Genomic DNA, 72,089 nt, shown 5'->3' with positions numbered 1-72,089 from the left:
TCATCTACTGCTTAATATTATTCTTGCCAAATTGCGTGGAACCTAATTGCTGTAACAGTAGGTAATCTGTGTACTTCTTTTCATTCTCACTAATGAACAATATTTAAATTGCTGAAATACTTCCCTTAATTTTCTTATTTCTTTCTAACCTACTTTCCTCTATTCCATTCAGAACAGGTTTTATTTAATTGTCTTTATTTCACTACTTGGCTCACCTCTGTCTTGTGAGTTCCTCAGAAGGAGAGATCACTCTATATTTTTTGAACAGGTGCTTCATTATGGGAGGGGAGTAGCTCAGTTACATAGCCATTTCACCTTTTTCCCCTTGTCTGGCAGTCGCTGTGGGCTGTTAAACAGACTTAATAGAAGATGAGACCAGTCTCTAGCTCTAAGGGCATGAAAATTTTTTTTTTAATTGGTCTCAGTATCTTCATGGTTCGTTAAATACAATGTAGAGTCATTTCATTGCAGCTAGTGGACCCCAGAAGGACCTGACAGTTAAATGAAAGTTGTCAGTCTTCTTTCTGCTCTAGCTAAATTGGGTATTAAAAGGCCAGAACCTGGAAGTGAGGACCAGAGCTGAGATCAATGTGTCAAACAAATAAAAGAAATGTAATGAGTTCTTGAGAAATGCAGCATAAGAAGGCATAGGTATTTAAGTGTCTAGACAAATAGAGGCCAGTGGTTATAAATCTATAATGAATGGCTCTAAGAATTACAACTGTGCTTTGCATAATAGATAAGTGGAAAGCTTGTGGTCTAAAATTTACAAAGAGGATTCTGATAAACTACAATGGAAAAAGAGCATTTGAGTATAGAATCTACTAAGAAATTATTAACAATTATAGTTCATTCTTCATTGGAAATATAAGGAATTTGAGATTGTTGATATCTGTTCTTACTCAAAGCAACAGAAGAAATAATGTTCCATTGAATTGACTTGCATTTTAAAAAATAAAGTTCCAATGACTGATCATCATTGTATACATAAATAAAGAAATGATTCTTCAGTTAGAAAACATTTCCCTGCTTAGCATCATGCAGTATTTCTAAATAAAACATCAAAATTTGTTGAAAATATCACTGCAGAAAAAAATTATAAAGAGTTTAAAGAGTCCACATAGGATTTTCTTTCATGTCTTCCAAAATTTAGGGCAGAATATATGCTATAGTTAAGAAAGAACTCTTAAACTTCCCTCCCCAAATTATAATTAATTAACACAACTTGACCTTTATATTTCCTGTGTCCAAATTCTATAATTTATAAGCCTTGAAGCTCAAAGGTGATACTTTCTAATATTTGCATTAGTGGAGCAAGAAAAGAGGTGAGACAGAACTGGCATTAAGTTTTTATTCATTAAAATACAAGAACTATCATTATTAAAAAATGATTCATCCTATTTAAAGAATTCTAGAAAAACTATCAAGAATTATTGATAAACTTATGGCACTTACATAAGTTTAAGTAATGTAAGTGAATATTATATTTATAATTCTAATTTACTCCTCCCAGCACCTTCGATAAAATTGTGAAAAAAATGATGTCAATATGTGGGCGATTGGTAAGGAAAAACTGAGACACCAAAAAGCAGTTTAATTTAAATTACATGATTTGCTTTTATTTTTTTACATTTGAAGCCAAAACCATTTGAAGATACTTTACTTTCTCTATATAGACATACCAAGATAAATTTGGGAGGACTTATTTTTATCCTTAAGATTTGAAGCCAAACCATATTTTCAAAGAAAGCTGTTGGTACTCATGGTCCCCTTGATGTTTTAGATCAATACTGTCAAACAGATTTTACCACAATGATGGAAATGTTCTATATCACTACTGCTCAGTATGATAGCTACTTGTCATATATGGCTATAGATAATTTGAAATGTGGTTAGTGTGACTGAGAAATTTAATTTTTTATTTAGTAATTTTTATTAATTTAAATATTAATCTAAAATTAGTGGCTACAATATTAGTGCAGATTTGAACTGTCTGTACAAATGTCATCAACATTGTTGGTTGATTCTAAAGTCTTCTTTGTCCAGCTCATCATGAATTTCTCTGTTATGGTGATGCATGACAAGTGAAAGAACTCAAAAGAAGTGGTCCTCATAATTTAATTTCATTCAGTTGGTTGTCAAATGAGTTAACTGACCAATTTTAATTCTCCTACATCCAATATTCTCTGTGAAAACAACCCAACCATACTTACGTGGTATATTATCTGGGTTCCCCAAAAAACCAGAATCCATATTTCATATATGTAACCATATATTACATATATATATATAATTGGCTTATGCAGTTCTTATTGAGGCTGAGAAGTTCTACTATCTGCAGTTGGCAAGCTGGAGACCCAGGGGAGCACATCATAAAATTACAGTGAGTCTTAATCTGAAGGTAGAAGATCAATGTCCTGGCTCAAGCACACTTGGGCAGAGAATAAATTATCCCTTACCCATCCTCTTTTGTTCTATTCAGGCCACCAGTGGATTAGATACGACCCATCCACATAGGGAAGGGCAACCTGCTTTACTCAGTTTACTGACAAAAATGTTAATCTTATCCAGAAACACCCTCACAGACATACTCAGAGTAATGTTTAACTGAATATTAAGGCATCCTGTGGCCCAGTCAAGTTGATACATAAAATTAGCTATCACAACTGGTATTATGAAGAAATATCTTTTCTCTTCCTTCACCCCCCACCACCTTCAATAATTAATATTGAAATTAAAAGGACCTCTTTATCCAGTTAATTTAACTATGACTTCTCTACAACAGTCCTAAACAGTTGAAGTTCTACAGTTTTCCTTCTCATGTCTACTATCTTTATTTGTTAAGTGAAAGATTTGATCAACTGTTACATGTAAGGCTGGTAGTGAAATGATGGCATAGGGATTTGAGAAGATATAGAAAGTATGAAATGTGAGGATTAATAAAGGAGACAGTTTACATCAAAGACCCAGTTGAAGTTTAAGCATAAAGCATAAAGTGTATTGACACTAACATGTATTGTTGTGTGGTTTTTCCCTGAAGCCTGAGTTTTGGAGAAAAAAACATGGTCAGTAAGGTTGATCTTAGCCTAAGATTTGACCAGAAGTATGTAATGGAAGAATAAAAAATCAAAAAGTATATGAAGTTTCCTCTGTAATGGGAAAAAGATGGAAGAAGGCTAGTAAGTTGGGTAACAATAAAGGAATCAATGAAGAGTAGGGTAGAAGAAGGCAGAAAAGTATGTATCGAATGACTGAATGAGATATCTTAATGATAGGAGATTATGGTGATAGAAAGAGAAGTTTGAAATTGAGATTTGAGAAGTTGGGTAACTTAATGCTGCTGAAAAGGATAATTCAACTGGGATTGGCTCCCACTATGTATTTGTGTCTAGTACCTGGACAGTGAACTAACACATTTTACTTTCTTGCAAATAAAGGTCTAATTGGTAGATATAGTGCAACAAAGGGGATTTCCTTTTGAACATGAACATTTTTTATTAAATTTTTTCAGTGCTATTAATTATCCTCCCTTCATGCTTTTTTTGGCTGAAATAAATTATATCTACAAGTGAAAAAATGTTTAGTGATCTGCAAACTCACCATTATAAGAATCATTATAAGATGCAGAGATTTTGTAGTAAAGCTATTAATATCCACTGTTCAAGAATACAGAATGTGATGAACACAAAAAAACTGGGATAAAATATCATTATTTAGCTAGATTTTAAAAATACTCCATTATATATTCACCTTGTACTGATTTTCTACAGAAAACAACATTAATCAAGTGGTTATCTCATTTAATCCTCTTCTCTTATTTAATCCATTTATTCTAGGATAAGTACTACTATTTTCTTATTTTTTCTTGATGAGTAAACTGAGGCATAGACAAATTCAAGGCCACAGGACTAGTAGAAATAGTATTTGAATGTAGGCAGAGGTTCTCCAGAACCTTAAAACTTAAATACTATCTACAATGAACTTTGAATGTAAATGTTCATTCAGCACTTCTTAAGCTTTCTTGTGACTACTGTAGCACTAACAGCAACATGGAATGTTATTCTTTTTTTTTTTTTTTAACATCTTTATTGGAGTATAATTGCTTTACAATGGTGTGTTAGTTTCTGCTTTATAACAAAGTGAATCAGTTATACACATACATATGTCCCCATATCTCTTCCCTCTTGCATCTCCCTCCCTCCCACCCTCCCTATCCCACCCCTCTAGGTGGTCACAAAGCACTGAGCTGATCTCCCTGTGCTATGCGGCTACCTCCCACTAGCTATCTCTTTTACGTTTCGTAGTGTGTATATGTCCATGCCACTCTCTCACTTTCTCCCAGCTTACCCTTCACCCACCCCGTATCCTCAAGTCCATTCTCTAGTAGGTCTGTATCTTTATTCCTGTCTTGCCCCTAGGTTCTTCATAACCAATTTTTTTCTTTTTTTAGATTCCATATATATGTGTTAGCATATGGTATTTGTTTTTCTCTTTCTGACTTACTTCACTCTGTATACAGACACTAGGTCCATCCACCTCACTAAAAATAACTCAATTTCGTTTCTTTTTATGTCTGAGTAATATTCCATTGTATATATGTGGCACATCTTCTTTATCCATTCATCTATTGATGGACACTTAAGTTGCTTCCATGTCCTGGCTATTGTAAATAGAGCTGCAATGAACATTTTGATACGTGACTCTGTTTGAATTATGGTTTTCTCAGGGTATATGCCCAGTAGTGGGATTGCTGGGTCATATGGTAGTTCCATTTTTAGTTTTTTAAGGAACGTCCATACTGTTCTCCATAGTGGCTGTATCAATTTACATTCCCGCCAAGAGTGCAAGAGGGTTCCCTTTTCTCCACACCATCTCCAGCAGTTATTGTTTGTAGATTTTTTGATGATGGCCATTCTGACCAGTGTGAGATGATATCTCATTGTAGTTTTGATTTTCATTTCTCTAATGATTAATGATGTTGAGCATTCTTTCATGTGTTTGTTGGCAATCTGTATATCTTCTTTGGAGAAGTGTCTATTTAGGTCTTCTGCCCATTTTTGGATTAGGTTGTTTGTTTTTTTGATATTGAGCTGCATGAGCTGCTTGGAAATTTTGGAGATTAATCCTTTATCAGTTGCTTCATTTGCAAATATTTTCTCCCATTCTGAGGGTTGTCTTTTCGTCTTATTTATGGTTTCCTTTGCTGTGCAAAAGCTTTTAAGTTTCATTAGGTCCATTTGTTTATTTTTGTTTTTATTTCCATTTCTCTAGGAGGTGGGTCAAAAAGGATCTTGCTGTGATTTATGTCATAGAGTGTTCTGCCTATGTTTTCCTCTAAGAGTTTGACAGTGTCTGACCTTACATTTAGGTCTTTAATCCATTTTGAGTTTATTTTTGTGTATGGTGTTAGGGAATGTTCTAATTTCATTCTTTTACATGTAGCTGTCCAGTTTTCCCAGCACCACTTATTGAAGAGGCTGTCTTTTCTCCATTGTATACTCTTGCCTCCTTTATCAAAGATAGGTGACCATATGTGTGTGGTCACCTTATCTTTGATAAAGGAGGCAAGAGTATACAATCACCTCCAACTCCGTTTTTCTTTCTCAAGATTTCTTTGGGTAGGACAGCTTTACTTCTTCTTTAATGATTTGGATTCCTTTTATTTCTTTTACTTCTCTAATTGCTGTGGCTAAAACTTCCAAAACTATGTTGAATAATAGTGGTGAGAGTCGGCAACCTTGTCTTTTTCCTGATCTCAGTGGAAATGGTTTCAGTTTTTCACCATTGAGGACGTGGTTAGCTATGGGTTTGTCATATATGGCTTTTATTATGTTGGGGTAAGTTCCCTCTATGCCTACTTTCTGGAGGGTTTTTATCATGAATGGGTGTTGAATTTTGTTGAAAGCTTTCTCTGCATCTATTGAGATGATCATATGGTTTTTCTCCTTCAATTTGTTAGTATGGTTTATCACATTGATTGATTTGCGTTTATTGAAGAATCCTTGCATTCCTGGGATAAACCCCACTTGATCATGGTGTATGATCCTTTTAATGTGTTGTTAGATTCTGTTTGCTAGTGTTTTGTTGAGGATTTTTGCATCTATGTTCATCAGTGATATTGGCCTGTAGTTTCTTTCTTTGTGACATCTTTGTCTTGTTTTGGTATCAGGGTGATGGTGGCCTTGTAGAATGAGTTTGGGAGTGTTCCTCCCTCTGCTCTATTTTGGAAGAGTTTAAGAAGGATAGGTGTTAGCTCTTCTCTAAATGTTTGATAGAATTTGCCTGTGAAGCCATCTGGTCCTGGGCTTTTGTTTGTTGGAAGATTTTAAATCACAGTTTCAATTTCAGTGCTTGTGATTGGTCTGTTCATATTTTCCATTTCTTCCTGGTTCAGTCTCGGAAGGTTGTGCTTTTCTAAGAATTTGTCCATTTCTTCCAGGTTGTCCATTTTATTGGCATACAGTTGCTTGTAGTTATCTCTCATGATCCTTTGTATTTCTGCAGTGTCAGTTGTTACTTCTCCTTTTCCATTTCTAATTCTATTGATTTGAGTCTTCTCCCTTTTTTTTCTTGATGAGTCTGGCTAATGGTTTACCAATTTTGTTTATCTTCTCAAAAAACCAGCTTTTAGTTTTATTGATCTTTGCTGTCATTTCCTTCATTTCTTTTTCATTTATTTCTGATCTGATCTTTATGATTTCTTTCCTTCTGCTAACTTTGGGTTTTTTTTGTTCTTCTTTCTCTAATTGCTTTAGGTGTAAGATTAGGTTGTTTATTTGAGATGTTTCTTGTTTCTTAAGGTAGGATTGTATTGCTGTAAACCTCCCTCTTAGAACTGCTTTTGCTGCATCCCATAGTTTTTGGGTCGTCGTGTTTTCGTTGTCACGTTTCTAGGTATTTTTTGATTTCCTCTTTGATTTCTTCAGTGATCTCTTGGTTATTAAGTAGTGTATTGTTTAGCCTCCATATGTTTGTATTTTTTACAGATTTTTTCCTGTAATTGATACCTAGTCTCATAGTTTTGTGGTGAGAAAAGATACTTGATACTATTTCAATTTTCTTAAATTTACCAAGGCTTGATTTGTGACCCAAGATATGATCTATCCTGGAGAATGCTCCATGAGCACTTGAGAAGAATGTGTATTCTGTTGTTTTTGGATGGAAGGTCCTATAAATGTCAATGTCAAGTCCATCTTGTTTAATGTATCATTTAAGCTTGTGTTTCCTTATTTATTTTCATTTTGGATGATCTGTCCATTGGCGAAAGTGGGGTGTTAAAGTCCCCTGCTATGATTGTGTTACTGTCGATTTCCCCCCTGCTATGATTGTGTTACTGTCGATTTCCCCTTTTATGGCTGTTAGTGTTTGCCTATGTATTGAGGTGCTTCTATGTTGAGTGCATAAATATTTACAATTGTTATATCTTCCTCTTGGATTGATCCCTTGATGATTATGTAGTGTCCTTCTTTGTCTCTTGTAATAGTCTTTGTTTTAAGGTCTATTTTGTCTTACATGAGAATTGCTACTCCAGCTTTTTTTGGTTTCCATTTGCATGGAATATCTTTTTCCATCCCCTCACTTTCAGTCTTTATGTGTCCCTAGGTCTGAGGTGAGTCTCTTGTAGACAGCATATATATGGGTCTTGTTTTTGTATCCATTCAGCCAGTCTATGTCTTTTGGTTGGAGCATTTAATCCATTTACATTTAAGGTAATTATCGATATGTATGTTCCTATTACCATTTTCTTAATTGTTTTGGGTTTGTTATTTTAGGTCTTTTCCTTCTCTTGTGTTTCCTGCCTAGAGAAGTTCCTTTAGCATTTGTTGTAAAGCTGGTCTGGTGGTGCTGAATTCTCTTAGCTTTTGCTTATCTGTAAAGGTTTTAATTTCTCCATCAAATCTGAATGAGATCCTTGCTGGGTAGAGTAATCTTGGTTGTAGGTTTTTCTCCTTCATCACTTTAAATATGCCCTGCCACTCCCTTCTGGCTTGCAGAGTTTCTGCTGAAAGATCAGCTGTTAACCTTATGGGGATTCCCTTGTGTGTTATTTGTTGTTTTTCCCTTGCTGCTTTTAATATTTTTTCTTTGTATTGAATTTTTGATAGTTTGATTAATATGTGTCTTGGCGTGTTTCTCCTTGGATTTATCCGGTATGGGACTCTCTATGCTTCCTGGACTTGATTAACTATTTCCTTTCCCATATTAGGGAAGTTTTCCACTATAATCTCTTCAAATATTTTCTCAGTCCCTTTCTTTTCCGTTTCTTCTTCTGGGACGCCTATAATTCGAATGTTCGTGCGTTTAGTGTTGTCCCAGAGGTCTCTGAGACTGTCCTCAATTCTTTTCATTCTTTTTTCTTTATTCTGCTCTGCAGTAGTTATTTCCACTATTTTATCTTCCAGGTCACTTATCCATTCTTGTGCCTCAGTTATTCTGCTATTGATCCCTTCTAGAGAATTTTTAATTTCATTTATTTTGCTGTTCATCACTGTTTGTTTGCTCTTTAGTTCTTCTAGGTCCTGGTTTAAAGTCTCTTGTATTTTCTCCATTCTATTTCCAAGATTTTGGATCATCTTTACTATCAGTATTCTGAATTCTTTTTCAGGTAGACTGCCTATTTTCTCTTCATTTGTTAGGTCTGGTGGATATTTGCCTTGCTCCTTTATCTGCTGTGTTTTTCTCTGTCTTCTAATTTTGCTTAACTTACTGTGTTTGGGGTCTCCTTTTCACAGGCTGCAGGTTCGTAGTTCCCGTTATTTTTGGTGTGTGTCCCCAGTGGCTAAGGTTGGTTCAATGGGTTGTGTTGGCTTCCTGTCGGAGGGGAGTAGTGCCTGCATTGTGGTGGATGATGCTTGATCTTGTCTTTCTGGTGGGCAGGTCCAAGTCTGGTGGTGTGTTTTGGGGTGTCTGTGGCCTTATTATAATTTTAGGCAGCCTCTCTGCTAATGGATGGGGTTGTTTTCCTGTCTTGCTAGTTGTTTGGCTTAGGGTGTCCAGCACTGCAGCTTGCTGGTCGTTGAGTGGAGCTGGGTCTTGGTGTTGAGACTGAGATCTCTGGGAGATTTTCGCCATTTGATATTACTTGGAGCTGGTAGGGCTCTTGTGGACCAGTGTCCTGAACTTGGCTGTCCCATCTTAGAGGCACAGCCCTGACTCCTGGCTGGACCACCAAGAGCCTGTCATCCACACGGCTCAGAATAAAAGGGAGAAAAAAAAGAAAGAAAGAAAGTAGAAGATAAAATAAAATACATTAAAATAAAGTAAAATAAAATAAAGGTATTAAAATAAAAAATAAACTTTAATTGTTAAAAAAATTGTTTAATTAATAAAAAAAATTTTAAAAAAGAAAGAAAGAAGAGAGCAGCCAAGCCAAAAAACAAATCCACCAATGATAACAAGTGCTAAAAATTATACTAAAAAAAATCAAAAAAAAAAAACAAAAACGGACAGACAGAACCCTAGGACAAATGATAAAAGCAAAGCTATACAGACAAAATCACACACAGAAGCATACACATACACACTCACAAAAGGAGAAAAAGGGAAAAAATATATATCATTGCTCCCAAAGTCCACCTCCTCAATTTGGGATGATTTGTTGTCTATTCAGGTATTCCACAGATGCAGGGTACATCAAGTTGATTGTGGCGCTTTAATCCGCTGCTCCTGAGGCTACTGGGAGAGATTTCCCTTTCTCTTCTTTGTTCACACAGTTTCTGGGGTTCAGCTTTGGATTTGGACCTGCCTCTGCGTGTAGGTCCCCTGAGGGCGTCTTTTCTTTGCTCAGGATGGGGTTAAAGAAACTGCTGATTCGGGGGCTCTGGCTCACTCAGGCGGGGGGGAGGAAGGGGGACGGATGCGGGGCGAGCCTGCGGCGGCAGAGGCTGGCGTGACGTTGCAGCAGCCTGAGGCGCGCCGTGCGTTCTCCCAGGGAAGTTGTCCCTGGATCACGCGACCCTGGCAGTGGCGGGCTGCACAGGCTCCCAGGAGGGGAGGTGTGGAGAGTGACCTGTGCTTGCACACAGGCTTCTTGGTGATGGCAGCAGCAGCCTTAGCGTCTCATGCCCGTCTCTGGAGTCCCTGCTGATAGCCACGGCTCAGGCCCGTCTCTGGAGCTCCTTTAAGTGGCACTCTTAATCCCTTCTCCTCGGGCACCAGGAAACAAAGAGGTAAGAAAAAGTCTCGTCTCTTCGGCAGGTCCAGACTGTTTCCTGGACTCTCTCCCGGCTAGCTGTGGTGCACTAGCCCCCTTCAGGCTGTGTTCACGCAGCCAACCCCAGTCCTCTCCCTGCGATCCGAGGCTCAGCTCCCAGCCCCGCCCGCCCCGGCGGCTGAGCAGACAAGCCTCTCTGGCCGGTGAGTGCTGGTCGGCGCCGAGCCTCTGTGCGGGAATCTCTCCGCTTTGCCCTCCACACCCCTGTGGCTGCGCTCTCCTCCGTGGCTCCGAAGCTTCCCCCCTCTGCCACCCGCAGTCTCCACCCGCGAAGGGGCTTCCTAGTGTGTGGAAACCTTTCCTCCTTCACAGCTCCCTCCCACTGGTGCGGGTCCCGTCCCTATTCTTTTGTTTCTGTTTTTTCTTTTTTCTTTTGCCCTACCTGGTATGTGGGGAGTTTCTTGCCTTTTGGGAAGTCTGAGGCCTTCTGCCAGCGTTCAGTAGGTGTTCTGTAGGAGTTGTTCCACATGTAGATGTATTTCTGATGTATTTGTGGGGAGGAAGGTGATCTCCACGTCTTACTCTTCTGCCATCTTGAATCTCCCCTTGGAATGTTACTCTTATCTCTCTGTTCTCTTCTGAACTTTATTTATTCTCAATTGCAGCTTAATTTCCATTACCTATAAGAAACCTTCCTTGAGCATGTTCGTAATAGTGATTTCTGACTACTTTTGCAGTTCTTTATTATTCATTATGGAACCGTGGAATTTCTAGGCCATATGCAACTTAGACATTTTCTTTGGCAAATATGTATTTTTTTGTACAGCAGCTTTGCTTTCTTCATTTATGGCAGGCACTAATAACAGCAGCATACTTTTGCATTTATCCTAGGGAAGACCTTAGTTTCCTTAAAGTACTGTTTTAGGAACACTCTAATGAAGACATCAGAGCTAGAACCCAAGATGAAACACAATTATTATTTTAAAGATGATGAAATGAAAGTCCAGAGACTTGTGGAAAGTCATACAAGTGAACAGCACAGCTAGGCCCTTTATTTTTTTGCCTTTGGTGAACATTTTTCTGAACCTCATATCTGGTCACTAATGTAATTTTATGAACAGTAAGTAGAATATTTAGGAGTATAAGTGTACTAAAAAAATCTGGGATAGAAGATTGCTATAAATAAAATAAGCTAGAGCTCTATTTTTCTCTTGTACTCTCTCACTCTTAAATATTTTTTAAACTCTGTGCCAGGCAAATTCAATAGATACTTTGCTTTTTGTTGAAACTTCTTTTCACCCGCATCTAGATTATAAGGTCACTGAGAACAAGAAGCAAACCAATATATATTTGTCATATAACAAAGACTCAAAGATGGGTCATAAAATAATTTTACTGGGCTTCGTAAATAGAAAACAAAGAGAAATTAGAATTCTTTAGGAGCACCAAAAATATGCGTTTTTAGCTATGTTTTAATTATATCAAATGTTTTCTCTATTTTCAGTCTTCCTGTGTTTTTAGACTCCCACTTTGCTTTTAGATATAACTTCCTTTCCTGCTAGGAAACCTGTTTTATAGCCTTAATATATTTCCAGCCCAAATATGAGTAATAAACCTCCTGTTGATAGAAAGTAATATTTATGTACTAGGCAATTATTCTCACATCATTTAAAACTTTCTGCAACATTATTTTACCTGTATTCTTCATTTTGATTATTATGCCACCTTTGGGTGTTGGCAGGGTTAGCAGAGATACATACCTTTTATACTTGAATGGTTTTGAATGGTCTCTCTCTCTCTCTCTCTTTGTCTCTAATTTACAAACAGCAGTCATGAACAGCTTTTAAAATGATCATTCATTTGGTAAGAAGCAAAAGATTTCAACACATTTTATTTTTGATTGCGATAATGTGATTTTACCTAAAAGTTTCAAGTCAGTGGTATGGTCAAACATTAAAAATGAGAAGGCATATTTTCCTTTTGTAAAATATGTTAGATTTTATAACTAGCCTTAATATTTTCCACTTAACAAAAGACATGCAAAATAAACAGCTCAACTTGTACAGTGCTTTACAGTTACCAGCTTTTTCTCAAATGCCATCTTAAGTTGATCCTAAACATAATCATGGTCTCACTGTTATTTGTTTGCCAACTCCCTCCTGCTTATTAGAAAATTGAGGCCCTGAGAAGTTAAGTTGTCTGTTTCTTCAGCTAATTTTCGGCAGAGCTAGAATCTGAACCCAGGTTTCCTGACAAAATTCATTGCCGTTGCTACTACATTATATTACCTTCCTGTGTATAAATACAGTTATGCACAGAGGCCCAGGCATTGTTTTCCTTTTGTAGATTCTACACAGCTGTCCACTGTAGCACATTAGCTACATAACATTCTGATTAATTTTGTTTTGGAGAAGAAGTGATTTTTTCAAGATCTTCGTAGTTACTTAAGCAGATGCTCTGATGTCTGAAAATTATTGTACATGTGTGGGAGGTTTTACATGCTCAGGTATTGTCAAACACTCTCCCTATGAATTACATATAAACCCAAGGTAGAGCTAGAATCTGAAAGAATGAATGATGTGTATTTTCATTGATTTTAATGTAAAATAGATTAGCCTGCATTTTAAATTTGGTCAGATTATTTCACATAGACAAACCTGCATTTTCCACAGTGACTTTCTCAGAACACTGTCTCTGGAGGACATGGATAGATTTTCTATGGGAAGAAAAAAGTTTAAGTTTTTAGATCTTGGTTGTTGTTGAGTTACACAATTTTAAACAGATGTACTTATTCCAGGACGTAATAATGCACTGAGGGCCTTCAAGTGGGGAGAGACAGTAGACTTTCCTCAAAGTTATTTAAACATGTAAAATGTTTTCATAGAGCATCTCACAGGTAACTCATCTACCTAAAATATTTACATAAGGGATTGTTTTTCCCCCACCGGAGGCAATTTATATAGTTCAATTTGGCCAAGTTAAATCTAAATTGATGCTTCTTTTGCATTTGATTTTTCCAGAATTCATCCTTTCCTTTTCTTTTATTTTTCCGATTGATGAATCTTAAATGAGTAGTACAAAAATAACCAAAAGACATCGGTTTTGATATTAAATGGTAAGCATAATTCACATTCTATTTCATATTCATAAACAAAATAAATTAGAAAATTTTTAACATTTACATCAATCTACCTGATTCCAATAGTAACATGGCTTTCATCTAGGAAAGGATCTATAGTCTGTAATCCACAAATTCCCCGTCCTGATATAACCTTACTTCATCTGAATATTGTAATTTTTCACTAAAAAAAAAAACTGATCAGGAATAGTCACATATTGTTTTAAATGTACCACAAGGAAAATTTTACTAAATATTTACTTGTAAAAATATTAACTTTGATTTAAAGTAGGCTATTGAATGTTGATTCACATTTTAAGAAGTAACAAAAATAAAACTATGCTCTGTGCCTGTTTCTTCATCTGCAAAATCAGGAAAATATTCACTCACAGATTTTTGCCATCAGTAGTTATAGTCAATGTATGTAAGGAACTTCGTGCAATGCTTGGTACATTATAAGCTTCAATATGTGTTATTTTGTGTATTTACTTATAATAGTGAAACATGAGATATGAGGTGATCTTCCATGCCTCCACATTTTATAGACATTACAGGAATTAATTCATGTAATTATTTATACCATTTAGCCAAATAAATTAAATACTGAACCAAGCAGACAAAAATCCTTATTTTCATGAGAGGATACAATAAAATTGTACGTAAATTATATGGCATGTTTGAAAATAATGGGTCCTGCAGAAAAAGAAAAAGGATGGAAACTATAGGAAAGGTAGTGTGAGGTAGGAATGTTTGATACTTTAGATGAGGTTGTCAGGGTAGGCCGCAGTGAGAAGGTCACCTTTTAGCAGAACCATGAAGGAGGTAATGGAATGATACTGTGGCTGTATGGAAGAGAAATACTCCAGGAATGAGAAGTTTTTGAACAAGGAGTAACATGATTGAGCTCCTGCTTTACCTGTGTCACTATGATGCAAGTTAGAGAATAGGCAGCAAGGGATCCAGGACAAGGTAGAAGCAGGTCTGGAGGCTTCCCTTCCAGTAATCAAACAAATGCATATTGGTATCAGTCTGGAGTGGTTCCTCCAAGCTTTGTGTCCTATGTCTTTCCCATTTGGCACTTTGTAAAAGTCCGGGGTGGAAGCTTTCCTTGTTATGTATTAGGCTTTTAGATGATACAGATCAGAAGGGGATGGCCATTGCATTAGGTGACAGAATTAAATTTCAACGTAATTTTTGTTGCCTAGAATGATGGACCCAAATTAACAGAAGAGAGTATTGAAGTTAGGTTAAAACAAATCAGTTGCATAAGCATAATCTATGAAAATCTGACTAGACTGCAGTTTTTGTTTAAAAGAAAGACACAGATAAAACACAGGGTTTACTGACTTGCACTTTCAGTATGAGCCAATAGTGTGGTACAACTGCCAAAGCGATAATTCATTCCAAGACTGCATTTATGGAATATAAGGAACTTCTTAATGAGATGAAAGATACAGGAGAACCAAAAAAGCCTAAAGGATTTTATTTTTCAGTAGGCAAATAACTTGGGACATTTTACAATTTTTTCCATCCCTCTCCTCAGCAAACCCAACAATGAGAGATATGATCTGAATTATTGGATGAAAAATGTATAATCAATAATTGTGTTATTCTGAATTTGTAGCTGGTTTTTATTATGTTAAACACACAATAGAAACTGTATATGTAGATTAAATAAACTATTACTTTTTTGAGATTTGGAAAAATATAATAAACCTAGAAAGAGAAATTGTTAGTTTCTGTGGGCAAACATCTGACATTTCTGACATATATTTTTGGATTATACACAAATCCTGGATTCCACTAGCTCAACAAATAAAATGAAATTCCCCTCTGATGTTATTTCTATTCCTGCCTCTTAGATAAGACATCAGATAATTTGTCAAAAATTATATCACAAGAGGCTAAATGAGCCATTATTTATGCCAGAGTAATCTGTGAGGCTAGTGTCAGTATAAGTTCAAGTCCAAGGGACATAGGAGGCCTCCCAGTAGCCTGCCTGTCACTGACAAAGGAAGGAAGATTAGGAAAGCAGATGCTAAAGACAGAGGAAAAGCTGCTTCCTGGGCTTCTCTGGGTTTTTAATAGTGATTGTGAATCTGACCTACTCAATGTGGGTCACTTAACAAATATAACCTCAGAGGGGAGTACATATCATCTGGTTTTCAATTTACCATAGGCAATCTACCAGGGAAGGTAGATGATGGAAAGTCAGTGAGAGCTGCAAGCATTTCCTTCTATAAGAAAACCCAATATACAAAACAAAAAAACATGTAAAGTAAATAGAGGAAAGAGCATTATTATTTGCCTTACCATAATATTAATGACAGATTTTTTTCAAAATAATGAAAATTTACAGTACCCTTGTATTTTTCCAGGAACCAGAAGAATCATCAATTTCACAGACATCTATTGAGTGGCTGTTACATGTAAGTTACTATGTCAGACCTTTGGAAGATATATAAATGATGACAACATTGCCACACAAAGGAATTGTGAAGTGTGTCAACAAATGTTTGTTCACTGGAATGGAAACTAAACATAATTTCATGAGGGAGAAAAACAGTGGCACATATATTGTACCACTAGGCAGAACATGATTTTAAAAATCCATGACAAAAGTTCAAAGAGAGGATTTGTATAAAAATACAATGATAAAATTTTAACTGGAGGAATCATCAACAGCTTCATAACAAAAAATATCATTATATCATTTCTATTAGAACTTCCATAGATAAATAGGATATGGAGAGAAAGAAACTGAGAATGCAAGAACAGACCAAAAAGTGTAAAGTGAGTTTAGAAAAAGTCCAGCAATACACTTTAGAGAAGCAGGGGAATAATTTGACTAGGATTTTCCTAATAGAGAAAATTTTAATTTCAATGGAGATAGATGATAAGCAACTAAAAACAAATATTGAATTATAGATGGTGATAAGTATTATGAAGAAAAATAAAAATCAGCCAGACAGAAAAAGACTAAGTGAAAAAGGGCAGTGCATTCACTATTTTACTGCTGGGAGTGTTATTTTGGAGGAGATAGCATTTAAGCACAAGCCTAAATAAATAAAATGAGAGTACAAGTCATATAAAGTCTCGGGGAAGAACATTTCTGGAGGAGGAAGGAGTAAGGGCAAAGAACCTGATTTGGGAATAAGTGAGAATTATAGTCAGAAAGGCCCATTTCCTGGAAACAGAATAGCAGAAGAGTTTAGAAATATAGAGGCTCTATCATGCAGGTGGGGAAGATAAGTAAAATTGGTTTGGGAGGAAAGCAAAAGTCAAGTTTGTATATGCTTAGTTTTTAGATGTGTCTGAGGCCTTCAAATGTAGATGTTTGGTAAGAAGTTGGGAAATAAGATTCTGGAACTCAACAGAGGGGTCAGGACTGTAAATATACGTTCGGTAGAGTGTAATGGCTCTTGTTACCAGCTTGGGAGACAAACTGCCAGAATTTGAAACCCTAAACTACTATGTACTAGCTTTGCAAATTTGGCCAAGATATTATATTTCTTTAGTACTCAGTTTTATTACCTGCAAAATAAAATTAATTTTGCTCTGAGGATTAAATTCATCAATATATTTACATTAATTATAACAGTGCTCATTACATCATCATCATCATCATCATCATTATTATTATTATTGATAAATGGTGATTAAAGCCATGAGATTAGATGAGACCATCTGGGAAGTAAGTATAGAAAGAAAGCGCCCAGGACCCTGGAAGTCTGTCTTATTTAGAGGTCAGGAAAAGATGTCTGAGTCAATAAAGTCAAAAAATAGAGTGCTCAGTGAAATAGGAGGGAAATCAGGAGTGTTGTGTTGTCTTGTCAAAGAGAAAAAAAGTGCTTTGAGAAGAAAAGATTGGTGGTTGAAAATTGCTAAGGGTTTGAGTAAAATGAGGAAAGAGGATTATCTAAAGGCTTGTTTCAACAGGGTAGATTCATTGGCATCTTGGACAAAAGTGATTTCAGTGCAGTATGGGGAAATGAAAGCTGTAATGGAGTGATTTAAAGGTGAACAGGAGGCAAGGCAGTCAGGATGGAGTGTAGACACAACTCTGGAATTCTGTTCCAAAGGGGAGCAGAGGGATTAGAAGGTACCTGTAGAGTTACATGGTATCAAGGGAGTCGCTCTTTTCCTTTAAGACAGGAACATGTCCCTAGGCTGATAGAAGTGATATAATAAATAGCAGAAACAAGCATTCTGAGTTGGTGGTATTAGATGGTATCCAAAGCACAAGTGGAAGAGTTGATCTTAAATAGAAACCTGGATAATTTGTGCACTGAGCATGTAAAAATTGCAGAAGATATGAATATGGGGGGTTTTGGTGAATTTGGTACTAAGAATATGACCATTTTATTTATTTATTTATTTATTATTTTTGGCTGTGTTGGGTCTTCCTTTCTGTGCGAGGGCTTTCTCTAGTTGTGGCAAGCGGGGGCCACTCTTCATCGCTGTGCGTGGGCCTCTCACAATCGCGGCCTCTCTTGTTGCGGAGCACAGGCTCCAGATGCACAGGCTCAGTAGTTGTGGCTCACGGGCCTAGTTGCTCTGCGGCATGTGGGATCTTCCCAGACCAGGGCTCGAACCCGTGTCCCCTGCATTAGCAGGCAGATTGTCAACCACTGTGCCACCAGGGAAGCCCGAATATGACCATTTTAAAAATTCAGTTTGGAAGAGGAAAGACTATGCAAGTTATAGTTTTCAGGTAAAAGCATGTCCCCATGGTTCCTCAATGTATTTCTAATATTTTTTCTACAATTTTATGAAGTTGATATAGACACGGAAAAGAGGATTAGCAGGTGTATACAGGTAGGATATTAAGGCAAATATGCCCAGTAATACGTTAATGAGAGCGTAGAACTAAAAAACATAAGGGGAGGCTAGAGGTATACAGTAATTAAGAAATCATTGCCTATCAAATCACTGTTGTGGATGCAGTTATCTATAGAGAGAACGCAGAGAGAAATGAAGAGAGGACTGGAAAAAAATATTTTGAGCAATTCCTCTATTTAGGAATTTTTGAGAAAACAAAACAGAAGAAGACTGAAACAGTGGTCAGAAGGTTAGAAGACAAAGCAGGACAAGGTAATAAGTGATAAATTAAGACCAAAGTTTCAAATAAAATTTGTCAATATATCTAGTTTTCAAGGTGGTCAAAATGATAAGGAGTATTAAAAGGACATTTGATTATTAATGGCTTAAGGTAAACCCATATCTCATGAGTCATGAAATTAACAAAACAGAACATATAATCTGTATATTTTCTTGGAATTCACAAAACTTTTAGTAAAAATACCGGAAGTTCAGGAGTTCACGTAAAGAATTAATAGGTGCCAAGAAAGAGTAATTATGCAACATGACTCAGGGGTTCTAAAATTTTCAATGAATTGTTATAAAATGGGCATAGTAAAAGAAAAACTAACTGAGTAAATAAAAGCATAATATTTTTTGGGCCACCATGCAAATATCGCTTTCAAATTTGTTTTATAGTCAGATAGCTAGAAAGACAAATTTTACCTTATTGTAAAACAAATTAAAAAGTTCTCCTACAAGGCAAAAATATATTCCATACTCTGAACTCCAGGCTCATTACCCTGGAAGGAATGTATAATATATCTTCACTTTTCTCCTTCTGTAGCTGAAAGTCTCTTGCATCAAAGAAGGCTATAAACTGTCCTGGGTGTTGGTAAGGTTAAAGGATGAAAAAAAAAAAAAAAAGATTATATACCTTACAAGAAAAGAACTTACTGAAATGTGATCATTGTTATTCAGATTAAAAAAAAAAGAGGATGCATTATATGTTGGGTTAAATATACTTAGGTAGTTCAGGAAAACATAAAATCATGAAAAATTTAAAAAATGCCAGTGAATTGAAAAAAAGTGCTGCTTTGAGCTAGTTCAGATTTACAAGTTACTTCCTGAAAACTTCTGTGGTAAAAGCTGCATCTTAAAATTAAATTATACATAGTCATATGAAGCAAAAAAAGAGAAGTATGATTTCTCAGATAAAAGTTAAGTGCCTATAAGAAAGCATGATGGCTTAAAAAATTTATCCCAAAGAAAATTGTTAATGGAATGTCATAAGGTGGCTTGAGCTATTATCTTCGATAAGGCCCTTAGAGACTTATCTAACTATTGTACTGACTTTAAATTCTATGTCCTCAACTAATCCTAGTACAGACAATATATGTATAACACATATCTTTTAAATAAAAGTACCTTTTATAAAAAAAATTCAGAGTGTATACATGGCTCCCTGGAGTTGTGCCAAGAATTTTTAGGGAGCAGATTTGCTCCCTTACAAACAGTCAATAATATGTAATCACAGCGGAGTTATTTTTGTGTTTGTGTGGGAAAGCAATAAACAGAAATAGAGATAAATGTAACTCATGCAATTTCTAATGTGAATCAAAATATTTTTTAAAAAATGATTTCAAGGGAAGGAATAAGATTTTTTGATTAAAGTATAATACCTTAAATAAATTTCAATCTGTTATGAGATTTTAAAGTGATCATTTTATTAAGACACAGATTTTAAGGAAAACTTAGGCAGTTGTTCATTTCCTTTTAATCGTTTGCTCTCACCTGCAGAACTTGAAGTATTAGGTTTTGGGAGGGTCTGAAACAAATGAGAATGGGAAAGGTCCTTCTCCCACCAATTCTGAACATTGTTACTGCCCAGGAGGAAAAAAAAGAAAGGAAATAACTAGCACTTACTGAATCTATTCACCTTTACTTTATTCTTCAAATTCAAAAATATCACTAGGCCATAAGAATCTGGCTAAAACTCCCAGCCCAACACTAAAGCTTTTTCTTTTACTAAGATCACTATGGGGACTTCCCTGGTGGTCCAGTGGTAAAGAATCTGTCTTACAATGCAGAGGACGTAGGTTCCATCCCTGGTCAGGGAACTAAGATCCCACATGCCGTGGGGCAACTAACCCCCGCGCACCACAACTACTGAGTTCGCACGCCTCAACTAAAGAGCCTGCATGCCACAAACTACAGAGCCCACGCACTCTGGAACCCATGTGCCACAACTACAGAGCCTGGAGCCTGCATGCCACAACTAGAGAGAGAAAACCCGCGTGTTGCAACTAGAGAGAAGCCTGCGAGCCACAAGGAAAGATCTCGAATGCTTCAACGAAGATCCTGTGTGCCGCAACTGAGACCCAACACAGCCAAAAAATAAATAAATAAAATAAATAAAAATAATATATAAAGATCACTATGGTTCTAATTGTTGCTAAAAGCAAGAGACATATAGTTTATCACACTCAGAATATCAAAGAATGTAATTATTAATCTCTCCTTTTTATGTTATGTTTAAATGTTGTTCATCTCTCCTTAAAATGCGCCATTTTCCTGTTGTCATGATACCACACGCTCCTGCTACCCTTCTTTTCTAACTGCTACCCATCTTCATTTTTTGCCCATCTCAAAAAATATACTAGATCCCAGTTTTTACTTATATGCTGAACTAAAATAGGTATATCTAGAGACTAGTTCAGAGTTCCAGTTACTAACACCACTGACAGCTTCACATGATATTCCATTGGGTCTGTTCTGAAGGAAAGTTTTCATCTTTACCCTGCCATGGCACTTACTATATGTCTTCTTTGTTCAGTTCAGCACATCTAATCCAAATAAGGGACCCAGAATCAAACTTGACTTGTCATCTTCCCTTATTCCTCCCTCATCCCTGAAACCCAATCCCAAATCATCTAGATTTCATAGCAGAGGAGATATTTCTGCCTCTCTGCTCACCCACATAAGATAATTCTATCATTTCTCCCTTCTCCCAAACAAAAGGTATTATAATTCTGATGGAACAGTCTAGGCTGCTGATTGATCCCTATTCACAAATGGGCACAATCCCTGTGCATGATCAGGAATGATGCCCTCTGGTTCCTCTTTTTTGTGTTAACATGTTATTCCCTGCTTTGGGTTCCTTTACCATACAGGCAGCTAGAAGGTAGCACTATAAGACAGTTGGGTTTGGACTTAAGGGAGTTTAGGACACATGTAAATCAAAACTGAACTCTCAATTTTCTTCCATGATTCTGTGCATCTCTCTCTTTTTTTTCCCCTTAGGAAACAGCACCACAAATAACCCAGTTGCTCATAAGAATCTTGGCAATAATCCTTTTGATTTCCTGATCCCTTCTTTTGTCTCCATTAATTAACCTAAGGGTCTTACACTATAGAATATACCTCCTTAGTATATATCAAATCAGTCAATTTCTTCCCTCCTCTGTAGCCACTTATTCTAAGTGATTAGCTTCTCTAGTCTTTATTATTGAAATCCTCTTCAATTTGTCTCTCTACTTCCATGCCAGCCCCCACTCTGATCCATTCTCCATGTAGCAGAAAGGATGAGATTCATTAACACATGAAATAACAACATACTACTAGTAAAAGTGAAAGTAAAGAAGTAAGGGAGATAAGGAGAATAGAGAAAAATCAGTACTGCCTATATCCCCTTTCATTTCTCCTTGCAAACTGGCCAATATTCTTTTTTGCTAAATGATTACCTTTTTTTCCAAAAATCTTGCTATACACAGCAAATAACAATCATTATGTACTAACATTTTGACTTTTTCTGAATCTGTGAGGCATTTTGTTGGACTTCGAAATGATTCCAAGCTATAGTCTTACTTAATGTCTTGCTAGAAAATCACAGATAACCAGTTTTCCAGTGTCTGTTGTATTTTTTTCCGATTTTGGAATTTTCCATCCTTTGAGAACTTATCATCTACATCTAGATAGCACAAGGAGAAAGACACATTGTATCACACCTTCTACTTAATAGCCTTGGACTAGAGAAGATACACAAAATTTCCACTCTCATACCATTGGAGGAAACTCAGCCCCATGACACCATCTAAAAGAGTGTCTGGGAATTGTACTATTGCTCTGTGTTCAGGAAAAAATAAGTAAAGAAATAACATTTTTGCTTGGAAAAGTGAGCAGTCACTAGATCAAGAAAGAATACTGTAACTTTTAGAGTAATCTCTAAAAGCTAAAAACAGTTTTGTACTTTACAATCTAACATAGGGGGAAAATATCCACCCAGGATGATAAATTTAACAAAAACAACAAAAAAAATCAAGAAAGGAGAGAAAATGAAACATAAAAAGATGGGACGAATATAAAGCACAAAATAAGGCAGATTAAATCTAAGTATATCAGTACTTGCATTAAATATAAATGTATGAAATTTTCCAATTAAATGACAGTTTATGAGATTGAATTTAAACACACACAGACACACATCAGTCAGACTATGAGCAGTTTATAACAGTCACTAAAACAAAAGGATGTAGAAAGGTTGAAACCAAAAACAGTATAAAAAGTGTATAATATGGAAAGAATGAAAGAGATCTGTCAATGCTATTGCAATATTAAAGAAAAAAGTATAATACAAAAAGCATAATTAGCGATAAGGAGGAGATTTTATGAGATAAAATGCACAATTATTTATTTATTAAATTTAAATTTGTAATCAGGCAAAATATCAGAAAATGTAAATATATAATATTTGAATACTACTATAAACAAGCTTGGACTTACAGGATATATAGGAAATAATGCACACAGCAATGGAAAAATACCCATTTTAAAGGCCATATAGATCATAAAAAAGTATACTGAAACAGAAACAGAATCTCAAAAAATTTCAAAGGATTTAAATCATATATAAAATATTCTTTGACATTATTACTGTTTTTACATATTAAAAGAAAAAATATAACTAGAAAATTCCCATATGTTTGGTAATTTTTATTTTAATGATATTCTAAATATCCTTGGGGCAATGGAATAATCATAATAGGAATTAGAAAATATTTTTAACTCAATTATAATAAAGAATTGCTGGAACTGTTTTAATTGTATTTAATGCAGTTTTCAACATTGAATGCATTTATTAGAAAAATAAGTCTGAAAACAGAGTGAACTAAGCTTTCGTTTAGTGAAATAATAATAATAATAATAAAACCCTAGCAACATGAACTCCAAAAACAATGGGAGTAACATAACACTAATATGAGGAACAAAATTAATAAAATAGAACAAATGCAGTAAAGAGACTCAACAAGCCAATTTGGAAAGGTAATGAGTTGGTGAACTTGTGGCAAGACCAATGATAAAAAGGGAAAAAATAATATTTGAAATTACAAAAAGAAATAGCTCCACAGGTAATACAAAATTAAAAAAATAAATAAGGGAATATTATGTATAACTTTATGCCAATAAAGTAGAAACTGCCTTCTCAGATTTTATTGGATTCAATCTCCCAAAACTGACAAAAGGAGAAATGGAAAACAAATAATTCAATTACTATTAAAGAAATCAAATCAATAATTTAAAATATTTCTAAAAGAAAACTCAAGGCCTACATGGCTTCACTGAGGACATCTCAACTAAACAATTAATTAAGAATTAACTCTATCTTACACAAATTACTCTAGGACTATTTACTAATTACTCTTCAGGATAGCATAACCTTAATACCAAAACCCCCAGATGACAGCAAAATATTAACAAAAGGAAAATTATAGGCTAACCTTTTGTGTTAACATAGATGCAAAAATCTGAGCAAATGATCTCATTAAACCTAAGAGCTTATTCGACTCAGTGTCATAAAAAGAATTATCAAGAACAAGTTGCTTTTATAAAAGAAATAAAATGGTAGTTTAACTTAGAAAATCAATGAAATGTTCCATATTTAAGGAGAAAAATCACGTGATCTTCTCTACTAAAAATATACTTGATAAAATTCAAAATCCATTTATGATTTAAAAACCTCCTCTTAACTAACTAGGAATAAAGAATAGAATAGATAATAGAAATAGAAGGAAAACTTTTTAGTCTTATAAAAGGCGACTAATGAAAATCTACCACCAATACCAAACTGAGTGTGGAAATATAGAATACATACAGATACAAATGCCTTCTATTACCTATCCCATAAAATAAGGGAAGCAAATGTTATTAGGATTAGAAAGGAAGAAACAAAACCATCATATTTGCAGATATTATGATTCTGAACATAGAAATTCTAATTAATGTGCAAACTATTACAATTAGTAAGTTAGCTTAACAAAATCCTGGAAACAAATTAGTTGCATTTATTTACAGAACTAACAATCAAAATTAATACTTTAAAAAAGTAATCCACAATAGTTATAAAATGTTAGGTACCTGGAAGTAAATGTAATTAATCTGTGCAAGACCTCTCTGTGAAGAGAAAAAAGAAAAAAAAACAAAACTATGCATCATATTATGTCACATACCTGCTTAAAATTCTTCTGTGCAACTTCTTTAGAAATACAGGATTTGATCATTCCTGAGTCCTTTGTATAATACCATGAAATTCCTAGAAAACCCCATCTAAACATTAATTCTAACCAGCTATTTACTCCTAAATTTGTTTACGTTTTCAGAGTATTCCAAATCATCAAATTTGTCTCCATGCCAACTGTATTTGCCTCTATCCACTTTCTAAAACTGCAAACAGTTAATATTTTTAATGACTAATTTGGTTATCTTACTTTGGTGCAAAAAAACCTCCTCTGTGTGCACCCACACTACTTTTGATATAATAAATTCAGTTTCCTGGACCATGGCTTATAAGGCTGTGCATAGGCTGGTCCCTGCTCAGCTTTCTAACTGCATTTCTCTGCCTTCTTCTGCATAACGCTCCCAACACCGAACTATTGAAGTTCTGGAAAGAAGTGTTCTCAGTGATCATGCTTTTGCAATTATTATCCCTATTGCTGGAACATTCTTCTCCTCCTTCCCTCCTTACTTATTGAGGTCCACTCATTTTCCAGATTTCACCTCCAGATCTTTTCCTCCCAGAAAGCCTTCCCTGAATTCCTGAGCCCTGGTTAGGAGACCTATCTATATGCAATTATTTCATCATAGTATTTACTGTATTGTAATTGTCTTTTATTTGTTATCCACAACTACATTGTAGAAATTGGGTCTTACTGATGTATTCAGGGTTTAGCTTAGAGCTTGTCTCACATAGTGGGTAATACATTTTTTCCAGGAAGAGAGAGAGAGGGAAGGAAGGAAAGGAGAGAGGAAGAAAAAAACACATTAAGCAATGCATTAGAGCAGTGGTTGACAAACTTTTCCTCTAAAGGGTCAGATGGTAAGTATTTTAGACTTTGTGGACCATATGGGCTCTGCCGTATACTCAACTCTGCCCTTGTAACATAGAAATATGCTATGTTCCAATAAAATTTCATTTATAAAAAATAAGTAGCAAGATAGATTTGGCCTGAGGGCCATAGTTTTCTGGCCACTGCATTAAAGACTTTATTTACATTATTCAGTTAATTCTAACAACAACTTTTCATGAACAATGAGTCAAAATAGATTATGTAATTTGTCCAAATCCACAGCATTAATAGTACTGATGACCTAGGTCTGCTTAACTCCACAGAGAAGAAAGAAGAGAAAGTGAGAGCCAGAATACTATCGACTATTCACTTTTGTATTCCTTTTTTATAAATTAGAAATCTGCAGCTTAATAAAATTTACTCAAGTTCCTACAGGTAGTATTTAAATTTATCTCTTATTAATGAAATACCTCAAGCTCTTAACCATTAGTGCATGCCAATTTTATTGAATTAAAATCTCTCTCATTTCTGAATTTTCTGCTATTTTAGAAAACTGTTGACCTGAAAAAGCTGTTGTAACAATTTGAAAATTTAATTTATCTCCTGTTCTTCCTTTTGGTCCTCTTAATACAAAATACTACCTAAATTAATGATTTAACTATTGCAGTAAAGTAAGTAGTCAGTAAATATTGTTTAACTTCTACATTTAAACAAAATAGAACCATATTATCTAGCATCCAGGAGGATGGATAAGCATGAAGAAAGAGTACATTTTATATAGGTTCAGAGATTATTATTTGTGAGATAAGAATCTTAGACAAAGGGTTTAGATTTTTAAAATGGATTTATGTATCTATGCCAATGAATGAAAGGAATATGAGAATGGATACTGAATAAAGCTGAAAAGTATCAAAATAAAATAGGTGCTAAACATATCATTGTAAGTTGTACTCCATGTCGCTTGGATTCTATTGACATGGCATTTCTCAGTTTGTGAAAGTGAAGGATGACGTACTGGAGTAAATAGCTCAATAACCCAATGTAGAGAAGAGGTAATCCAGGAACTTGTGCGAGCCAGAAGTGCTGAATTTGAGTCCCCAAACTTTTAAAACTTATGGACCTTAATGTTTGCCCTATTACTATGTATGGGGCCTTGGACAATTAATTTAACTACTTTAATTCTTGAGTTCCTAATCTGTGAAACAGGGATGCCTACAAGTTGTAAAGTTCAAATGCTATTATAATAGCAATGCCAGCTGAATCCACTAATTCCATCATTTTCTAGCTGTATTAAAGAACCTAAATTATTTTTGGTTTCTTTGAGTTTGATTTTGGCTAAAGGCCATGGTTCATTCATCACTAGTGACTTAAGCTGAACAACAGGTATGATAATAAAAATTCACATCCTTTGCTACAGTCTTTGGAGCAAAGCTTCATAAACAGAATTAATAGTTTTATTAGTAAAAAATGAGATGTTCACATATCAACAAAACACTCCTACCTAGTGGGGGCTGACAGTGGAAAGGATGAGTGTTCCCAGGAGTGGGGATAGAGTTAGGGATAAGATACTATATCCTTTTGCAACCAATGAAAGGCTGAGTTAAGAGTAGAGCCTGTGGCCAGGAGAAATAGCAATGTTAATGAGGACCTGTACCAAGATAATAGAAGAAATAATGGTTTAGATTAGCCTAACCAGTCACAGATAATTAAAAAAATTATTTATATGTATATATATATCCTAATAACTAAATATTTTGGTGTAAAAAAATTCTACAGTGTACTCACATCAGTGAGAAGTACTTGATCTTGCATTTCTTGGGTAGAACAGTGTAAAATGAAACTTAGCTCTAAGAGGCTTGTTTGTAGTTCTGATATAGCTATTAATCGTTTTTATTTATATGGTTAATTATGATTAAATACAAGTACTTTGTCCAGTTCTACTGTTAACTCAAGAAAGTTGGACTAGGTAATACTAATATAATTATGTGTTCAATCCATGCTAAATGCCTCATTAAGCACTTCACATGCAGTATCTCCTTTAATTCTTAAAACAACTTATATCACATAGATATTTTATTTCCATTTTATTGTTGAACAAACTGGGGGTGGGGCAGGGTATCGTGGAGCTGAATTACCTTGCCTAAGGCCACATGGCTGGTGTTTGATCCAGGCATTTCCAGCTGCCAAGCCCACCCAAACTCTTTTTTTTTTATTTTAATTAATTAATTAATTAATTTTTTATTTTTATTTTTGGCTGTGTTGGGTCTTCATTTCTGTGCGAGGGCTTTCTCCAGTTGCGGCGAGCGGGGGCCACTCTTCATCGCGGTGCGCTAGCCTCTCACTGTCACGGCCTCTCCCGTATGCGGAGCACAGGCTCCAGACACGCAGGCTCAGTAGTTGTGGCTCACAGGCCTAGCCGCTCCGCGGCATGTGGGATCTTCCCGGACCGCGGCACGAACCCGTGTCCCCTGCATTGGCAGGCGGATTCTTAACCACTGCGCCACCAGGGAAGCCCCCCACCCAAACTCTTAATCAACATACTGTATTACTTTAAGTGGCTCATTATTTCAGACATGCTGCCACCTTAACAGTTTACATATTCCATAAGAATTTTTGTGACTGCTATTATAGTTATGTGGATGAAAGGAAAAAAGTTTCTGATCAAAACAATCGAGCAACCAACTTAGTTGGAATTAGTGAGTAATGCCAGGTGAGACTTTGTTCACCCAGCTGTCATAAGTGGCTAAAACTAAAATGGGATCCTCTATCTGGCGAAATATTACATAATTTAAATATATCTGGTGAAAACCTATTAAAAGGTGAATTATTCACCAAGAAAACAGAAATTCTTTTTCTTCTTACTATTCCTCTTTTAACAAACTGTCACACTAAACTTAACCATTCCTCCAAAACATGAAACCAAGCCCTTTTGAGCAATTTCAAACTTTTCCACAAATGAATAGACATAGCAATGCATCATGAAATCTTGCTAATTTACAATGCCTACATTACTTCACAATAATATATTTCTTTATTTAAAAGCTATTTTGTTGCCTCTTTACAGTTTTCAACATGCATTTCTCTTCCCATTATAAAAAACAGTAATATGAGGAGAAAGGTGTCAGCTGAAGCACAGGTTGTACGGGTTCCAATTTCCAGTGAACATAACAAATCACGCTGATCACAACTCTGGGGAAAATCCTCTGTAAAATTACTTTTTGCATATGTTTAAATATTATTCACAATGGAAAATCTTTTCTATAGAAATGCTTTAAAATAATATGGCTGACTGTTACCATGTGAATGCTCTTTTTCAAACATAGCCTTTTATAATCACATATACTCTTTATCGTTTTCCATTTTATTTCTCTCTTGGTAAAAATGAACAAAATACAAAATTCAAGATAATTTTATCATTCACATTAGCAAGAGAACAATGGAAAGTGGCTTTGAACTACTCTTCCACCTGGCATTTCAGTTACTGTTTAGATTAATAGGTACAATAGGAGTTGAAATTTTCTGGGCCAGAGTTTGATGGTGCTCAGCACTGCTCCTTTCTGAAAAGACCCATCCACCTGTGGACAAAGCCTTCTGTCTGTTACCATGGCCCTGAATAAAGTGACTGATGAGCATGTGAGTCTGTTTCAAGTTGCAAAAACAAAGAACTTAAATTCCAGTTAACTATGCTGTCTCTTCCTGATACGAATTATGCCAGCTGAGATAATCAATAACTTATCAGGCTGCTGAGAGCCCATTAGCATGTGGTTAACATGATAGTGTTCACGGCAATATTCTTCAATGTGGGAAGTGGCCCTTTGGTATAACACACTTCAGTAGCTTAAGCTCAATAATAATAACTCATGTTTAACAAGATATTAGATTGACTCTTATAAATTAGAAGATTGTTTTCATGATCTATGTAATCTACTCTATTAATAAAATAGAACTGAAGGCTCTTGGCACATTTCATTTCTTACTTCCACTTACAAGTGGCCTCTAAATATAAGGAATCAGGCTTGCCCAATTAGTCACAGCCCTGAACAAGGTGTCTACCTGAAAAGAATGTAAAACCACTACTAGTAGAAAGTTTAATTTAAGCCTTAGAGCTAAATTAAAGAGCTTTTCAAATACAGAGATTATTGTCTGGTAATAGCAAAACACAATTATGTTTTTTTTTAAATTCCATTTTAGGAAACTATTTTCAGAAACAAAGAAATATAGCAATTTGCTACATCATTTGAAAGGGGTTGACTCTTATTGCTGTCACATTTTAGCATGAAAAAGAAAATGGCAAGAAGAAATAAAAACAGTGCTGTAAGAAGTGGTTAAGATCCAAAGATTTTCATTTACATCCTCTGAGTGACAAAGACAAGGATTTGCATCCGGTTATCTGTGTACTAACTGAATTTTCCTCTGTCTACTCCTTAAATGCAATTCTAATTGTGCAGCCTTAAGAAAGAACAGCTAAGTGAATGAGCAGGATGCGGTATTTCATGTACTGTTCCCACTTTGGGATTGTCATATTGCATCTGTGGGATTGAATCTTTTAAGGAGTTGTCAAATTTAATTGGCGAATTTGCACAGTTCTGATTTACTGGATATATCACACCACCAAGATCTTTTTCTTTTATCACCTTATGTTAACTCCATGATTTAAATATTGCCATCTGTGAACAAAGCCTACAGAATTAAGAAAACAGCTTTAGTAAATTAAAATCTTAACTGATGCACAGTTTGAAGATTTTAACATTGTTTATTTAATATTTGGTGTATTTATCTTTCTCTTCTCGTGGCAGGTATTGTATTTTGTACATGTTCAGTATAGTAGAATGCCCTATAAACACTTCAATAGGCTTAAGGACTATAAAAAAAGAAGAGCAAAATCTATAACATCAACAACAGACACCCAATCCTTTCAAGAATAAGAACAAATGCTTCAAATAAATATTCTAAATGAAATCCAACATTTTTCTCTACCTATGAATCCTGCATTGTCTGAGACCTAACACTCTGTTTCTCATTCCATCTACTAAATTTGCTTTCCCTGCCTTACACATCCAAGCTCTTCAGTTTTTTTTTTTTTATATTTGTGGCTTCTTTTCAGGTCTTGGCTAAAATGCAACTTCCACAGAAGTACAGAGAGCCTTGCCAAACATCCTAAGTTGACCTCCTCTAGTTATTCCCAAAAGTGTTTTTCCTTCAAACAATTATCAAAAATTATAATTTTCTATTTACAGTTTGGTTTCTTTGTATTTTATATGTTTACTCACAGAATGTGCATTCCATAAGGACAGGGGCAATGATTTTGTTTTGTTTGCCTTTTGTTTGTTTGTTTCTGTCAGTGCAGACCCAGCATCTAGTGGATTGCTAGCAAGTAGTGGAGGTGGTAGTGGAAGGAGGAGAAGGAGGGTCAGAAGGAGGAATAATAAAATTATTTAATAGTGAAACTAATACATATAATACCTAAGATTTCCTGAGCTTTTATACCAAGCACTGTGCAAGGGGATTTTCACTATCTCATTTAATTGTTAAAACAATCCTTGGCAGTAGATGCTTGTGTTATATAATTTTGACAGAGGGAGATTTGAGGCTTGGAGAGGTTAAATAACTTATTCAGGTCACCAAATTAATTAAGTTGGTGCCAGGATTCATACCCTGGACATCCCACTCCAGAGCTCACATGAAAGAGTTTATTAAATAAGTGAGTGGATGCATGAATAAAAGAGGAAAGTAGGAAAGAAGGAAGGGAGGAAGGAAGGAAAGAAGGGGGAAAGGAAGGAAGAAAGAGAGGAAGAAAGAAAGAAGGAAAGAGAGGCATGCTACCTATTGTAATGAAGGACATGCTGGAAAATTTTATTTTCATGAATTCCGACCAGTCAAATATCTAGCAACTTTAATAACCTACCATTTTAAACTAAAGGTTCTGAGGATGAGATGTTGTAAGACTTGCCAAATAACGGTCTCAGGTAAAATAATACTCAACATGTGTAGCTATCTTTGTTAACAATGACCATCATAGATCACTTTTGAGAATCAACATTGTGAATTATATACCTAACAATAAAGCAACTACAGTTATTTCACTAAGCCACATGATAGGCAGAACATTTCAGCCCAGACATGAAGAATGCAGTGAGAACAATCCCAATATTGAATTAGTGTTTGTATGTGTCAATTTTGCACTAAGCCCTTTACTTCTGCATGTTCTCCTTTAATTCTCATACAGTCCTAGGAGGTGAGCACAGAATCAAAAGGCCATCAAGACTTGAACCCTGGATTCAGATGCAGATATTCTGATTCCAGAGCTATAGGCCTTAAGAAGTCACTCTCTAGTGGTCTTGGACCATTTCTATGTAAAGTTCAAAGCCATGGAAATAGAGTGGATTGTAAGAAATTGTGAAGTTTATAGGTAGGCATTATATGTTCATTGCCTCAACAAATCCTCTCAACACTTGCAACATTTTTTATTTGACAAGTGGGAAAATGAAACTCATAGAAGCTGAGTAATTTGCTGAAGTTTCCCTAGCCAGTAAATGGAAGAACTAGGATTTGATCCCAGGCCTGTGTTTACAAAGCCCATGCTCATTTTTAAAAAGCCACACTATTTCCTGGAGCTTATTATCTACTGTAGTCATTAACAGAAAGGAGAAGCAGCCATTGCTTACTATAGTATTCCTAGTCTCCAGCTGAATCATTTGAATGCTATTTCTGGCATAACTCTGAATAGCTGAAACGCCTGAATTCGCTCCTTTGAGAATGGTTATTTTCTTTAGATACAGGATATATGCAACTGCAGGAACTGCTATGAAATGATGGTGATGCTATGCTAGCATCATCCTCACGAATGAGCTCTTCTCCAGGATTGGAAAATTTCATCTTAAAGTTAAAAAAAAGTTTAACTTTGAATATGCCCATTCCAAAAATATATATAAACATAGTCATTATTTTAACAACTAAATATTCATACATTGCTAATAAATGAAGTACTATTTGAAACGTGACTTTTGAAAGACAGGAGTATACAAGCACTGATCTATAAACATGGAAATGTGACCAAAATCTTTTTTATAACTAAAGTCCTATAATATTATGAAATGGATATACTGTGTATAAACTAAATAATGAATAGTTGTTTATTGAGCAGCTCATATGATATTCACCATGAGGTGATTAAATACTTAGATCTTGAGCTATTATTGTTTGAAGATATTTAATGATATAAAAAAAGAGAGTGTCATGTGCTGGACATATGCAGATTTCTGTCTAGTATTGTTTTAAAGGCTTTTGCCATCATCTTGGATGTCACAATAACACCAGTTTCATAGTCTAATGGAGGAAGCACTAAAGTAGAAGGCCTCTGAACTTCAGCAGCCATCATGATCTTAGCAGCTGGCTCAGCTCAGTGGCATAGAAAGAAGATGCACAATCCTGAGTTCTCTCCTTCAGGTAGGAGAGAGAAAAGTAGAATTTACACCCAACATTCCAGTGCACTGCCCAAGGGAAAAGGGGCAGGTGGCTCTTAGCACAAAGCATGGCTCTGTGGGATTTGGAGAAGGTGAATAATTCTGAGGATTCTCCCCCAGAAGGGAGGGAGAGTAGTGGAACATACACAGCCATTAAAAAAAAAGGGGATTTGGAAACTCCCACAATCTTTAGCCAGCTGAATTGGTAAAGGTCTTTCCCTGCAAAGCCAGTTCATGAAAACTGGAACAGGTGGCTGCTTCTTCTTCATATGCACAGATACCAATACAAATCCACAAGAAGCATAAAGAATCAGGAAAAATTAATCAATGGCAACCTACCCTAAAGAAATGGAGATCTATGAATGCCTGACAAGAATTCAAAATAATTGTCTTAAGGAAGCTCAGTAAGCTACAAGAGAGCACAGATAGACAACCAAACAAAATCAGGAAAATGATACATGAACAAAATGAGAATATCAACAAAGAGAAACTATAAAAATGAACCAACCAGAATTCTGGAGCTAAAGAATACAATAACTGAACTGAAAAATCCAAAAGAGAGCTTCACTATCAGACTTGATCAAGCAGAAAAAAGAATCAGTGAACTTAAAGACAGGTCATTTGAAATTATCCAGTCAGAGGAACAAAAAGAAAAAAGAGCAAAGTAGAATGCTTAAGTTAGAGAAATAGAGGGCAGCAATGTTACACAATCATAAGTCGCATATTGAAGAGTATATTTCTGAAGAACCAATCTCTACATAAAACTTTAGTAAGTATAGACATTACCACAAGGTAGTAGGAAATAGGAACCATAGGTCAGAAGAAGGTATTCCAGGGAAATCAGACTCACCAAAATGACCCAGATTCAGAACTGTTTCTTAAGCCATAATAAATCTCAGTTATTATGAGTTTCCTGGATAGGAGGTGGATACAACCTTTATAATTCATTTTATATAACTATCTGTAGAAATATATGTAGTATTCATAATATTTTATATATCCATTTGTGATAAATTTTTATGTGAATATGACAAGTTCTAAATTAAAGAAATAGCTTGAATTTTGTTTTAATTAGATTCTGATAGTGTTAGAGTGCATCTAAATATTATAGCCTACAATGAATATAACTAAGAATATTTCTGCTTTCAGGTATGCAAGGAAAATTCTCAAATGATAGACATATCATTTAAAATATCAACTAACAGATATGTTGTTACAAATGGTGTACAATTGGATTTACATTGTGGAATAGTGTAAATAAAATCTAGTATTACACTTTAAATAATGAATGCATCCTTTAAAAAGTCATAGATTTTTAAAATGGCATTTTAGAATTAGTAATGACTTAAAAATCACTCACAATCTGATTCATAATATTAAGTTTTCACTTTATTTGACCTTGAAGCTACTTAATTATTCAGGCTTTCATTTTTTTAAGAACATGACTTTCTTTTGTGTGGATGAAATAATCTGAAAATTAGGAAAGAATGCTTATCTGAAGTTTGAAAGACCTTACCTAGAAAAAAAACCCATTTTCAAACACTAGATTTTCCATGAAGCTTTTTCAAAATTTTTTGAACCAGACGCAGTATAATTTGATTTTAATCCTTAGCTTTGAAGTCAAACATTGCTTCAGATTAGCACAAAATAAAGTGGATGGGGTGAAGAAAAAACCCATTATAATATACGACATCATCATTTTTACATAACCTGAAACTATCACATACAGTGAAAATGTTTAAGTTGTGCCCTGATCTGATGGTAGATAAACCTATGCCCATTTCAATATGAAACAAAGAATAAGGATTCGGATTGCTATCACCTCCCAGTTACGTAACATTAGACAACTTATATTTTGTCACTGCACTTCAGTTTCCTGATCTATCAAATGAGATTATAATATTACTTCCCAAACACAACTGGTGCATAGTAAATGCTCAATTAATGGAAGTGATTGGTAAAGTATTATTTTATATTTTCTTCCTTTGAACCCCCATAACACTTTCTGGCATCAGGGCAGATCTCCTGTTTTATTTGTCTCTGTATCCTAAGAACCTCCAGGCTTTCAATGAGTATTTGATGCAGCTTGGTACAGTGCAGTGGCTTTCAGACATCAGCATGAATCAGAATCATCAGGAGAGCTTGTTAAAAAACAGATTCCTGGACTGCACCCCTATGTTTTCTGATTAGTAGGTTTGTGGTGAAGGTCTGATAATTTGTATTTCTTACAATTTCCTAAGTGATGTTGATGTTTCTGGTCTGGGACTGAAGTTTGAGGACATTTATATACAGTAAGAAATCAAATTGATGTTGGAGTCAAATATACTAGTATTACAATCCTTTGCCAGTTACTTCAATCCCTTTAGAGTGCCACTCCTTTCCTGCAGGCAAAGAAAGTGACCATTCAGTATGAAATTCATCTTTCTCAGAATCCAATGAATTAGCTGTTCCTTCCCTAGTCCTAAGACTGGATGGCATGCGACACCCTCACACCCTTCTCAATAGCAGTACCTTTCCAAGGCCCAATTGCTCCTCTGTATTCCTCCTGACTTTTGATAGCTAAGTAGAAGCTCTGTTTATAATCCCCAGTCAGCCCAAATCCCTGCTCTGCTCTACTATCCTCCAGTCCCAGGATGAGACTTTATCTTATTCATTCTTCTCTTTTCAACTTAGATTTAACTCTTAACATGATGCTGGCTCAGAATCTACTCCCCACTCAGAGGATATATTGTCCCTGGAACTGTGCCAGGTACTGTGCTTTGGTGAATAAGATACATTTTTGAAAAGTATACAGTCTGGTGAATTTAAGAGAGGTTGAAGCTTATGTAAATAAATTGAGTATTATCTGCACAATGATAGTTGACATAAGGAGAAATCCCAGAAAGAGAGTAAAGAGAAATAGCACAATGCAGTTAAGGACAGACACTTAGAAGAAAACCAAATTTTTTTAGAAGGAAGAAAGTTGTATACCTAACTACACTACACTACTAACTGCTATACTTGTTAGTCACTCAGATTTAAAATCACTTGTAAAGATTTGGAAAAATTAAACTTCATCTCTGGCCGAAATCACCTCTAACTACTTGGAGAAAATCTAAGATTTACTTAAGACTGTTTGGAAAATAGACATGACAATCCTGTTTTTCTCCCATCACGTGAGAATGAGCTCAGCTCTATCAGAGACCCCATAATTTTAAATTCACCATTTCACTATATACTTATGACTGTACATAAAAATGTGTTCTCATATTGTAGGTATTTTCACTTTTATGTTTTGTAAAAATTCTTAACCAAGATATGAAAAGATGAAAGACTGACTTATTTTGGAGACTTCTACATTAGAGCACATTTACATATGAACAGTAATAAAATGAATTTCACTGTTTTCTGGTTTTCCTTACTACCATTTTCTTATAAAAAGAGACCAACATAATTGTAGCTGTTCACTCAAAAAGGTTTGGGGATGGTAATATGCAGTGAAGTGAGGCAAACATATCAACAAACGGAAAGGCCCCCATCTTCAAAGAATTGGCAGGAAACATATTAATGAATTATTTGTTTCTAAGGTCCCAGTGCCCTAAAGCATGTTCAGGATCCAGACCTAAAAGTAATGTGCTTTTGAAAAACTAAAAGTGACAGGACAAAATCTGGATGGCTTATCACTGCTGAAAACAGGTGCCTGCCACCTCTTTCATTACACTGACACACGTTCTGCGCTATTCATCAACCTTATTCTTTTCTTCTCTAGTCTAACCTTTTGGTGACAGTAAACATGACTTGACAGAGGGTCCAACACAGAAATTACACAGTCTTTAACCTTTTTCTGATTTGTGACAGTTTTGGGACACATCTGGACTAATCCATCAGGGAGGAAAAATATCTTTGGAATTATAATATGACAGTGATCTTCAGGAACAAACGGTTATGTGTGTGTAAAGTCTTTTCCAGTTTAAGTCCCCATGAACATAAAAATAATAATTTTCTACCTAAAGAGGATCATTTACTTAGAGTAAAGGGAAACTTTGGCATCAAATGAAAGGCAATAATAGTTCAGCATGCATTTTTAAAATGCTTACGTAGCAAAAACATATTCTGGAAAATAGATTATAAATTAATTCTTATGCCTTTAATATTAAATAGAGATATGTTTGTAACTGAGAAAATAAAGATACTGTAGACATCTGTGGAATTTAGGCATTTGCAAAGTTGAGTCTGTTGGTATAAATATATGTTCATATAAATATATCTGTAGCTGAAAATGTCCTTATAAATGAAGAGCATTTTAACTATTTATTTCTGAAGAAACTTTTGTCTGATAAAATATGCAACTAAATACTGATGGAGCTACTACCTAGTTGTGAGTGAAAGGGAAGAAATATATTCAGTTGTAAACATTTAAAGTTCCCCTGTGCTTTGGGGCAAAAACAGGTGTTTTCTTTTTCTTTTTTTTTTTACATGGACTTATTCAATCCTTACAACTCTGTGAAATAGGTACTACCATTGTATCTCTATGTTATATATGGAGACTGGCATTTATTTTATTTTATTTTATTATTATTTTTTTTAATCAGTCATCAGTTTTATACACATCAGTGTATACATGTCAATCCCCAAAAAACAGGCATTTTCTAACCTCTCTTTTTTTTTTTTTTCTTTTTAACCAGGCAAATTTGTATCAGAATAATCATATGCTGAACTACCAAAAAATCATGGAAATCTAGCCCATTAATCTCTCAGCAAAAGTAGGGAAAATGAGACATTTTACCTCTATTAAACACTGTACTATTTTCATGCTTTTACTCATGTTGCATATAACTTTGCACATTGAACTACCAAGCCACAGTTTCCCACACAGTTAAGCAAAATGTTCCTACCCCTCATACTTCTCTCCATTTTGTCTGGCTTTCCCAGATGACAAAAGAAAAAGCAGAGTTTCTACTGTCTTACATCCCAGTATAATTGAAATCCTTCCATTTACTTTATTAGAGTAAAGTCCTTACATATATGATTACAATAAAATTTTAATAACAATTTGGAGAGTGAATGCAGAGCATACTCAAGCCACTTAGCAATTTGTCACCTAGTGCATGCCATGGTAGTATAGTCCTAATGTGTAGAATGGAGATGCTCTGCCCAGCCTAAAACAAATTTTAGTTATAATCATTTCGTATAGCCAAAATGTATAAATGTTCTTATTATTAGTTATAGAAGAATTAATAGGGATCCATTTTAACAATACTGATTAAATTGCTGAGTTATTTTTCTAAAAATAGAAATAAAGATGAGAATTATGATCATGGGATACCATCCATAGTTCACTATGTTCTTCAGCTCCTTTTTTTAGATGATTCTAAAGATGCAATTTATAAATACGTATTTTGGATTTCAGGTTATACTTCTCAGTTTCAAATGAAGGCTTTGTTTTGATTCTAGCATTCACTTAATATTAGACACTTGTAAAATAATATTTAAGTACATATGGATATTTCTAAATTAAATGGGGTTCAAAAAGTCTCTTTTATTCCATTTTCATTCAGAATAATTTAATATGCATTTGTGAAATAATGTATTTACTACATTTAAAAAATCAAAATGACTTCCTAATTAGTTACTGTCCTCTATTTGTTGGCCTCTAGGATACAGTGAGGAATATTGTTATTTAGCTAAAAATTCAGTTTAAAAATCAGTATCAAGTCCATACAGTAGTGAAAGATTTTCATTTGTAAAAACTGCCTCATAAAATATTCTTAAAGATGTGTAGGTTCTGTGCTTATGGAAGGCCCAGTGGAAAGCAAATGGGGCAGTCTTGGGGGCAAATTTCCAGGAATAACAGCAAGAGGTAGACAGATGTTGGCATTTTGCCTAGAATTTATCCTGAGCTCTTTACAGAAAATGTAACTGACTCTCATGATTGGTCACAGAGTATGGAGTAAGGCCAAGAGGTTGGATGGGGATTGTGTACTGACCAGCAAGTTGTTGACAATATGAGCTTCAGATTGGGGGAAATTCTGAGTTTCCAAATGAGTCAACCCGTGTGGGGACTTGAAAACAGTTCAGTAAACTCCATATGGGCCTGGGCCATCTCTTGTTGGGTTCACTTTTCTAAACCTAGTTCGGAACTGCACATAGTGTTGGCACAGCCGAGTGGAATGTAGATAAGCTTTAGTAATCTTATATAATTTCCTCCATGATTGCCATTTGGCACTTTGAGCCATCCAAAATAAACATACCTCTTAAGTAAAACTAGTAGCTTTGCTAAACAAACATATCTTCAAGATAGTCCTTTAAACCTAAGTTTCCACTGCAATTTCATTTCTGGGTATATATCTAAAGGGAACAAAATCACTGTCATGAAGAGATATCTGCACCCCGTTGTACATAGCAGCATTCTTTATAATAGCCCGGGCATGGAAACAACCTGAGTGTCCATTAACAAGTGACTGGATAAAGAAAATGTGCTGTACATATAGATATGCAATGGAATACTATTCAGTCATTAAAATAAAAGAAGGAAATCCTGCCATTTTTAACAACATGGATGGACCTTGAGGATATTATGCTAAGTGAGATAAGTCAGGCAGAGAAAGACAAATACTGTATGATCTCACTTATGTGTGGAATCTGCAAAAAAGAAACTCATGGAAACAGAGGCCATATTAATATTTGCCAGAGGCAGGAGTGAGCAGTGGGGAAATTGGATGAAAACAGTCTAAAGGTAAAAACTTCCAGTTGTAAGGTATATAAACTCTGCAGATGTAATGTACAGCATGATGACTATAGTTAACAATACTGGATTGAATATTTGGAAGTTGCTAAGAGAGTAGATCTTAAACATTTTCATCACAAGGAAAAAAATTGTAATTACATGAAGTAATAAATGTTAACTAAACTGATTGTAGTGATCACAATATGTATTTGGATATATAAATCATTATGTTGTATACCTTAAATGTATACAGTGTTATATGTCAATTATATCTCAATAACTCTGGGGGAAAAAATAAACTTATGTTCTGAAGCTTTCAACAACGGTATAAAGTAGATGCTCAAGAAATACTGTTGACTGAACAAAAGTGTTAATGAATGGGTGAGATGAGTGTGGAGACACTGGGCCAGACTACAGGTTCCCTGTTTAAAATGATCCACCTTTAAGTCTTAGGATTTTTCTTGGTGTTAGTGTGAAGATAGGGCAGTAGTGCGCTTTATAAACGTTTTAACAAATGGCTGGCAAACCTACATTAGAGTAATCAACGCAGCCATTTGAGCTGAATTAAGTTACGTGAGAACCTTTTTGTATAATGCTAAGTTGATTTAGTCAACATAGCATGCTTGACAATATTCAGAATTTATTTTCAAGTATGTAGCATCAACAAATAAAGTTAAATCAGGGTTTTCCTAAAGAATTTTCAAAAGCTTTGAAAAAGACTTAGATTGTTACCTAATAATAGATAACAATGGGATTCTCCTTCCTCAGGTAGGGGAAGGAGAATTGCTGGGTTTAGGATTATAATAAGGGGTAGTGATACATAAAAATGGACGGCAACAGTATTTCATAGGAGGTAAGCCGACTAACTGCGAAATCCTTAGCATTTTCTGTTAATGGTAGTCTGTACAGCAAGAAGAAACAACAAAGAGACATCCTAGAACTAAGTCTGCCATAGATTCCACAAGCTTTGTAGCTGCTACTCTATCTCTTAAAAAAGGGGAATGTGCTTCAGTTGTTATACCATCAAAGTACATCTAGTGTCTAACTAGAATATAAATGATCAAAAGGATATGTGGTAATTAGGCAACCCTAAAGTTGTGGGTTGTTGACCATTGAACTAGTTTGAATTGCCCTTACCAAATGCTTTTTCATGTTTATTTTCCCCTAAATAAAATTCAAGACTTAGAGATCAATTACCTAAATGAGATGAAGTCTTAGAAAAATTTGACACAAAATACCTTCAATACCCTTGCTAGCTAGTGTTAAAAGTTCCCAGAGTTGATTTTGGAGTTGATCCAGAAAAATTCTAGATACGTACAATCTCTTAGAGGTTAGGGATTTACCTCTTGTGATATATTATGTTCTCAATAATGAACTTTTGTTGGTAGAATGACAATTTCTTTGTAGGCTTTATATCTCTCCTGAATTAATGCTTTTAATAAATGAATGGAAACTATTTTAATTTTATCTTCTGGGCTTTACAAAAGACCATCTATATATTACGAAAGAGAGAAGTCACAAGGAAATTTTATAACCTTTCGGTCTTGACTGAGAGAAGTAGAAGAGGGCTTCTGTAAATCATTGCTGTATAATAGACCTGGCATGTTGTTGATTTTCTCATGATAAGGCAAATAAATATTGACTGTTGAGATTTAGAAGGATAGTAGAAGGAAATAGCACAAGTACATAATACTAAAGTAGATGGGTTTAGGTAGTACGGAGAATAAAATGATATTTGGGTTTGGGACCAGTGAGAAATAGTAGATCACATTTTATTTATAACACTAACATCTTGCACAAATCTATATCTATACATTTTAGGTGTTTTTTTTTTTTTTTCCTACAAGCAACATAGGAATATTACAGGTGCTGATATAAAGAATAAAAGGATCCCTTTTTGACATATATTCCATAATAGAATCAGTCCTTCCCTTGCTTTGGGCTTCAAAGGATATTGGGCAAGATTAGGTAAAGGCTTGGATAAGTTATTTATTACTTAAATGGGATCAGCCCCTAATATTTTCAAGATATCAGAGATTCTTGGCCCAAGGGTATCTAGGACCTCAAGTAATTCCTCAAATTGGGATTGGATTAAGTACACAGGATTGAAAAACAAACATCCACTTGAACTATTAGGAGCCCAAATTTTCATTAATGTAAGCCTTTTATGTAGTATCTGGTAGGAGTTCATGTAACACCAAACTTCTTATTGCTTTTTAACTCCTTTATTTATTTTTACCACGTGCCAAGCACTGTTCTAACCTTTAGACATATAATAATGTTGAAAACAAACAAACAAAAAGAAAATTCTTGCTGTCCTACTGGAGTTTTTATTCTAGTGTTCTAGTGGAAGAGACAGAATGCAAGCAATAAATAACTAAATATATTTTGGGCAATAACTAATGCTATGAGACAAACAAAGAAGGATAAGGTGACAAAGGGCTACAGAGGGGGATTTGGTAGAGGTGTTATTTTAAAGAATCAACAGGATGGCTTCTCTGAAGTGGTAATGTTGAGCAAAGATCTGAGTGAAGGAAAGGAGTGAACATTTTGAAGATCTAAGGGAATAAATAGTGTTGCAAGAAGAGAGAACAGGATAGAGTCCAGAGTGGCTAGAGAAGAATAAGATGGAGATTATAATGAGATGAGGTCGGGGAGATAAGCAGTAACTAGATCATATGGAGTCTTGTAGAGTGTGATAAAGGGTTTGGATTTCCTCCTCAGTTGTGAGAGATTATGAAAGGTCATGGGAGTTTTTGAGCATTAGATTGACACAATCTGATTTTTTTAATAGATTATTCTGGTTGCTGTGTATAAAACTGGCAATAGGAGGTGTGAGTGAAAGAGACAGAAGTCTGCTGTGATGATCAACGTGAGAGATGACAGTGAATTGACCTGGATGATGATAGTTATCAGATGTGCTTGTTGTCAGTGTCTGCATTGAAACTAGAGTCAAAAGGACTTGCCGATGGATAAGATATAGTGATTATAGAGAAGAATAAAGACTGATGCCTGAGTTGGGCCAAATAAACTGAATGAATAGTGGAGCTATTTCAGAATGGGGGAAACTGGGAGAGAATGAAGGGGTTGGGAGAAAACTCAAGAGTTCTGTTTTGGAAGTGCTATGCTTGACATGATTCTTGGACATCTATATGTCACTGTCAGGTAGGCTCAAGGGAGAGGGAGGAACTGGGGATATGCCGGGAGCCATCAGTGTATAGATAGGAATTAAAGCTGCAAACAGAGGTGGTCACTTGGGGATAAGTGTAAACAGATATAAAAAGGGGGCTGAGTTCTGGGACACTCCAAAGTATAGAATTCAGGGAGAGGAAAACATTCCAGCAAAAGACACAAAATGGAGCAGATAGTGAGGTAGAAGATAATCCAGAGTGCATGATTTCCTGAGAGCAAACTGAAGACAGTGATTCTCACCAAGAGAATGATCAAATGAGACTCCAGTGTGCTTCGCTGACCTGTTGTAGGGAACCTTTTAGAAGCTTTCAAAATATGTCTCTCGGAGCAAGCAAAATAATTCAGATTATATTACTGATTGAGTAGATATATATCATAAATATTATACTTTCACATAAATTCTATTTTAATTTGATGACACAAAAATTAAAATATGTTGTACTTTTACAGTATTAGAGATGTGGGTCAGTAAGTAAGTTTGGTCAGTTAAATTAGGGAAGGGGGCTTCAATATTAAGGAGAGATCATAAAGATCTGCTTGAATCTCTTCCATGTCATTTTCCTTAATCCCCTAAACACTATCTCTAGCATGCCAGGTGAATCAATTTAAATAACTGGAATCAAAGTATACACAGTACTAGCAAGTTTTAAAATTATTATTTATAATGTTCTGAAACCCTTTGTTAAAAGAACATTCTTATTTAGGTTAATTCCAACACTTTGTTTCCTTAGCCTTTACCTATTTGTCCTAAATTTCCCCCTGAGGTAAAACAGAATAGGCTTAATTCTTGTTCATTATATCAAAAATTATGCTCAAATTAAACCTACTACAAGCAATGTGTGACATGCTTTTAACTATTATGGTAATCAAATTTTGATCATCATCTATTTTGTGAATTTTTTCTTTTAAACATCACTACCAAAATGGACAATGGAGGGAATTAGGACTAACATCCCCTCTCCCTTTTGTGTGCAATATACTTCTATTAATGCTACTAGTCACATTATTATTATTATTGTTAGCAATAACAACAGCTGCTGCAGATATAGTAATACTAGTAGAGGTAATATTGTTATTATTTTCTGCTTTAATATATGTCACTCTTTGTATCCTTCTGAGCTTCCAGATGTAAAACTCTTAAGTGTATGTTCCACTCCAAGCAGGGATTACTGGATAGCCATGTTTGTTCCCATGCTAGACTTGTGCTATTAGCTTTATATGTGTTATCCTTGTAATTTCCAAAACCGGGATCTCTTAATTTCACCTTTACATACGAGGGGCACTATAGCGCAGTAGTTAGAAATATGTTCTTTCTACTGACTTGAAATCCTAGACCCAGTATTTACTGTATAACTTTTGACAAGTCAGTTACATTTCCATACAACATTATTTCATTTTTTTTTTTACTAGAGTATGGTTGCTTTACACTGCTTTATCAGTTTCCGCTGTACAACAAAGTGAATCAGCCATACGTATACATATATCCCCTCTTTTTTGGATTTCCTTTACATTTAGGTCACCACAGAGCACCGAGTAGAGTTGCCTTTGCTATGCAGTAGGTTCTCATTAGTTATCTATTTTATACATCATAGTGTATATATGTCAATCTCAATCTCCCAATTCATTCCTCCCCCCCACTTTCCCCCTTGGTACCATATGGTTGTTCTCTACGTCTGTGTCTCTATTTCTGCTTTGCAGATAAGATCATCTACACCATTTTTCTAGATTCCACATATATGCACTGATATACGATATTTGTTTTTCTCTTTCTGACTTACTTCGCTCTGTATGACAGTCTCTAGGTCCATCCACGTCTCTACAAATGACCCAGTTTCATTCCTTTGTATGGCTGAGTAATATTCCATTGTATATATGTACCACATCTTCTTTATCCATTCCTCTGTCAAGGGACATCTAGGTTGCTTCCATGTCCTGGCTATTGGAAATAGTTCTGCAATGAACATTGGGGTGCATGTATCTTTTTGAATTATAGTTTTCTCTGGGTATATGCCCAGTAGTGGGATTGCTGGGTCATATGGTAGTTCTATTTTTAGTTTTTTAAGGAAGCTCCATACTGTTCTCCATAGTGGCTGTATCAATTTACATTCTACCAACAGTGCAGGAGGGTTCCCTTTTCTCAGGATTTATTGTTTGTAGATTTTTTGATGATGGCCATTCTGACTGGTGTGAGGTGATACCTCATTGTAGTTTTGATTTGAATTTAACTAATAATTTGTGATGTTGAGCATCTTTTCATGTGTTTGTTGGCCATCTGTATGTCTTCTTTGGAGAAATGTCTATTTAGGTCTTCCACCCATTTTTTGATTGGGTTGTTTGTTTTTTTGATATTGAGCTGCATGAGCTGTTTGTATATTTTGGAGAATAAACCTTTGTCAGTTTATTCATTTGCAAATATTTTCTCCCATTCTGAGGGTTGTGATTTTGTCTTGTTTATGGCTTCCTTTGCTGTGCAAAAGCTTTTAAGTTTCATTAGGTCCCATTTGTTTATTTTTGTTTTTATTTTCATTACTCTAGGAGATGAGTCAAAAAAGATCTTGTTGCTATTTATGTCAAAGAGTGTTCTGCCTATGTTTTTCTCTAAGAGTTTGATAGTGTCTGACCTTACATTTAGGTCTCTAATCCATTTTGAGTTTATTTTTGCATATGGTGTTAGGGAGTGTTCTAATTTCATTCTTTTACGTGTAGCTGTCCAGTTTTCCCACTTATTGAAGAGACTGTCTTTTCTCCATTGTATATTCTGGCCTCCCTTGTCATAGATTAGGTGACCATATGTGCATGGGTTTATATCTGGGCTTTCTATCCTGTTCCATTGATCTATATTTCTGTGCCAGTACCATACTGTCTTGATTACTGTAGCTTTGTAGTATAGTTTGAAGTCAGGGAGCCTGATTCCTCCAGCTCCATTTTTCTTTCTCAAGATTGCTTTGGTTACTTGGCGTCTTTTGTGTTTCCATACAACTTGTGCAATTTTTTGTTCTAGCTCTGTAAAAAATGCCAGTGGTAGTTTGATAGGAATTGCATTGAATCTGTAGATTGCTTTGGGTATTATAGTCATTTTCACAATATTGATTCTTCCAATCTAAGAACAATCTTCCAATCTAAGAACATGGCATATCTCTCCATCTGTTTGTGTCGTCTTTGATTTCTTTCTTTTGCCTCCTTATGTAGTTTTATTCCTAGGTATTTTTTCTTTTTGTTGCAATGGTAAATGGTATTGTTTCCTTAATTTCTCTTTCTGATCTTTTGTTGTTAGTGTTAGGATTACAAGAGACTTCTGTGTATTAATTTTGTATCCTGCACCTTTACTAAATTCATTGACTAGCTCTAGAAGTTTTCTAATGGCATCTTTAGGTTTTTCTCTGTATACTATCATGTCATCTGCAAACAGTGACAGTTTTACTTCTTTCCAGTTTGGATTCTTTTTATTTCTTTTTCTTCTCTGATAGCTGTGGCTGGGACTTCCAAAACTATGTTGAATAATAGTGGTGAGAGTGGACATCCTTGTCTTGTTCCTGATCTTAGAGGAAATAATTTCAGTTTTTCACCATTGAGAATGATGTTTGCTGTGGGTTTGTCATATATGTCCTTTATTATGTTGAGGTAGGAGAGTTTTGGAGAGTTTTTATCATAAATCGGTGTTGAATTTTGTCAAAAGCTTTTTCTGCATCTATTGAGATGATCATATGGTTTTTATCCTTCAATATGTTAATATGGTGTATCACGTTGATTGATTTGGTATACTGAAGAATACTTGCATCCCTGGGATAAATCCCACTTGATCATGGTGTATGATCCTTTTAATGTGTTGTTGGATTCTGTTTGCTAGTATTTTATTGAGGCGTTTTGTATCTATGTTCATCGGTAATATTGGCCTGTAATTTTCTTCTTTTGTGATACCTTTGTCTGGTTTTGGTATCAGGGTGATGGTGGCCTCATAGAATGAGTTTGGGAGTGTTCCCCCCTCTGCAATTTTTTGGAAGAGTTTGAGAAGGATAGGTGTTACCTATTCTCTAAATGTTTGATAGAATTCACTTGTGAAGCCATCTGGTCCTGAACTTTTGTTTGCTGGAAGATTTTTAATCACAGTTTCAATTTCATTCCTTGTGTTTGGTCTGTTCATATTTTCTATTTCTTCCTGGTTCAGTCTTGGAAGGTTGTACTTTTCTAAGAATTTGTCCATTTCTTCCAGGTTGTCCATTTTATTGGCATATAGTTGCTTTTAGTATTCTCTTATGATCCTCTGTATTTGTGTGGTGTCAGGTGTAACTTCTCCTTATTCATTTCTAATTTTACTGATTTGAGTCCTCTCCCTTTTTTTCTGGATGAGTCTGGCTAAAGGTTTATGAATTTTATCTCCTCCAAGAACCAGCTTTTACTTTCATTGATCTTTGCTTCATTTCTATTTCATTTATTTCTGCTCTGATGTTTACGATTTCTTTCCTTCTGCTAACTTTGGGGTTTTTTTGTTCTTCTTTCTCTAGTTGCTTTAGGTGTAAGTTTATGTTGGTTTTTTTATTTCATTTTTTTATTGAAGTATAGTTGATTTACAATGTTGTGTTAATTTCTGCTGTAAAACAAAGTGATTCAGTCTTACGTATATATACACTTTTTAAATTCTTTTCCATTATGTTATATCACAGAATATTGAATATGGTTCCCTGTGCTATGCAGTCGGGTTAAGTTGTTAATTTGAGATTTTTCTTGTTTCTTGAGATAGGATTGTATTGCTCTAAACTTCCCTCTTAAAATTCTTTTGCTGCATCCCATAGGTTTTGGGTCGTCGTGTTTTCATTGTCATTTTTTTCTAGGTATTTTTTTTTAATTGATTTTAATTTTAATTGATTTCTTCAGTGATCTCTTGGTTACTTAGTAGCATATTGTTTAGCCTCCATGTGTTTGTATTTTGTACAGTTTTTCTGCTGTAATTGATTTCTAATCTCATAGCATTGTGGTCAGAAAAGATGTTTAATATGATTTCAATATTCTTAAATTTACCAAGGCTTGATTTGTGACCCAAGATGTGATCTACCCTGGAGAATGTTCCATGTGCACTTCAGAAGAAAGTGTATTTTGCTGTTACAATGTTATTTCTTTATCCATAAAATGAAGATAAGGAAATAAATATTTGTCACCCCTTATATCACTGGAAATCTATGTTTGTAAATCAGTTTTTTTCTTGTTTTTTCTGTAAACATGACTGCAATAACTGGCCTGCTGCTGCATTCCCTTGCACTCAAGTCCCTGCTTTGATAGGGCAAATGCTTCTCTTTTCTACTTGCCAGTCCTGAAAGCACTATTACTGAATCCCTTTGATGTCCCATTTAAACTATATCATAACTTACCCACGTGGACAACTACTTGGCTGTGCCTTGCACCTATCTGCCCTAACACTAGCAATTATATCAATAAAAATGATGTATTGTGAATTGATGTATACCTAGCTCTTGAGAAAATTTTATCATCTTATCATGTAATTTTCATAAGTCAATAATTAGGACTGTTATTATTTTCTCTTTACCTATAAAGAAAATGAGACTTGGGGAGGCTAATTCAACTGCCCCAAGTCATTATTAGAAAGTGATAAAATAGTATTTAAACCAATGGCTATGTGACCCCCAAATCTAAAGTAGTTTATACTGCTTTCATAAAGGGGTATTGAACTTAAGCGCGAACCGTAAACTTCAATAAATGTGTCAACATGAGATTCCTATAGATTCCTGCTAAACAGGAATCTATAGGAATCTCATGTTGACACATTTATTGTTTTTTTCTGCTTTGAGAATCGTCACCATGTTCTTCATATAACTCACACTGAAAATGCAACACTCTAGATGTTGGGTTTTTTCCAGGTCCTGATCCTTCCATGTCTCAACTGCTTCTCCCTTTTATGAGGTACCATTCTCTTGCCCTATTTGAGTAGGTATGAGTAGCTAGGTAACTGGCTATATGATCATGCAGGAGAGATCCACTCGTTTGATGTCAGAAAGTATTGTAACATTGTGTACCACACTCACTTATAACCCATTAATAGAGCCAGGGACTTTAAACCTAAGAATATTTTGTGGCAAGTAGTTTGTCACTGTTGAATGTAGGCTTACTTCCACCGTTCATATTTTTCTTTTGTGTCTATATTATACATAACATGAGAGATGCTTTTTCTAACAAAAATGTTTCATGTCAAATTTTCCCAGCACCATTTGAGAAAGTCATTGAATAAACTAATAGTAGGCTTCCAAGCCAAGAGTAATTATGTTACATTGCTCTTTTTCTGGCAGAGAGCTATTTTTTCCTGTAAATGAAGTACTTTAACATAAGCACACTTTTATACTACAAAGTGGAGGAGGATTTGATGCAGATATCTTTCAGGTGTGGTACAAGATCATATTTTTCCCACTTCTAGATTAGTGTAATGAAGTGATCAATCAATTACTCAATCAACTTAGTTTTCCTGGTAATCACTATAGCAGATAGTGATTAGAAATGGAAACATAAACTTGTAAAAGTTAACTTTTTCTTTTTTATTGAAATATATTTGACATACAATAGTATACTAGTTTCAGGTATACTACATAGTGATTTGGCATTTACATACAATATGAAATGATCACCAAGATAAGCCTAGCAACCATCTGTCTGCATACAAAGTTTTTACAATAGATAGCTGAACATTATGTGACATTTTATATTCAGAAAACACTTTAAAATCATTCATATTAGTTTTTCCTTTAAGCTGAATTTTGAGAAGAGTTATTTCTCTGATTGCCATTTTTAGAGGAGCAAACTGGTTCAGGAGTGTTAAAATAACCTGCCCAAATATGGTTAGTAACTTGATGGCAAAAGTGGAGCTAGCAATCAAGTTTGTAGCCCATCTATTTTAGCATAGGTCACTATAACAGATGTGTTATCTCATTTCTCATTTTCTCCAGAAGAGAAACTTGAAGGCATCATGAAAGTCTATGAAATGGAGTTTACACATTGTGAGGGTCAAGAAAAACCCATATTATGAATTTATATCATTTTCATATTAATATATACAGTTAACATTTATAGGGGAAAGTACTAAGGGTTTAAATACATATTTCAAATACAGAAATCTTTTGAACAAATGTTTACTTGGGAGTCCATAAATTATCTTCAGGAAATAATAATGGCTAATGTATTGATAATTTATAAGGTAGCATTCAGTATGCCAAGCACTTAAATGATCTTATTTGAATCTCATTAAACACTATGGGGCAAGTACTGTTATTCATATTTTAAAGTGAAGAAATTGAGGATGACATACGCAATTTCCTCAAGGTCACTTTTATCTAACTCTAAAGGGTTAGAGACAGGGCAGAGAAAAATGTCTGTCTATTGTTCTGAAGACCAAATGCTTAAGCCCTAAATGATATTGCTTCCCACTGCAGTCTCCTCCTTTAGGTAAATAACACCCTCTGTCTATTAACTTCCAATTTATATTATGGGAGTGTATTTACCTTTACAATATTGGAACAGATGATCCCACTGTCTTGTTAATCAATGAACAACTATTTCAGAACCCACTACCTTCTAGAAAATACGCTATATGCTGATTCTAAAATTGTTTTGTACACAGAAAATGCACTTGTGTGTATATGTAATAGTATTATGATGGATATCATACAGTACATCACACAGCACATCAGAACTAAGGCCAAACTTAGACAAATGAATGATTTGCCAGGCCAAAAATTTAGCACACCTTTAGAGTATGATAGTAAAATGTTTATACAATATATAATCTGCATTGAGACTGAGTACTACAAAGAATCAGTTTGGGAAGGATTGCTTGGGGCAATATTTGTTCTTTGTATTGCCTTGAGCTACTTGGTTCTGACCAAAAATTTGCATTCCCCCACAAAACAGAAAAACATGCAATTAATCAGACCCACCATTCTTATAAGGCCATTTTAAGAACTTTCACTATTTGTGCATACTGTCCATAGCCTCCTGCCCATCACTCTTCTCCCCCAAGCAGCTAAAAAAAATTTCCTTCCACTCATATAAGTACTATTCCTAAGAGGAGGCTTCCTTCCAAGTGATAAAATTTCGGTGATTGATTCATAGTATCTTTGTAGATTAACACTCAGGTCAGGGGTCTCCTTGATTTACATAGTTAAATTTCCTTTGATACAAGAGACTTAGAAGACTTCCCTAAGATGGCACAGGCATCAGTTAAGTTGGCACTAGCTTCTGTAACAACAACAAAAACAAAATTTGTAGTGACTTTATACAGCAAACACCTATTTCTTGAGCACATAAAGTCTAAATGGTATTTTCTGATTGGTGGGTGGTTCACATCCAAATGAGCACCTTTTCTTCTTGTGTCCCAGCAATTTCCTAAGAGCTCAGATCCTCTGAATTTAGCCTACAGATATGGAAGAAAGATTGGGGTTGGGAGGCACATCCACTTTTAACCACTTTGTCCAAGAAATGGCATATCATTCTGCTCCTATTCTATTGTTGTGAGTGTGTTACATTGCCTCACACAGATCCAAACGGGCCTGGGGACTGTGGAAGCTGAGTGGGCATCCCCTTCCTGGCAACAAGTCTACACCTATGAAAGAACAGCATTTGAATATTGTCTCTGCCAAAGGATGCAGAGGTGACATGGAGTGATTAGACATTAACCAAGTGAAGAACAGAGGGAGGGCATTAAAGGGAAGGGGAACAGTACGCTCAAAGGTTGTGAAAGCATAATTATGAAATATTGTTATAAAAATGGGAGCTCAGAAGGGGCAGTTACTAATGCCCAGGCTGATTCAATCAGGAAATATTGAGCACTATACTTGTGTTCACCCTTTTGTACTAGAAGAGGGGAATATGGAGTTTAACAAAATGCAGCCCCTGCCATAAAGACACTTCTGAGTCTTGTGTGAGAGACAGAATCTCTCACACAACTATTTTTCCCAAGTCACAGTCAACCAACTATTTTCCCCAAGGTTTCTTCTACTTTTGATTTCTAATATATCTTGAGTTACTAGAGTCAATGTTTATTTCAACGTTTCAATTTCTTGGAAAATTATGAGCTAGCTATTACTTAATTGACTAATTTATCCAAAACTCAGTTTTATGGAATGCTTACAAAATGCTGAATTATCTCATTGGTGCAAGAGATAAGGTGGTAAACAAGACAGACAGTATCCCAGCTCACATAGAGGTCCCATACTTGTGGAAGTTATATGAACTGGGAATAATTTCTAAATTGACTGACAGCTGGTTTGAGTTTGAAGTAGGCATATTATTAGTATAAACAGAAATGGCATCTTATTATAAGAGGCCCTTCATGTGTAGCTTTCCATTATTATTTTACAGGTTTCCAGAAGATGATTTTTCAGTGAACAGCATTATTAAAATAATATACAAAATCAAGACACATATATAGCTGTTTTAATGATACATTGTTTTTCTTTGTACCCTGGAATCTAAAATAAATATTAAAATATGAGATTAGAATGAACTACTAGATGAATATTTTAAACTACTTTATTCTTAGGAGCAGGTATTTGATAATTAAATTAGAGATGGGCTAGATATTTCATTGAGAGAATTAGCCTAATGCATTTGATTAGATCTAAATCTTCACATATGTATAATTCAATATAACTTTAAAGGCAACAGATTTCTATCTGTTGATTCCAGTTGCTGAAATATGAATTAGAAGTCTTTCCATTTAAATGCAGATTCAGACTTTCCACCTGAGGGGCAAAATAAGTCATTTCTTTTGACTGAAATATATATAGGAAATATATATATAGGGAAGTTTCATTTACATGAATATTCCTTCCCAACACAGGAGATCTTTTTCTTGTGATATCTAGAATATTTACTGCAATATTTTTATAACCTCCTTCTATTTACTTCATTGTTTTGTGATACAATTTTATGTGCTGAATAATGAAGATAAATAAAAATTAAACTTTCAGTGGGCATTGGAAAGGTGTGTGGAATTTTAAAATAGAAGTGATGAATTAAACAGCACTGAGTGACCAAATCAAAATTGAAATAGAGGATGCTGAAAAGCTAAGCACATTAATATACTGACAGAGATATAATATGTAGAGCCATTTTATGCCTTTTTCTTTTATTTATTTTTTTTATTCTTCAAAAAATGAATCCTGGTAAGAGTGTTTTAAAATATAAAACCCTGGGTTATGTATGCCAACTCATCTAATGTATACCTGAAAAGCTGCTACACTCATCTCCAATATGGAGATTTATAACACAGAGAAAATAAGAGTGGAGATAAATCATTGTAAAGAAGTCATATTAGCATCTTATTAAATGATTTCTTGTACTGAATAATAGTTAAAGAGATAGTTCCATTTTAATAAGAAAGCATGACAATTTTTGCCAGTTCAAATGTTATGAGAATCTAAGTCCAAATATGTATATATAAAATAACCATTTTTATAAGAAAATATTTACATGTGAACAAAATTTAAAGTTAACAAACAATATTTACCTCACATACTTAATAGAAAATTTTACAAAGTTATATTTTTATAATGTATCTCCTCCCTCAGAAGAGATTCCATCTGGAAGAATATTATTTATGGCAAATAGTACAATTTGTCATTACTATGGCTTGAATACTTTCATGCATTCATTAAACAAAAAATTGTGAATACATCTTATGTGCTAGGTACTGGAAATTTAGAATTTAAACAACCAGTCTCTGAAGCATGTAGCATACAACCTAAGCAAAAAGCAAACTTTCAGTACTGTGTATTTTAAAAGATTTCATTTGGAACATCTAAATCTGAAACACTATAACCTTGGTTTCCCTGACACCATCCTCATCTGGTTTTATGATTATTCTGGTAGTTCCTTCAAGTTTCTCCAGGGACTCCATTTCCTTTGATAATATTCTCTGTTATTCTGAACTATGTGCTCTTGTTACACTGTACCGTCCTTGGGTGATATTTTCCAGGTACACCCCTTCATCCATAATCTCTATCAGGGATTTTCAAACTTCACTGTGTAAGAATCATCTGGGTGCTTGTGATAAATTTAGATTTGGGAGGTCTGGTTGGGGCTCAAGAATTGTAACATGAACCCATGGTGATTTTGATGCAGGTCATCTGAAACCACACTTTTAGTAACATTTATCTACGAACTGGCAGTACCCAATCTATTGCTCAAGTCCAGATCTCTCATCTGAGCTTCACTGACATATAAACAATTACTACTAGAAATCTCCTCTTGAGTGTTGCAAATGCCCGTCATACCTTACAAACCTCCGCACATCACAATGCCATGGCTCCCCAGCATATTTTTCATACTACATTCCCTGGCTTAGAGAATTCAACCTTAATACTCCTATATGATAAATTAGAAAGTTAGGTATTATCCCTAACTCTTCCCATTACTTTATTTCCCTCATATGATCAATTACAAGATCCTATTGATAACTCTTAAATAAATCCTGAATTTGCTCCATTCTCTCCTTACTGATTCCTCTGCTCTTACACTGCTGCCATCTCTCCTGTTTACACAATCATCATTTCTCAGTATATTGTATATGTTGACTAAAAAATGTTCTCTGACCCTCCAAAATTAAACTTACACTACACACTATAAGCCAGATGATATTTCAAGAAAACAAATCAGAAAAAAAGTTAAATATAGATAAATTTAAAAGTCCTTACCATAGTTATTTGTCCATGCATGATAGGGCCCCAGCTTAACTCTCTAATCTGCTGTTTCGCCATTCTCCTTGCTACCTCACTGAACTTACTATACTCCTCCAAATGCACTCTACTCTTCTTTACCTTCTGGTCTTTGCATATGCTGTTCTTTCTACCTACAATTCTCATCATCAATTGTCTAACTCCTTCCCTACTTGGATGGCATATCTTCGGTGAAGGCTTCCCTCTATAGGAAGTTTAGGTTGGATCCATTTCCCACAGATTGCCTGTTAAGTTTATCTCCCATGCAATATTGGGGACAACCTTATACTACAAAATTATTCATTGCTTATCCGAAATTAAAGTTTAACTGGGAAGCTTATATTCAGTTTGGCAACCCTAACATGTCCCATATAATTTATCATACCACAATTGCTCTTTGCTACTTGTATCTTTTAAGAAACTGTAAATTCCTCATGGCAGAAACTGTGTCTCCATTTTTCTACATTGTGACACTACCCTTTTTGGGTAGTGTCCGGCAGTTAAAAATACTTGATAAAAAGAACGAAATAATGTACTCAGTATTCAAACCTTATTACTACTCTTTTTCACTGTACCCTGTTGCTTCTAAATCCTAACAGAAATTTTGCATTTAGTAAATATGAATACTCTAAATATAAAAAATACTGCTTAATTCTTAACAGAGACTAGGATTTCATACCGTAACAAGACCTATGCATGATTATACTTTGGGTGTAATTTACCCCTGTGCAACAAATATAATTCAAGGAATCATTTTATGAACCCCTTTGGGTTCATAACCCAAACTGACCTCCGTGAGGTCAGTTGTCTCAAAGACTCACAAAAACATGTTAAATAATGGTGTGGACTGTCATTGTTAAAGCTTATTTCAATGAGAAGTAAGACTTTTATGAGAAAGCATTAGAAATAAATTGAGTCGAATTTTTCCCATTTGTACTCAACCAAAGTCCATTGTTTTCAATTTTCAGATTTTCAAAACTTTAAAGAAAATGTTCTTTGAAAAGAGAGTCATTTAAACAGTTTTCTGAGACTAAATATAGAGTTTTCTATGTACTGTGACTGAAAACAATGATCTGGATATTCCGAGTAAATTCTAAAAATAGAAAATACCAATATCAATTATAGGTCCATTAAAACAAAGCTTTTTGTAATTGACTCTAGTAACAATTGATCTCCAAATGTCACAAGATGCCATGAGGCTTTTAGAATTGATAATGGATAGCAATTTTAGCAAAATTAGGCATAGCTATCACAAAGCAGAAACAGCATCTGTTACATGAGAAGGAGTTATTGGCATATGAAAAGAGCTGAAAAACAATATTTTGGAACTAGTTGGGAAAACGTGCATTTTTCCCCTCCAGTGGTGTTTGAAAGTAAAGGAATAAGTAATCAAGAAATAGCAGATAATGGTAAATGGTATTTATTCATTGAACAAATGCTTATTGAGGCCCGGCTGTGTGCCTGACAGTATTCTTTGCTTTGAGTGGGATATAGATAAGTAGCCAACAAAGAACAGAGCAATTAACTTTTGATTCAGTGATACCAATTATTTCCCAGTTGATGACTTGTAATTCCTAGATTTGAGGGCACTAAGAATACTGATGGCCACTGAGTTTCTATTTTGTGTTTAATGCTTTTGTAAATAAAGCAAATTGGTTTATCTCCACCCAAGAATGTGTGGTAAAACAATCCTCAAGCTGTTAGGTACCACCGCAACCTTACCTCCACCATCTCCTCTCAGATATTCTCTTCATCTGGCTCCATTTCTACTGCTGTCCTTTCTGTGGAGGCTGTCTTTTGTTTTATTTTTTGTTCTAATTTTCTAGCTCTTATATTTCAAGTCAGTGTGACAAGTAATTTGTCATCCTTGCTCCCAGTTGCAACTTCCAAAATATTTCACCCCCTTTAAGAAGTATACAGACAGGAAAATCAAAATAATAATGGCAGCAAATTCCTTATCCTTTTGAAGGTCATGCCATGCACCTCAGTTGCTCACTACCCTTCCTCTTTGCCCTTTTATTCTGACCTCTCATCCATTCCTCTCATTAACTGAAAATTTTAATTTTTAAATTATAGTCTTTTTCTGCATTCTTACTCTTATCTCCATTCTAATGACTTCAATATTTAGTAAGCGAAACATCCAAGTTCTTATACTCTTGATTCCTTTACTTCTTTACCTCCAGTGAACATCTCTTCCACTTATTTCAGTCTTTCACTTCCTATGAGGCAGGCTATGTTCAGACCTTATCATTAGCAGAAATTGTACCACTTCTGAGTTCTTTATTTCAAATATTTCCCTCTCCAACCACATTTTTCTATTCTTGTAGCTCACCGGTTTAATTACCTTTAACAACACGATTCTTTGGTTACATTGACCTTGCCAGTACATTAATCACATTTATCTCTCACTTTCTACCACAGCCCCTTCTCTCTTGACGTCCCAAACTCAAGTAATTATAATCAGTCCAGTGCAAATACCATGAGCTCACTTGCCTCCCTCTCTTAGTCTTACTCACTTGGTAATTTCCCAGTCCTGAATGATCCATGCAGCTGAAAAACTACATCGTCTTTGAGAAAAATCACATGATTATTTTAAGCTGGCTGGTATCATTTTAAAATTAGCAAAATCATTGTGAAATGGACTAGCATTCTTACATATTTAGTTTATGTATTCATCAGATATGTATTGGTAATGTTCTATGGACCAGGAGCTATCCTAGGTGCTAGAGTTATGAGTGAAAATTTTGAAGCAGATCTTGGTTTTTATGTGGCTTATATTCCATTGGGTCCAGAAAGAAAGGCAGAAAAAACCTGAGTAAATAAATAAGGATTCAGAGAACAGAAGATAGTATTAAAGGCTATTTATTCACTGAAAAAAAATATGTATTGAACACCTACTATCTGTCAGGCATACCATTATAAAAAAAACCTTAAAATAGGGTAATGATATAGAAAGACCTGGAGTAGAGGGGAGACTTTATAAACTCTATAATGCCTCCCTTATGGGGAGACATTTTTGCTGACACCTGAATTGTAAAGGCTGGTAGAAGAGTTTTTCATGATGGAAAGATTAGTCTTCCAAACCCCTGAACTGGGGAAAAACATGTCCTGTCCGAAAACAGAAAGAAAGCACAGAAGGAAAATCTGTCTGGTGCTTTGTGGCCCTGGGAAAGAGTGATGTAAGCTGAGGTTGGAGAGATAGGAAGGGATGATGGTGTGATATTTTTCAGTTTCCCCTTTGGTAGAGAGCTATGAAGGCAGAAAAGAAACACTGACTCTCCTTCCTCAAACACCTTCAACCTTCCCATTTTATTTTAAGCAAATGCTCTATCTCTCTCTCTGTATTAACCAAGAACTCTGAGACTTTCTTTCTAGCATTAGTTGTCTGGTTGGTCAAGTAAGGCTCTGTGTTGAAAAGTAAAATATCCTAATTATAGTATAGAATAAATTTATATTTTAATCAAGAACATCATTGGAATCCCACTTTCAACATGTGTATGTGTTGTGTGTATGCATTAGTCTTCAAGATAATTTAAGAAAAAATGTATATGCTCATATACAGAAGATGATATAAAGGCTGTGCTCTGCATAAGTGACTGATATAATTTGTATGTATGTGTTCTAATGATCTTAATCTCTCAGCGTTACATACAGAAATGTCTCTTCCACAATTTTCTGATTTAAGTCTTTCCCCCACTTCACCTCCTTTTTGTCGATCAGAAGGGGTCTTCTGCAGCATTCAAAGTAGAACTGGGTTTTACAAAGCAATGCAATTCTGGAAGCCAAAAAAAGAAACGAAGTGGAAAATAATTGACAAATATTTTAAAAAAAGAATTTCTTATGCTCATGACATTTTAAATGACTGAATTTTTCCAGAGTATCTAAAATGCAAAGTAGATAATTTCTTTCAACATTTTGTTTTAAATTAAATAAATTTTCAAAGAAATCTCAGTATGTTTGGTTTTTAATGCCTCTTTCTCTGTCAACTAATTTTTTTTTTTTTTTTTTTTGTAGCCCAAAGCAGGCTTTTAAAAAGTGTAGTGTGGTAATTGCTTTATTCTGATAGGAACTTCCATATGCTGAAGATGTGAACATAATTCCTTGGTCTATTCAGAAGTAAACATGCCCAGTGGTTAAATGAGTTCAGATTATTAATCATTTTCTGAATAGTTATATTTTTGTGAAATTGGCAATGAGATTTTACATTTTTTCTCCTTCTACCTGTCAGAGATAACTGGTCAACATGAGGACATGTTTGAGAAGTTTGGTAGTGCTGTAAGATAAGGTGGTTTCCCATTTTCTCCACTGACAGCTCTGAGCAGCAGGGTTCTTTGTCAAGTTTCTGTACTATTTTAGTTCCTCCAGGCCACTGACAACCATGTGGTTTTCAGAGTTTTCTTGGCTTTGCATTATAGACTGCTCAGATCCCCAGACATCAGTATCAAGCTAGTGTTTACATCTAAATGGCTTCCTTCATTAAACTCCAGCTTTAATTTTCAATCTATTAAATTTGTGTGTTGTTCAAAGGAATAAAATGATCTCAAGCATTTATTTAATAGGCTTTGTTTGTACAATTATTAAATTAAGATCATCACTGAGTATTACTTCATCTGGAATGATAATTTCAAAGCTGTCATTTTACAAGCAGTGTCAAGAGAATAACAGAATTTTGAAATCAATTTTGGTGAATAAGTTTTTTTCTTACTGTAGGATACAGTAAAACTGAACCAAATAATTTAATTTGGAAGTAAAGCCGAAGTGAATTCACAAAATGTGTAAACTCTAGAACATTTTTAAGAGATTAGTGTTGCTAATTTAAGGTACTTCAGACTTACTTCACTGCGTGTATACAGATCATTTGAATTAAGCACTTTTTCTGTTTATAAGTAAATGATCATGATCATTCTAAGCTGCTAGAAGGAAGTTTCTTCTCTTAAGTAGGTTTTATATTCCAAATAGTTTTACATATTTTAATTTACTAAGTAAATATTTTATGCAAAAACAATGCAAAGATAAATTTGATCATGGATGCTACAGTTTATAAAAGTTAAAGGCCTATGCTTTAGTGTATACTGGGATATCTCTATAAATAATACATTGATCATAAAAAGGAAATGGATTTCTTTTTAATGATATTACAGCATGGTCATGCTTAAATGCCTATTTAAAGAGAACCTATTTCAGATGAAAGGGAATGGAATGTAGATAGATTCACCTTCCATTATCATATGATAAGAGCAGAGGAATGACCTTCAATGTCTTCCCAAACGTAGATAAAATGGCTTTCTCTGGATACATAGAAAAAAACAAAACAAAACAAGACAAAACCATGGCTTCCATTTACTCTGCCAATTCATCTTCTGTAACCTACCAGAAATGGTCAAATCGGGATTATCAAGGACTCATTTTAATCTTGGTTTCAATTTCTTTTTCCAGAAGCATTTTGCCAGAGAAAACAAAAGTAGCAGTTTCCTGCTCTCACTTGCAACTTACATCTTCTTCTCTCTCCTTACATCCAGATTAAGGACAAAATCTGAAAGACTTTGGAATTATTTTTAGCCTCTTCACCATTTCATATTGAAACTGTGCAGGACCCTGTGGGTCCCTCTTGGGTACAAAAGCCTCTCCATGTCCCTGGTTTCTTGTTTGTAGCAAAAAAAAAAAAAAAAGGGAGGGCTTTAGTCTCCCAGGCCTTCCCAGAGTTCCAAAGAGCAGATTCAAACAGTTAATGATTAGGGCAATAGAGTCACAGGACTCCTAATTCCTCCTGAAGGGATGCAGATAACAATCTGATGCATATCTTTGAGTTGTTCTATAGAAACTAAGATTCCCCACTCAGGTGGAGGATGGTGAGTACATGCTGACCACAAGCACTAGACCCTGGACTGGTTGGAACCAGAATGTTGAGTTTATGGAAACATAATCCCTGAACCTCACCACCAGTCAATCAGAAGGTCCAGGACCTCATCATGTATCCTAAGATCCTCTCCCCTAACTCTGTCTTTAAAAACCCTTGTCTGAAAGTCATCGGGAGTCCTGGTCTTTTGAGCGTGAGCCACCCATTCTCCTTGTTTGGCCCTTGCAATAAACCTTTCTCTGCTCCGAACTCTGGCCTCACTGTGCACTGCGCACAGGAACTTGGGTTCAACAAAAATTTCTTCTTTTTTTTCTTTTCTTAAATATCTCTTCATTTACTTCAGCCAAGATCTCAAAAACAATAAAACCAAATTGTACCAGAAAGTGTCAGCAAAAATTCTCTCTTAGGAAGTCTGTAATATTCCAAAGTGACTGGGCGTGAGCACAACTTTGTGTGCAGGAGCACATCGTGCTGCCAGGTGTCCTCTGGAGGTGGATATCTAGATGCGGGACAAGGGAAGAATCGAACTCTAGGATCTTGAGCTGTGTTAAGACATGGTCACCTCTTGGGCTGGAAAATTCAGATGTCAATACCAGAGATGAAGCTGTTCAAAAATGGTCTGAGTTGAAGCTTAGCCATAGGTTTGGAATTCTAGGAAGATCTGGTAGCTGTATTCTTGGCCCTGATCTCTGAATTATAAAGAGTGTTATTTGGTTAGGCAACAGGACTGTGAAAAGAAGGACTACCACAGAGAAGCCAGTAGTTTGTCAGGAACAGCAAGCATCCACATTCCATGTCCTTATGCATCACAGATGCGACCAGCTGTGAGCAAACCAGGTTCATTTCTTCTTTTCAGCCATCTTCATCAGCCGATGCTCTAAGTCTTGATTTAAGGATCAATGGAGACCAAGCAGTAGCAAGGGTTTTAGAATTAGTTTCCTTCTAATGACAGTTTTACTATAAAATGGATACAAATAAACCAATCCACCAATGGAAAACTGTGAAAAACTGGTGATATCTGTAACAGCTATTATAGTCGTAACTTGTTTACATGATTTTATCGTTGAAATATATGTCACTTGCTTTGAAATAAGGCAGTAGCTTAAAGAAATGATGCCTTACCTATCTCCAGCATCTAAAAGCATCCTATATCAAGACTGATAAGCAGTCAATTCTGTCTGTGGCCTACCCTGAATACTATAGACTACGTACCATAATGTTTTACCCTCAGCAGATAAAGAACAAATGTATGTGACAAATGTGAATATACCATTTCCCCTGTTCAAGTGAATAAAATTACACCCACTATATTCTACCTTCCTGCTGACCCGGCCTTCAATTTTTAGAGAATTAGGCATGTCTATGTGTTGAAATAAGTACAACTCTTTGTGTTATAGGAAGATAAGAGCAGAGACTAATTCAGAATCCTATACTTAATATTTATGAATCATATGGAAATACTTGGGATGGGCACCATTTTCAGTCACAGAACTTATTTTTAAATTAATTTTAAAGACCCCAAGATTAAAGTTTAAAAAACAAAAACAAAACAAAAAGAGAACATGAACAGCTATAGTTGTCCGTATGCTGCTAATTCTAGCAGCCAGAGAGGAATTCCACCAAATGTCATGAGGCAAAGGGCCTTGGTGTTTGTTGTTGGCTGTCTTGGAGGAATCCATCGGTGACTCTCCCATTTAATGGGCCTCTGGTCTTAACCTATCAAAGCATCTCTTTCCCTAGAGGAGAAGACTAGTAATAAATACTTAAGTATAGTGTGTTATCTAACGTCCTTTATTATCATCTTAGAAAGTCTCAGTAAATATAAACATGAACTACTTATTGGAGTAAGTAGTGCCTGTCAGTGGTCACTCTATACTGATTTATTGAATGAGGAATACCTTGAACTTGAACTTCACTTGTTGCTCTCCAGTCTCGGAAACTTAAGACATTGATTAAGCCCCACTGGTGACTAACTTAGTGACTAATTCAAACGGGGCCGGCAGGGGCTAAAGCATAAGGCTTATGGCATTAGTACTCAAGGCATCCTAAAGCCTTTATCTGAGCCAACATAAGTTACCTAGTTACTTAAGCAAACTCCACCCCACAGCCTAGATCTGGAAAAATCAGTGGGGGGGTGGGAGATCAGCACCCATTACACACTGCATGTCACTCCTTCTGCAGCTATTCCTAGCCAGCACGTGGGAAAGATTTTATTTGTCATCGCATTTCACTTTTCCTTGATCCTCTACTTTCTTAATGGCTGCTTGGATAGCCTCTTGGTTGCCCAGGAACTGGTGAGGTCCAACAGCATGCAGGTTCTCGTCCAGTTCCAGGAGAATGGGGACTCCAGTAGGATGAGTAATGTTGATAATGTCTTCATCTGAGATACCTTCCAGATGTTTCAGGATTGCCCGGCTGCTATTTCCATGAGCAGACATCAGAATGGTTTTACCACTTAATATTTCAGGAGCCATCCTTTCGTTCCAATAGTCTCTCCAGAACATCCTTTAAGCTCTCGGATCGTGGCAGCTGATCCAAAGGAATGTCGCACACTTTGTACCTCCAGTCATAGATTTCGTGGTAGTAAGGATGGGACTCCCCTATGGGCGGTGGGGTCACATTGTAGCTCCTTCTCCACAGCCTCACTTATTCCTCGCCGGATTCAAAGCCATTTGCTCCCTGTTGAGACCGATCAAGCCTCCATAGTGACGCTCATCGAGAAACCAGGAGCTTTCCACGGAAACCCACGCCTGCCCCAGCTCTTCCAGGATCAGCCAGGCTGTGAGGATGGACCGGTTCAGGATGGATGTGAACACAAGATCAAACTCAAAGTTTAGCACTTTGAGTTGCTTCCCACAGTTCTGAGCTTCTTCCATTCTTTCACTCTTAAGTTTTTGATCCACCCAGCTACAAAAATGGTTCTCTATATTCCAAGCACGCTCTCCATGTCTTAACATAATCAGTTTGTACTTGGACATACTGATGGCTGAGCTTCTCTAGTGCTTTCCAATGGGCCAGTGTTCAGTGACAGCAATACGTCTGCAAAAAGGCCACCAGCGGCAGGCACTTCTCGGAACCGCTAGCAGCCAGTGCCTCCAGAACTCCTCACTGCGGCCGGCATCAACTCTCTTTTCTAGCCTGGAAGCCAGAAGGGGCAGGCCCTAACAAAAATATTTTCAATACCTTCTAGATGTGAAAAGGAGAAATAGAATCACTGATCCAGGACTTTTAGAATATCCATGGTTAAATTTACATTGAAGACATCAGTTTTCAATTTCAAAAGCAGCCCCTCATTCTGTGATTTGTAACAAAAATTATTAAAACTAGAAGATGCCTCATCTATATGAGTTTTCATTAAAGATCAAATTTCAGATTTTTGCTTCATAAATTACACAACATGCCATTTGGAAAAGGCCAATATTTTGGTTCACTTGTCAATGCTCTCAGTGCTTAATGAAGCAAAGTGTAGCTGTGTTGATATTTTTATTGTGGCACTTGATCATATTTTCATTGGCAGACCCGCAGATGGCCATTTTTAATCCAGAAAATATCTAGCTAGATACATTCTAGTTTTGATCTACTTGTTGTTCACATATGTTTGGAAATCTCTGCTGCCTTTGCTTTTTACAATGGAAGATTTTATAATGAAATATTTACATTGACTTCCTAGCTTTTTTGCAAGCCCTCTCCAATCTGCATCTCAACCTACCTTTCCAAACTTTATTTTACTGCTCCCTTTGTATGTCCTCTGCTTTAGCTAAATTGAACTGATCATCATTCTATATGAAAATCTGTCATTGTTCCTTCATTCCTGGGCCTCCCTTCACTGGAATTTTCCTGACCTCCAACAACACACCTTAACCCTTATCTCAAGCATTATTGCCACCTATTAAAGTACCATGTGTCCAAAAGAATTAATCTCCAAAATATATAAACAGCTCATGCAGCCCAGTATTAAAAAAAACAAACAGGGCTTCCCTGGTGGCGCAGTGGTTGAGAGTCTGCCTGCCAGTGCAGGGGACACGGGTTCGAGCCCTGGTCTGAGAGGATCCCACATGCCATGGAGCAACTGGGTCCATGAGCCACAACTGCTGGGCCCGCGCGTCTGGAGCCTGTGCTCCACAACGAGAGAGGCCGCGATAGTGAGAGGCCCGTGCACCGCGATGAAGAGTGGCCCCCGCTCGCCGCAACTGGAGAAAGCCCTCGCACAGAAACGAAGACCCAACACAGCCAAAAATAAATAAATAAATTTTTAAAAAAAAGTAAAAATATTAAAAAAAAAAACAAAAAAACCCCAAACAACCCAATCAGAAAATGGGCAGAAGACCTAAATAGACATTTCTCCAAAGAAGACATACAGATGGCCAAGAGACACATGAAAAGATGCTCAACATCACTAATTATTAGAGAAATGCAAATCAAAACTACAATGAGGTATCATCTCACACCAGTTAGAATGGGCATCATCAGAAAGTCTACAAACAATTAGTGCTGGAGAGGGTGTGGAGAAAAGGGAACCCTCTTGCACTGTTGGTGGGAATGTAAACTGATACAACCACTATGGAGAACAGTATGGAGGTTCCTTAAAAAACTAAAAATAGAATCACCATATGACCCAGCAATCCCACTCCTGGGCATATACCCAAAGAAAACCATAATTCAAAAAGACACATGCAGCCCAATGTTCATTGCAGCACTATTTACAATAGCCAGGTCATGGAAGCAACCTAAATGCCCACTGACAGCCAAATGGATAAAGAAGATGTGGTACATATATACAATGGAATATTACTCAGCCATAAAAAGGAATGAAATTGGGTCATTTGTAGAGAGGTGGATGGACCTAGAGACTGTCATACAGAGTGAAGTAAGTCAGAAAGAGAAAAACAAATATCATATGTTAACACATATATGTGGAATCTAGAAAAATGGTACAGATGAACCAGTTTGCAAGGCAGAAACAGAGACACAGATGTAGAGTACAAACGTATGGACACCAAGGGGAGAAATCGAGAGTGGGGGTGGTGGTGGGATGAATTAGGATATTGGGATTGACATATATATACTAATATGTATAAAATAGATAACTAATAAGAACCTACTGTATAAAAAAATAAATTAAAATTAAAAACATAAAATAAAGAAACCATATGTCTAATCTTTCAACTCCATAAACGCTGCACTAACTTTTGCAGATTTTTTTCCTTCCTTGAACTCTGGAAGTATTGCCTTATTTCTTAGGATAAATTTCTGTTTACAAACTGTAAGCTTCTTGTTATCTTTCTCCTTTCAGAGTACTTATTCACGTACTCTCACTACAACTATTCAGCAATATAGTCACCTCCTTTCTTCCTTTTCCTGACCCCTCTACTTTGCATCAATCTTTACAACTCGCCTTTCTCTTTATTAACTTGAACTTCATGGCACTCTTAATATTATTCATACCCCCTAGAGCTTATTTCTTTATTTTAAGCCCAACTTTGAATGAATCAATACATCTTCCCTGTGCCTTATCTTCTGCTCTGTGGAAAAAAAAAAGTAGAAGCCACCAGATAGTCTCCCTGATCCACCTACATGCATCCCATTTTACTAGTAAAGAATTGTTCTGCGTGTGCCAGTCTGAAGAAAATCTCCCCACCTGGCTGTGGATCCCATCTATTCCTATAGTCAAAAGTACTTTATCCTTCTCTGACAATTCTATCCTTTCTCTCATACATTCAACTTCTTCTCATTGCCCCAGAGATCTTAAACGTAGTCAACTTTATTTAATTAGTTAAACAAACAAAGAAAAACCCAAATCCAAGCTATATTCTCCCTTTCATTCCTCTCCAGTTACAGGCTCACCTCTCCTCTCCTTTATAGCCAGAAGGTCAGATAGTGAACTATACCCAAGGTCGCAATTTCTTTTGTTCCTACTCACTGCCCTACTCATGCTAACATGCCTTCAATCATCATGATTCCATGAAGTAATTTTCACCAGTGTGACTAATGATTTCATGTTGATAAAGATAATGGATATGTTTAAAGTACTTATTTCATATCTTTGTAGTATTTGAGCCAATTAACCACTGTCTTAAAACACTTTCCTTCCCTTCATTTCCATGACATGATTTCTCCTAGTTTTCTCGTAACCCTCTGGCTGCTCCTTCCCTGTCTCGTTTGTCGTCTCACCCTCCTTTACCTAGCCATTAAATTTAGAATTCCTCAAGGTTCAATCCAAAACATTCTCCTCTCTCACTTCATATTCTCTTCCTAGGTAATCTCAACCACACTCAGAGGGGTAATCACCATCAATGCTCATCTCTGCCTCAGATTTCTCCCCTGGGCTAGACCTACTACTCTGAGTCTTAGCCAGTCTATGTGCCACACTGTAGCTAGAGAGAGATTTAAAAAATCAGAATCTGAAATTGTCTTTCCAGGCCCTCTCCTCCAAATTCTCCACTCCTGATTAAAATTCTTCAGTCGTTTCCCTTTGGGATCATCCCACGCTAGGCTTTCTTCACTTCAATCACTCAGGCCTCATTTTGGTTCATAGTGATCATCATGATTTCTCCAACTACTAGTAATTTACACATGCCATTTCTTTTTTCCTAGATACTCTCCTCTTCTCCCTTTAATTTAAGTACAACTCATCCTTCAAATGTCAGCTAAAATAGAACTTTGTCAAGGAAGATTGTCCTGACCTTTCTGACTAGAAGACCCCCTCACATACGGCATATCTCTCATTCACACCACTTAGCAGAATTGTCAATTTTTCTCTGATAGTGAGATTATTAGATTAATATCTCTCTTCCTTCCCAAGGGCAGTTACATGGTCTTTCTTTTCTTGAAAATAAATCCCCAATATCTAGAACAGAGCCTAATAGATAATAGTAGTTCAATAAATATTTGGTCAATGAATAAATGAATACATGATGAATTCCTCTTTTAGTATACGTCACTCATCAAAATATACTATACACCTTGCCCTTAGTAAGAGTTCTACAAGTAGTTATTGTATTGTATTAAGTGATATATATATCATATATTAAGTGATATATATCATATATATTCAAATATATTTATATATGATCTATAATATATATTTATATATATTTGAATGATTGAATGCTATTTGAAAGAAAACAAAAATAGAGTAGAATCTGTAACTTAGAACAACATAATGATATTCAATTCAACTCTGTTCATGATTATTTCCATACTGTTTTGTGTGGTATTTGGACAAGAGCCATGGCAATTGGTTTTCTTTTGGATTAAGAAATTTACAATAATGTCCTTCAGCTCATTTATTAGAACATCTGATTAAGGTTGGCTGTAGCAGTTTCTGTTTAAATTAAAATGTCACTTTGTTGTCCCTTTTAGACTGACATGAATTGACTAATCATTTACATTTTACATTATATTAAACTCCAAGTTCTTTGAATGAAATAGCTAGTACTGTCACACTTTTGGAGTGTGGTTTTGATGAATATATTTGTCCCACTCCCTAGGAAAAAAATGGTTATAAAAGCTCAATATAACATTATTCATTTTCCTGGCTTACCCCACATCTTGTTTTTGAGAGCAGCATGCATAAAACAGTAACAAAAAATTTATTTTTTAAGGATGATTCATTTTAGCACATTTTGAAGTAATCATTAGTTTGTGATCTCTTATTAATAGAGGAGATGCAAAAACCACAAGCAATAACCACTAATCACTAATTAAAGTCACTGATGAGAGAAATTTGAAAGAAACACTTTACATTTGCTTTGGAAGAAAATTCAGAAGTATGGCAGGGCTCTGGTTAAGTTTACAAATTTTACCTAGTCCAGGATATCTAATATCCAAATTGTACATTCTATATTAATCACTATTTCTAACTAAAGTATGAAAATATAATATTGCCTTTTTATTAAACAAAAATGAATGTTGATTCCCACTAATTAAAAAGGAACTTATTATCACAGGATGGGGTTCCAGGAAATTCTAAAATATTTGCCAGGTTGATTTTCTAATAAATATTTTAATACAAACATCAATGAAATTATATTAAACAATTAAAATGAACGATGAGCAAAAAGCACTTTACTTCTTATCTAATTATAAAGTAACAATCTCCTGATTGGTCTTTCTGCCTGCAGTCTGGCTATATCTAAGCTCTACTCCTCCTTGCAGGCAGAATGGTCTTTCTACATGCTAAGCAGATTGTGTCTTTTTCTTTGTTCAAGTTTTTTGATTTCTCCCCTAGCATTCAAAAGTAAGTCCAATGTCTTCAATTAAAAACCCTGGACCTTCATGATCCAGATAGAACCTGTCTCTCATTCCAGCTTTATTTAAAGCCATTTATAGAAACACACACACACACACACACACACACACACACACACACACACACACACACGCACACACACACAAACTCTCCCTCCAGGCAATGGAACTGCCTACCTTTCCCAAATGCTTTATATTGTTCCTTTCTCTGGTCATTCATACGGTGTTTGTACTGCAGGAGAAAGCCTCTCCCTTTCTTCACCTAATTTCTGCTTATTTTTCAAAGCATTTTCCAAATTAAACTGAATATAGTACAGGATGCCTGCAGGATGCCAACTCCTGATGCTCCAGTTTCTTTTAGGAACCCAGAGCACTTTGCAGTAAACCTCAGTCACAAGACTTTATAACTATAAGCATCAATTTGCTTGTCTGACTTGTGGCAAAAATGTATATACTTTGAGGGCGAAATTTTCTTTAATTTAGTATTTGCTGGCCCCTGGCATACCAAATTCAGTTGCCAAATACTTATCTATCTGGTGTGATGTGTGTCCCTTAGGTTGGAGTTACAGACACAGAGATTAAAGACACATGGGCCCCATCCCTGAGGAGTGGATCATGCATAGATAAACAGTAGAGACTCAATACTTAGTTGCTAATTGAATTAATAAACAAAGAAATCTCAATTCTGAAAACTGTCTATAGAGAAAGCTAAAAACTTTAATTACAAAATGGTGACAATGACAAATTATTACAAGTTATTACAATATATGATTAAATGCATGCACCCTAAATCACTGACTATGTTACACATATTTAAGTTAACTGCATGAACCAAAATTGAAACTCAGCTCCTCTCCTTCTTTGTCTTTTACTCATTCCTATGATAAATAGCATATGGAGTATTTTGTTTATTGGGATCTTTGGTTTCAAGGATCATGTCCTACCCAGCCACCTTGTTGATATCTCCTTCCTAATTTGGCAGTGTAAATGTCAAAGACTAAAACAAAAGCATTAGTCTGATTTCTAACTTGGAAGCTTCATAGAGAATTTTAGCATTGGTGGTAGAGACAGAGATTGGTGTTGGGTGGGGACAAAAATAACTTTATGCTGCCCTGCCTAATTACTGACTCCACAGGCAAATGAAACACTTGTTACTGGCAACTTTCCAAGCCTACCCGTAGTAGATATTTGTGACATTTATTAATAGTTTCAAGAACAAAGCTTTTGTCCCAGAGTGTGCTGGCAGCTGCTCTGTCAATGGAAGGATTACCACTCAAATACCAGCTTTCTATCAGGATACCCCTAGGTTGAGGATTTGTCTCCAGAACAACAGGGCTGCTACTTCCAGAGGACATCCAAAACAATGTGCAACATGCAGTATCAGGGAGAGGCAATCTTGTTACTTAAGGTAAACTTGATGGGGAAATTACTGTGGGCATCACTTGAGGGTCCACTATGGTCGATTTTTCCATCAGTGACTGGAGAAGGACACATTTGATTCATTTCAGCCCAAAAGCATTCTCTAAAGTGTTATAGATGTGTTTAACATCATTCCTAAGAGAAGGGAGACAGGCACTTTGCTTCATCTGTTTCAAAATAGTATTATTCTTACTGTGCAACTCAGGTAGCTCTACCATTAGGTGGTACATAGATATTTGAATGGGTTTCCTGATATAATTCGAGAGAGATTTTGATGAAACTGGTCAGCAATAACCGCTTTGGTTGGTTAATTTTACAAAAATGCCTGTGAACATTTGCTTAAAAATGAAATTATAATAGAAAAAAAGATGAACTCACATAAAGTACCTTGTAAAATGTGTTTAACTGGAACTTCGGGGATTCTTTTTCTCTTTGCACATTTTTGGATGACTGGGACAGGATACAGAATATTTTTCTGAGTTATTTTATCCTTTCAGAGCAGAGATACAAAAAATCCTAATCAGAGTTCCTGTATATTGTGTGGCAAGGTGCGCTGTGAGGATACAGAAACAAGTAACTCCACATATTGCATAGATCTTGAAATGAGGGGAACTCCATGCTACCGAAAACTTATTTAAAAAAAAAATCTGGCATTGTTCCTAGAGCTTCTGGCCTTGTGCCACTTAATGAAACACTCATGATAGATGAACACTCTCCCTGTCATGCCTATAAAGGAATGCTTGATGATTTTATTAACATAGGCAGTGTTGAAACCTCTCTTTGATGAACATTCTAATAAGGATGCCCTCTATGCTAGCAAAAGTTCAGGGAAATAACAAGGAAGAACAAACAGATGAAAGGAGACATCACAACATTGCAACACATGACAGGTATCTGACTTCAATAATCATGTGCTCTGAAACAGTATGCAATATATAGAATTATGTATAGCAATATATTATATATATATAGGTCCAAAGAAAGAGAAATTCTGATTTTCAACTTGCAGCTGGCAATGGTACCAAAATGTAATCCCCCTTACAAAGCAATATCTTGATTTTGAGAATTTGTGTTATTTGAATCACAATCTGAATTTTTTTTAATTTTAGTATCTTATTGTAGTTGAAAATTTCTTCACTGGAATTAGCAAGTGAAACACAAAATGAGCTAAGAAAAGTTTCACTCGTTCAAAGAGAAACCAACAAGCCAATTCAGGAGTCTGCAGAAATCATGGCAGTCGAGACATGGAAATTTTTGCCTAAAGTCTATTCCTATTTAGATGAAAACTTTAGACTTGGTGGTTAGCTGTTAATAAGGAATATTCTGGAAATGAGGGAATTGCAAATGTGCAAATGCTATACCTGTTTGTGTTTGACCTGCCTTTTCATTGCAAAACTATTAATGTTGCATGTCAACACCACTTTTGCCTACTTCAATACCAACTACCATCTGCTTTGCCCATTCCTGCCAATCCCTTACTATCTAGTTTAGAAGTCATACATTCTTTTTTTTTTTTTTAACATCTTTATTGGAGTATAATTGCTTTACAATGATGTGTTAGTTTCTGCTTTATAACGAAGTGAATCAGCTATACATATACATATATCCCCATATCTCCTCCCTCTTGCATCTCCATCCCACCCTCCCTATCCCACCCCTCTAGGTGGTCACAAAGCACTGAGCTGATCTCCCTGTGCTACGTGGCTGCTTCCCACTAGCTATCTATTTTACATTTAGTAGTGTATATATGTCCATGCCACTCTCTCACTTCGTCCCAGCTTACCCTTCCCCCTCCCCGTGTCCTTAAGTCCATTCTCTAAGTCTGCATCTTTATTCCTGTCCTGCCCCTTCGTTCTTCAGAACCATTATTATTATTATTTTTTTTTTTAGATTCCATATATATGTGTTAGCATACGGTATTTGTTTTTCTCTTTCTGACTTACATCATACATTCTTGGAAGCCTCCTTTAAACCCCACAGCTGCCTCTCTGATATACTCCTCTAACTTTATCTTCTTTATATCACCTCTTATACTGTATCTAAATTGCCTGTTTCCTTGCTTGCCACAATGAGA

General features: G+C 35.5%; 1 pseudogene across 1 annotated transcript; it reads right to left on the bottom strand.

Moving 5' to 3' along the window:
* Positions 1-50,041: 50,041 nt before the first annotated feature.
* Positions 50,042-64,610, bottom strand: LOC309641325 (bisphosphoglycerate mutase pseudogene; annotated as a pseudogene). Its single transcript has one exon. The product of its transcript is annotated as a bisphosphoglycerate mutase pseudogene (transcript).
* Between the last annotated feature and the right edge of the window lie 7,479 nt (positions 64,611-72,089).

The sequence above is a fragment of the Balaenoptera physalus genome (assembly GCF_965194825.1).
Source record: "Balaenoptera physalus genome assembly, chromosome: 1".
NCBI lineage: Eukaryota > Metazoa > Chordata > Mammalia > Artiodactyla > Balaenopteridae > Balaenoptera > Balaenoptera physalus.
Note: the sequence above shows the minus strand (reverse complement) of the source record. Positions and strands in the feature narration are given on the sequence as shown.